Below are 72,089 nucleotides of genomic sequence, written 5' to 3'. Positions count from 1 at the left end.
TCTGAATTTTTAGGAGCTCTTCTTCATCCTCCGAATCGACCTTCGAACTTTTTAATTTGACCTCTTCCTCCGAAATCGTAGTTAGCTGGACTACTTCTTCGTCGGAAAATTCTTATTCCTCCGAAGGTACAATTAGCTTTGACTTAGCTGAGTTGCGTAACTCGAAGCGTAATAGTAGTCGAACTCGTTCAGGTAGAATTCAGAACCCTTCCGTCACCGTCACTAGTACTGCTCCGGCAATAGATTTTAGGCGATTTTCTGGGATGGAAGCCTCTTCTTCTGCCCCGTCTAGGAAAAAGGCGCCTCGTGCGGAGTCTACTCCATCTCGCATGAGCGCCGCGGATCTAGCGGATCTGGCGAATCGCTTTCCGTGGATAAATAACTATGAGACCCAGTTGTCGGCTGCCCATCAACGACCCGTTTGTCCGCCAAGCGGATATCTGTCCGTATATAGTAGTCATGTAGAAAGAGGGTTCCGGCTTCCTCTTTTGAAGATGATGGCGGACATCCTTGCTTACTTTGACATCACTGCCAGCAAGTTACATCCAAATGGCTAGTTAGATCTGGCTTTACTTAGCTTCAAACTTAGGGGTAGTGTGTACCCCTCGTGTCTTTCGATCTCTTCACAAACCGTCAAAGCGAAAGTCTGAGTCTTTCCTCACTTTTGCTAAGTTCAAAGATTATTCGCCCTTCTTCGGTAAAATGTCCAATGTCCATCTTTGGGATGAAAAATTCTTCTATGTAAAGATAAAAGAGGGCGAGTCTTTAGGCTTTCCGTCGTTCTGGAATTCCAAACCTCTGCATATGGCGGGAGACATGCACATATTGACAGATAATGATGAGGTAGTGGCGGACCTCATGAAGAATGTCAAGGCGGAGGCTTGGACATACGCTGACGCCTTGGACTTCATGATGAATGACATTCCTTTGATCCGCCGAGAAGGGGACAAGTTCATTTACTCAAAGTTTGCACAACTTGATCAAGGTAACTTTGTTTTTTCTTTGAACCTTGATTACTTTATTGTTCTCTTTGTCAGGGGTTTATCTAAGGCTAGTCACGCTCTTGTAGAGATACGCAAGAAGCTGAAGGAGGATGAGGCTCGAAAGAAGGGACAGGCAGCGGATCCCTAGAAGGGTGCTGGGAAACGTCCCGCTGATACAGTGGCTGATCTTCCTTTACAGAAGAGGAAGAAGCCTACGTCTTCCGGCAGACGAAAGTTTATGGCGGATGCCATGAAAGCCGTGATGCCCGTCGTGGAGAAGGAACATGTAATCTATTGTTCATGTTTCCCCTTTCCATATTGTGAACCTAAATTTTAACCTTCCATACTTTGTGCAGATGGTGAAGCCCGATCTTGGCGGTTACTGGTCCGCCAAGTATGGTGATAAGGGATCTCTGAAGAATGAATCTGTCATCAATGACCTGGATGAAGCTCTTGGTCAGTTAGGCGAGGTGTAAAACAGCCAGAACCAGATCTCAGGATCAGCCCATGTCCAAATGGGAAAAATGGAGCTTCTAACGGTAAGTTCCTTCTATCCTTTTGCATTTTTGTGGATGAAAGAGTGATCCCTTTTAGAGAGAGTTTTGTTATTGTTCTTTTGTTTGAATGGACTGTTTGCATTGATAGGTATATACCTGTTTGCGTGCCATGGAAGCTGAGCTCCTTCAAGGTGTGGCGGATAAGGCCACTATAGAAAGGTTGGAGAAAGAAGTCACTGATGCTAACGCGAATGCCGCGTCCGCCATTGCCCTCAAGGATGTCGAGATCCAGAAGCTGAAGGCAAAGATCGAAGCAGATGCCAATGAACATGAGGATGCCTTAGTAGACACAGAGTTCATGGCAGGGGAGCGAGCTTTCTTTTACAGCGAATGGATCATGGCGTATGTCCAACTAGCACATCCCGAGATTGATTTTACCGATCCGGAGTTCATCGTTCCCGACGTGGATGTTGTGCTCAAATATCGCAAAATCCAAGATGTCAAGGATTATATCTGCGATCACGTTCTCAAATGGATGAAGGGATCCGCCGAAGAAAGCAAACCTCTTGCCAACCTCAAACCCGTGGACCTCGATGAAGTGCCCTCGAAGACAGGTGACCAGAGTGAGGAGCTAATAACCGATGGCACTATTCCTCTAGGAGGAATTATTTCTGTAGAGCAGGAAGCCCTACTGGAGGGCGTATCTGGTGTTGTAGAGAAGGAAGCCCCTTTGGAGGGCGCATCGGGGAAAACAGATGCTAAGGAGGATGCTCGTATTAATGTGTAGCTTTGTTTGTAAAACTTAAGTACAGTTGTTAATCCTTGCTATTATTTATTTTACTTTTATGTTTGCGCAAGTAAATTTATAGGCTTTCAGGATTTGTTTTGAAGTAGGTGGCCAGCCGTACCTCATGGCATGAACCTTTGTGAAGGATTGAAGCTTTTATTCCTTTAGAGGAAGTTAAGCTGCCTTAGGCGATCGATTTGCTTCCTATCTTTGAGGTGAATCGATCCGCCCTTAGGACTTTGAACCCTTTTTGGAAAGGGCGTAAGAGAGTGTAAAGACCTCGCATCCGAGGAATGTTTTAACTCTATCTCGAATGGCGATCATTTAAAGATTGATCCGCCCATGAGATTAGTCTCCTATCTTTGAGGAGAAAAAGTAACCATGTCGTGATAGCATTACATTTTGGCGTGTGGGAAGCGTTGGGTGCCCCCCTTCTTTTTTTAGGCTGGAATATTTATATTGCTACAAGAAAAATACTTAAAAAAGAATGTTGACAAGATAACAATTGCTTTTTATTGAATGGTGATACACCTTATTACAGCAAGCGGGTCTTATATGTGAGCCTCATTAAAACCTTTAATAAGAAAAAGCTCATGGGAAAAAAACTTACTAAAGGAAAAAGAGTACTCAAGACCTTGATTACATTCTATTTTCTGGCGAAGTATTTGTGGAGATTTTGGAGATTCCATGTACGCGGCAGCGTATTTCCTTCCACGTCTTGAATTTTAAATGTGGCGAATCCAATCTTGTCGATTATTTTGTACGGACCCATCCAGGTGAGTCCCATCTTTCCTTTCCCTTCCTTAGATTGGATTTTGTCTGCTTTGTGAAGCACGAGGTCCCCCACATTCAAGTTGACGGGCTTGGCATTTTATCATGGTAAGCTGCGATCCGCTGCTTGTAGGCGGCCATGCGTACATATGCCTTTTCTCGCTTTTCCTCCACTTGATCAAGACTTTCTTTCAATCTTTGGCTATTTTCGTCCTCACAATAGAATGCAACTCGGTCACTGGGGACCTGTATTTCGACTGGGATTACAGCTTCCATGCCATGAGAGAGGGCGAATGGTGTCTCGCCTGTGGCCGTTCTGGGAGTAGTGCGATACGCCCATAGGACACTCATTAATTGATCCGCCCATTTCTTGTCATGCTCCCCCAATCTTTTCTTTATTCCTTTTACGATCGTCCGATTTGTGACTTCGGTCATACCGTTGGATTGAGGATAGTAAACTGAGGCGAATCTGTTCTGAATGCCCAATTGTTCACAGAAAGTTTTGAACTCTCCACAGTTGAATTGCGTTCCATTGTCAGTGATAATCGTGTGGGGAACTCCATACCTTCCTACGATTTTATCTTTGACGAACTCCACCATTCGTTCAGCATTGATGGAGGAGACATCCTCAGCCTCTACCCATTTGGTGAAATGATCTACTGCCACTACCACGTACTTCCTTTGTCTTCGGGTAGGAGGAAATGGTCCAACAATGTCAATTCCCCAAATAGCAAAGGGCCGACCTTCGATGATGGGTCTCTGTAGGTGTTTAGCGGTGTGTGATTCATTTGCATGAATCTGACAATTATGGCAAGATTCCACCAACTTTTGAGCATCAAGTTCCGCTGTGGGCCAATAAAATCCTGCTAACCTGGATTTCTTCAAAATGGAGGCAGATGCCTCATGGGCTCCACATATTCCTTCGTGCAACACCTTGAGGATCTTTTGTCCCTCTTCTGGCACGATGCATTTTAACCAGGGGTGGCTAAAAGACTTTCTGTAGAGGCAACCATTTATCATGGAGAAATAGGCCGCCTTCCTTACTATCCGTCGAGCTTCTTCCTTGTCCAAAGGCAGAGTTCCATCTATCAGATACTGGCGGATTAATGATCTCCAATCACTTTCCACTGTTGTGAGTAAGGATACCTCCTCCAAAGCGAATGCCGGTGCTGCTTTGACTTCGAATGGGCACTGTAGATCCACCCAGTTCTCCTTGCTGGAAGCCATTTTAGCTAGGTGATCCGCCTCTGTGTTTGATCCTCGAGGTACATGGATCAGTTCCCACTTAGTTTCTTTGGCTTCAAGGTGATTCAGCAATTTCTTAACCTCATCAACGTATTTGGCTAGAACATCATCTTTTAGCTCGAAATTTTTGATCACCTGGTTAACCATTAATTTAGAATCACTGTAGATTACGATCCGCTCGGGAGTGATTTCCTTTAGCAGGCGTAGCCCCAATATTAAGGCCTCATACTCCGCCGCATTGTTGGTTGCGAGGAAATCCAATTTTGCCGCGTACCGTAGCTTTATATACTGGGGACCTTTGATCACGATGCATATACCTGCACCTTCTGCTGAGGAAGCTCCATCTGTATACATCATCCATTCCTCGACTTTAGATTTGGGGAGATTCATTCCCTCTTCAGTGAATTCATTCACAAAGTCTGCCAAGACTTGACTTTTCAGGGCTGATCGGCTTTCATAACGAACATCGAATTCTCCTAGGCGAATTGCCCATTCCATCAATCTTCCCGAAGTCTCGGGCTTTTGTAACACTTTCCTCATCGGTATGTTTGTGCGAACTATGACAGCATGAGCCTGAAAGTAGGGCCTAAGGCGAATCGTTGTGGTGACAACGACCAACGCCATTTTATCGAGCTTGGAGTATCCGGTTTCAGCATCTTTTAATACTTTGCTCACGTAATAAATGGGATATTGCTGACCATCTTCTTCCCTTATCATGACCATGCAAACGGCTTTATCTGTTACTGAAACATACATATAGAGATTCTCGCCTTTCTGAGGTCGACTCATCAGGGGCAGTTCCGTGAGAAACCGTTTGATCCCTTCGAAGGGCTTCTTACAATCCTCGTTCCATTCAAATGCCTTTTGCTTCTTGATCACTTCGTAAAAAGGTTGGCATCTACGAGCAAAACATGAGATAAACCTGCCCAAGGCCACGATACGCCCGTTAAGACGTTGCACCTCTCTAATATTCTGTGGCGTTTTCATTTCCAGGACAGCTTTGATCTTGTCGGGATTTGGGCTTACTCCCTTCTGGCTAATCATGAATCGCAAGAATTTTCCATACGTTGCTCCAAAGGTAAATTTTTTTGGATTCAGCTTGATGTAATGTCGAAGTACGCCCAGTACCTCCTTTATATCATCCGCATGTTTTTCCACAGTGGTACTCTTGATGATCATATCATCTACATAGACAGAAAAGTTATCACCTTTGCTTTCTCCGAATATTTTGTTCATCATCCGTTGATAAGTTGCCCCTGCATTTTTAAGCCCAAAGGGCATGACTTTAAAGCAATAGGTGGCCTGGTGAGTCACGAACGAAGTTTTGATTCTATCCGATGGCTCCATTGGAATCTGGTGATAACTCGACTTCACGTCAGTGAAGGAGTACATCGCGTGTCCCGCGGTTCCATCCACTAGGATATCAATACATGGCAGGGGGTAGTTGTCTTTAGGACAAGCTTTGTTGAGATCTGTGAAGTCAATACACATGCGGTATGATCCGCCGGCTTTTTTAACGAGAACCACATTCGCTAGCCACTGTGTATAAAGCACCTCCTCGATGGCGTCTGCCCATTTAAGCTTGGTGATCTCTTCTTCTATCACCTTCTGCCTTTCAGGGCCATGGTTTTGTCGTTTTTGTGCCACCGGAACCGCGTCCTTGCCAATGTTGAGGTTGTGGGTGATCACGTCTGGACTAATTCCGGGGAGAATCTCATCTTTCCACGCAAAGACATCCTCCGACTCATGGAGAACTTTGGTAATTGCTTCTTTAATCTCTCCCTTCAGCCCCTTCGCCATCCGTACCTGCTTTTCATCCGCCATAAGGTACATCTCCATTTCACCCAAGGCCATTGTGACAAGTTCTTCCTCGTCTTCCTCTCCAGACTGCGGGCGAATCATTAAAGATGCTGAATACGTCTCTTGAGCCACTTTTTGATTCCCTCGGACCATTACACCTCCCTTGGCCGTGGGGATGTAAATGGTTAAATGGCGTATGGAGATAAGAGCTGCGGCTTTGGAGATAAAGGGTCACCCAAGGATAATATTGTAAGCTAACTGGCCATCCAGGATGGAGAATTCCAGATCTCCTTTCCAGACTTGATCTTCATCTGCTAAGTCACAATCTAATGTTACCTGGCCCTTTGTTTGGATGGTGTGCCCTGTTACTCCCAGAATGTCTACTATGGTGGTTTCCACTTGGATGGGGTCGACCATAAGTTTGGCGAATGCTCCTCTCGTGATAACATTGCATGAACTTCCAGTGTCAATCATCACTCTTTTCATCTCCCAACCTTCCACCATCATAGTAATGACCAGGGCATCCGCATGAGGAGAGATCTCTGAGCCGGCATCTGCAAAAGGGCGATTGAGTGATGCCCTATCCAGAGCAGTGGTTTTTGCCTTTTTCAACACAGTTTGGTATCCAGGTCCGCCTGCTATGACATTGATGGTCCCTTTGGCCTTTTTCTTCTGATCATCTCTTGATCTGTCTCCATCACCCTTCTTACTATCATTTTGGACGAACCTGTCCAACTTTCCTCTTTCGATAAGCCTTTCTATCTCCCTGGCCAACTCCCAACATGCGTCTGTGTCATGGCCATTCTTCCTATGGTATTTGCAATAATTTTTGGGATTTTTCCCGGTGTTGGTGTACTCCCCCCTTTTGGTTCGGGGTATGAAATGCTCCGCTTGTGCTGGCTGTTCTCAATCCACATTAGCACTTCGCTTTTAGAGGCATTGAGCGGCGTAAATGATGACACATATGCCGATTTTTTCTTGGAGCCCCTCCGCCAACCTCTAGATGACGAATCATGATTCTTATCTTTCTCCTTATCCCGACGGCGAGATTCACCTTTATCCTTCTTTGGTAGAGACAAGGACTCCCTGCGGATATCATCGACCTCCATGAAGCCTTTGCATCTTTCAATTAGTTCTGCCATATCTCTGGGCTTCTTCCTAATTAGATCCTCCTGCAAGCTTTTACACGTGGTATTCTTCACTAAAGCTTCCACTGCCATGGAGACATCCACATCGACAATTCGTATGCACAATTTGTTGAAATTGTCTACATATTCTCGAAGGGGTTCATTTGTCTTCTGTTTTAATTCAAAAAGCTTCCGCGATTTGACCACTGGAGGGATACATCCGGAAAATTTAGCACAAAACTCCCTACTCAACTGATCCCAACTGTCTATTGATCCGGGAGGTAAAGATTGGAACCAATCATAGGTGGGGCCTCCTAGTGTGGTGATAAACATTCGGTATAATACCGCCTCACTCGCTCGATTGAGACTAAGCAACATTCGGTACTTTCTGGCGTGGGCCTCGGGGTTATCTGCACCCATGTAAACCGAGATATTAGGAATTTTGAAATGCCTATCTGTTTCCTCAGCTTCGACCCATGCCGTAAAGGGCGAATCGCGATTGGCGAATGGATTATGTCTGGCATTTTCTTCATTTATGCGGAGCACCGTAGCTCTAACGAGATCCTCAAAATTGTCTGGATCCGCCCTAGGGCGCCTCCTATTTAGAGATCGACTTGGAGAAGACGAGGAGCTTGAGTCAGACGACGGTTCTGATGGCGAACGTCTGCCTCCACCCGCATGTCCTCCAGGAGGAGCTTGTCTATTGTCACCTCCATGTCTCTCAGGAGGGGCCTGCCTATCTTCTCCCTGGATCGGCGGGGGTGGTGGCCTATCCGAACGAGGTGCCTCTACGGGCCTCTTACTTTGTCTCCAACCGGAGGGTGGTGGTGATCTACCCCGGCGGGAGGATCTCTGTCTAGGAGAAGGTGACCTTGATCGCCTGCTTTTCCCCTTTCTCTGCTTTTTGTGCCTTCGGCCCGTCGATCCGTCGTCCAGGAGATTCGGTCGTGTGTGACCAGGTGCATCGGATCCACCGAGAGTAATTCTAGGGTTCGTCGATCCTCCAGGAAAAGTCGGATTATTTCTTTGGCTCCCCTCTGCTCCCTCAGGAAATAACTGTCGATTCATTGGCCGCTCACCGGGCGCTAGTGACGTAATCACCATGGAGTCCGTAGGTTGAATTTGGAAAAATGAAGAGTTTTGGGCATTTGATCCTATAGCCGCAGTTGGCCATTGAGATACCGTAGAAGTGGGCGCCATGCTCCAAAGTGGGGGAATGATTCTGAATGACCGTAGGCGATTCCCCATCTCTGGTCCAAACTCTCTTCCTATTGCTTCTGCACACAGGTCGATGAATGCGTCCAGCGCCATACTCCCCTCAGCTTGCGTCGTGGGAGCATTTGTATCAACGCGACCAGCAATGGTTACAGGTTGGCTTGATGGTGTTACCAATGAGGTGTCAATCCCCGAGGAGGGGTCCTGACCTCCACTCGTCATGTCTTTTAATGTGAACGAAAACCCTTTATTGGATTAAGGATTCCACCTTCACCGCACCAATTGATGACTCGTGGAGAATTTCCGATTAACTTCCGTCCCTATGGGGGCATCGTTGGGTTCGACGGGGGGAAGCTCCGATGCCAAAGTCAGTATAGAGGAACAAGAGAGCAAACTGAATTGACAAAGGGTAAGTGAAAGTGTACCTTGATAGCTCGAGATACAAGCTATATATAGTCATGAAGTTTTAACCTTTAGTAACTAGAAAGTCTCCATTAATTCCCCATTAATGGCGGTTACTGGTTTCCTTTAAGCATGTCCGTTAGCTCATTAATAGTTCGTTAATGGCTTTTATGAAGGAATCAGCTCAGCTGTTTCAACTGGCAGATCGAGGGATTATGGCGGATCTCTACATAGGTTTGCCTACGGATCTCAGATGGCGTAGTCTCGTTGATCCGCCCATCGGATCTCTTCGTTTGATTCGCCTTAGCGTTCCGACATCAGGTGATCAATACACGACCGTTTTGGGGTAAATATCTATTTTGATCCTTTGGATAATATCCCAATGTTATCAGAAGTGAATGAGCATTACTATCCAAAAGAAAAAGAAAAGAAAGAAAAAAAAACAGAAAAGGAAAAGAAAAGAGACGAACGAAAAAAAAGGAGAACTCTATCTCCCAGTTCTTAAAATTAGAACGTCTCAGAAAAAAAATATATATATGTGAATAAAAAGCTAAATCACTTCACAATTTGCTAAAGCCATTTTAAACTTTGTGTTTCTAGCGCTAGAACTCCTAACCCTTGTTGTACCTTTAACCCTCTAACCACATTACAACCCCAATTCGAGGCTGTTTTTGATATCTTTGGAGTCATATAGCATAGTAGAGGAACTTGGATGAACGTGCAAAATCAACGTAATCCTAAGCAAGAACATAAGCCGAGAGTAAACACTTTAGCCACCAAAATTGTGTGAATTGAGTGAACTACCTATGGTGAGGTGTTTTATTTAGCTATCCCCTTAAGCTCGTTTAATTGAACATGTGTCCTTTTTCTTAAACATATGACCAGTGATAATTGAAATGCGGCTTTTGGATATCGTGTCTCTACTTTGTATTTCCGAATGCATGCAATTACAGATGCTCGAAATTGTGTCAAACACCCAGTCAAACCAGGAGGTTTTCTAGCTTGCTTGTGATTGCGGGTTTAGTTTTTTAGTTTACTTGGGGACAAGTAAAGTTTTAAGTACGAGGAGGTTTGATAGGGGTCAAAACCCCTATCTTTGGGTACGGTTTTAGGACGGTTTTTAGCGTTATTTCGTGAATAAGCGAGCAATTCTCGCATTTATATGCTTTTGTGTGAGTTAGTTAGAAATTGGAAATGTTTTGTTAACTTTTCGTTGTTTAGGCTCGTTTTCTGGTAATCTTATGCAAATATGGCCAAAATAACATGTACGTCAGATTTCCATTATCTTTTATAGCTAATTGATCTGCCAAAAGTCGCACCAAACGGAGTTTTCACTTAAAATGAGCGATTGGCGGGTCAATTTAGCCTTTGGACTAATGTTGTTTGGAGTTTCGTGCATGTGCAGGAACGAATTCGGGTGAAAAACACATTTTGAGACATCCAGCAGACACGCATGGGCGTTCTGGGCATTGCCGCACGACGAACTGGCCTTCGTAGGCCAGCTCGCCGAGCTGGCTATGCCAGCTCACCGAGCAGGCCTTTAGGGGCGAGCTGGCTATGCCAGGTCGCGATGAGCTAGCCTTCATAGGCCAGCTCGCCGAGCAGGCCAGGCCAGCTCGCCGAGCGGGCCTCCAGGGGCCTGCTCGGGCGAGCTGGCTCGCCCAGCTCGGCGATCTGACCTGCGGGAATCAGTCAAAAGACTGATTCCCAACCCCACGAAGACACGTTTGACCCCACGTCTGCCCACCTAAAAAGGATACGAGTTAGGTTAGAAAGAGGGCCCGAACCGCATCTATAAATAAGAATTTCCAATTGTAAATTAATCATCTTTTCATTATTGTAATTTACTTTAGCCTTCACCCTTGAAGATTCCTCTCCACCTCCTCCATCTCCTTCAACCTCCATTGAAGCACCTTCGAAGCTCCGCTCACCGAGGAATATTCAAGGTCCATCCTTAAGACCTAGGAAGCCGGCTGCAGAGTAGACAGGTTCCTTGAAAGGGATTTTTGTATCTCCTTTCATCTAATTTTGTTTGTACTCTTTGATACAGTCTATGAATCCTAGGCTAATTGTATCATGTGACATTGTTCTTCGCCTTTAATAATATTTTAGCTCTTATTTTGTTCTATGATTATTTGTTTAATCTTTGTCTTATGCTTTATTCAATTGGTTTAACTCATTCAAAAGCCCCAAAATCTAGTAGGCACATATTGCGAGCTGAATCTGACCTAGTCAGAGCCTAGGAGATTGACGACCTCTTAGTTGATTAAGCCCAAATTGTTGAGCCTTAGACCTAGTTTCGGCCTTACAAGGGAATCACGCACTAGGAACTTCAGGAGGGTAAGTAGGGTTAATCGCCTTGAATACAAGTGACTTAGATTAGGTTTTTAATCTGTTGACCTAATAATCTATCTTCATTATTATCGTTCATACCATGTTCCTTCGGGTAATTGCATTAGTGAAAGATCACCTAGGAGTAGTTTAACTTAATTAGGAGTAGAATAACTTAATTAGGAGTAGAATAACTTAGTTCGAATTAGTATAACTTAGCTAGGAATTGCATAAATCAACTAGGAGTAGATTAACTTAATCAAACCAACTCAAAACCCACACAGCCTTGATAACACCTGAGACCAAGTAGCTCGATACTTGTAGTAAATAAATCATATGGATTCGATACCTGGACTTGTCCAGATTTTATTATTTGATAACGACGGGGTACACTTATCCCTTAGTCAGCCTTGCGGTACCGAACGCCACTGAGGCGCGTCATTAACAACCTCTATAGTGGTTGGTAACATCCAATCCATCCAAAGCAACAACTAAATTAGCTCCATTAGAGCTGTTATAATACTAAAAGAAATGGACCTTAGAGAACTATTTACAAATTGTTTAAGTCACTCTATGGCTTAAAACAAACAGGGGCAATGGAATAAAGCATTTCACTAAAGTTGATTAACATTAATTTTAATAAAAAAACATGTAGATTATGTGACTATTACTAGAACATCTAATGTTTATTGAATGACTAAGTACTCTCTTTTGGTGGACTTAGCAAGGTCAGAATCAATGCATAGATGTTTAATAGTTTTTTCGAACATGCTCTTACTTATCGTTATTGGTCTATTGCATGTGGGTAGGATAACATGCCAAACAATACATAGATGTTCAATAGTTGTATTGGAATTGCGATTGTCGTTGGTCTATTTCCTGTGGGTAGCATAACATGTCAAACGATGCATAGCTGTTCAATAGTTGTATTGGAATTGCTGTTGTTGTTGGTCTAAAACATGTGGGTAGCATAACATGTCAAACAATGCATAGGCATTCAATGGTTGTATAGTTATTCCTTAGTGGTAAATCACCAAGGTTATAATTGTTAACAACCTCCATAGTGGTTAACAACTAAATTTGCTCCATTAGAGCTGCTCTAATACTAAAGGAAATGGAACCTAGGAAACTATTTACAAGCTATTTAAGTCACTCTATGGCTTAAAACTAATAGGGGCAATGGAATAAAGCCTTTACACTAAAGTTGATTAGCATTAGTTTTAATAAAAACATGTAGATTATGTGACTATTACTGGAACATCTAATGTTTATTGAATGACTAAGTACTTTCTTTGGGTGGACTTAGTAAGGTCAGAATCAATGCATAGATGTTCAATAGTTATTTCGAACATGCTCTTACTTATTATTATTGGTCTATTTCCTGTGGGTAGCATAACATGTCAAACATTGCATAAATGTTCAATAGTTGTATTAGAATTGTTGTTGTTGTTAGTCTATTACTTGTGGGTAGCATAACATGCCAAACAATGCATATATGTTCAATAGTTGTATTGGAATTGCTATTGTTATTGGCCTAAAACCTGTGGGTAGCATAACATGCCAAACAATGCATGAATGTTCAATAGTTGTTTCGAACATGCTCGTACTTATTTACAAGTTGTTTAAATCATTCTATGGCTTTGAATTATAGACCATAACATGCCAAATTAAGTGTTTCTATTTGTGGTCATTCAAGACAATGTTAATGGCCTTAATTGTATGCATGTTACCCTGTTTATATTGTGTTGTGCATTTAAGCAGAATACATAATAAACATACATAAACATATATAAACATATTAAAGATACATAAATATCTATAAACATAGTTAAGACCATGCTAATGGCCTTACAATCTCTAAACACATATAAACACACATAAACATCTGTTTGTGTTCATTCAAGTCCAATGTTAATCGCCTTATATATAAACATACATAAACATTTGTTTATGGTCATTCAAGACAATGCTAATAGCCTTACAATCTCATGCTTTGACTCAGAATGCTCATGTGGTCATTCATGACTGCTATGGCCATAGACTTAATTGTATGTATGTTACCATGTTTGTGATGTGTTGTGATGTGCATTTAAGCAGAATGCATATATAAACATACATAAATATATCTAAAAATATTTAAATATATTAAAAATAATAAATATAAATTGTTCAAAATTTAATATAAAACAAAAATAAAAGAAAACAGAGATCATTGTCCCCATTGTATGCTCCTCCCTCCATCTCCTGAAAGTGGTATCATATTGTACCATAATGATGTATAGCTCATCCACTTGTTCTTGCCCTTGATATAGCTTCTTAATATGGGGCTTTATCAACAGGGCAGATATATGCCACAACATCTAACAGATGCATAGATAAATTAGAATTAAATATGTATAATTTTCTAGCAAAGATATAGATAAAAATTAGTGGAAAATCTAACCGTGAATGTGGGATATGTAGGGCGAGAGATGAGCTTGCCAAGAGATCAACCCCGTAGGACTAACATTTGGGTGATAAACCATAGTCCTGAACCAAAATTGAGAATAAGAATAAATTGTTAAGTGTATGCAACTACTTTATGCATGGTAATACTAATACTGTTAAAGTCTTAATAAGTTTAATCTAATTCATTTTTTGTTCTTACCCTTGGAGGTGTGAAGGGGTAATCAAGAGGGAAGCAGAAAATGATCTCAAATACACCTCATTCGTAGGGGGTGCATTGGGGACCTTTCATCTTCACTGCCCAACGGAATTGGTCTCCATTAACAAGACCTACATGCGTCAAAGGTAAAGAAGAAGAAAAAGAGGAAGAAGAAGAATATAGAAAAAGACTATAGAAATAGAGATACCTTGAATTCTCAATAGCCACTTGGATGAATCTTGTATGAGCTTAGCCAAGTCCAAATTCATTCGGTTTAAAGCAAGTTCCATTAGGTAAATTATTTTCTCAAGCAACTTTTGTAAGATTACAGAAAGGTAAAACATACTCTAAATTTATAGTTGGTTTGATGTGGGAAGTGAAAGGGCGCAGGTTGGAGGGGGGACAATTGAGTCAATCGATAGTGTAGTTAATGTTTGAATTAGTGTGCCTTGGAATTTTAACCATTCACTCTAATATCATGATTACGTTTTTTACAAACCTATATTTCAACCATTTGCCTTTCTATTTGTTGGGAATGAAGATGAATTCAAATCACAAGAATGAAGATGTTATTTATATTTTTATTTTATACAAGTATGTTTAATTGAATTCAAATCTTGATTGAATACAAATTATGATTGAATACAACTTACATATTGATATCAGAATATCCAATACGTCTTGCTTGCTAACTCCTGGTGACCTAAGAACACATAATATGGTCAAACAGGGGCCGAAATCCGGCAAACCCTCTCTGATGCTTAAGTAAGTGAAGAGAATACTAACTTGAAACCAATATAGTAAGAATACATTATATGAAAATTGCCATGCTATTTATAAATAACTTTTTACCTTTTAGTTTGTGCCCTGTACACGTGTCAACATATTATAGGTTTCAGACCTTATAATTCCACAATGAGCAGAGTTGAGCGTGCTTTTGACATCCGAAGCTTTCTTTCCATTTTTGTCTTCCAGAAAGAACCTTTTTAACAGGCTGGCCTGATGTCTTGGTAATTAATGGGTCTGAGCTTTAGTTCGTTAAGCCCATAAATCATTAATTACCATGTCACATATTATGTGTACATCACAATTGTGATTGAATATAAATTACAAATTTTTGGTATATAAAATTTTATGTGCACATTTATTTCATGCATGATTGAGGTAAGAACAAGAAATTGGCTTATAAATCACATTGAATTAAAAAAATATCATATATACATCAATACAAAGACAAATAATGAATAAAATCTATCATTTGAATAAATATACATTGACATAATTGATTAAAACTTATGTCATCAGAAACACGCTATATTGACATAATTGATTAAAACGTATGTCATCTGAAACATGCTACAACGACAGATATAAATATGCAAATTGTCATCATGATAAACAATAAGCCAATTTCCAGTAAACTTTTTGATATATACCGTTAGGGTTAGGGTTGGGCACAGTTCGGTCCAAGTCGGGGATTCATGAATCTCCATCATTGGATTGAAATTCGGAGATTAATAAAATGAAATCTCCAGGATTGGATTGAAAGAATAAATCTCCAGAATTGAATTGCCCCAAAATTTCAGTCCAGTCCAGTTCGAGGATTCAAATTCGGTTCCGGTCCAATCCAATATAATTTTTCGATGATTCGGATAAATATCTAATAGTTTAAGTCCTAAAAAATAAATTAAAAATTTAATTTACAAAATGTTATTATCTTACATAACTTGAAATAAATGATATTTTTTTAGGAAGTAAACAACATTCATTAAAAGTTACAGTAGACAACAAGGCTAAAAAAAAACCCACAAAATCAAAGTATTAAAAGTTACGGTAGATAATAAGGCTAAAAAACCCACAAAATCAAAGTTACAAAATAACAAATCCATAAAAACAAACAACCTTTAATTAAAAAAAGACAATACTTCATTAGCAAAATCTCTCTAACATCATCCCAATTTGTAATTGAATCTTCTTAACACAACAAATTCCTTGTTTTCCAAAGCAAAGGCAGTAAAAGCCAAACATCAACCTAAACATATAAAATTTACCATATTAGTGAATCAACAAATGTTAAATTAATTAGCTTTCACTTCAATAAAATTAATCAACACACTAACAAAAAGTAAAAGGAAAAAAATATGCTTACCAAAGTGCATTTGATTCGGTTAAAAAAACCTTAGATATCCAATTGAAATATGGATAAAAGAGATGATGCAATTTCAGGATCAGAACTAATTTCTACAAATTAAATAACATTTATATAGTTAGTATTCATAAACATTTAATTAAAATAAAACTATGAAATATAATTGGTAAGTAAATATTATCTTCTTCAATAGCTTCAAGATCTTCAACTTCTTCTTCATGCTTGAAAGCTTGAGTTGAAGTTTTCAACCAATCTTGACAACAAATCAAAACCGCAGTTGTAGCAGGAGTTAAAGAACTCCTAAATTGATCCAAAGTTCTACCACTTGTGCTAAACGTAGATTCAGAAGCCACAGTTGAGCATTGAATTGTAAAAACATCTTTTACAACTTTGGATAAAAGAATGGGTAAAAGAAGCACGAGATTCTATTTTATAAAATGTTTAAAATTTTTAATATTTAAAACTTCTAATATTTGTTACTTAATTAAATGGTTAACAAAAAGTAGAATTGGTTCAGATGGTTAATGCGATTAACAATGTTCCATTTGGTTAGGTGTTCGATTCTCCATGTCTACATTTTAAGTAAATATTTTTTATTTCATTTTATAAACGGGAATTAATCGGGATAATTTTTATTTATTTTTTTTGGTAGGAAAGGAAAATAAAAAAACAAACAAAACAAAAAACCGCTCAACCCGGGATCAGTCTAGGAAAACTGACCCCCACCACATCCTCCAAGATCAAAGAAGAGATGAAGACCGGCGGGGAAGAAAATGTAGAAAGACCCAACACACTAGAGTGCCCTTCCATCGCAAGATGGTCCGTAACACGGTTCTGCTCCCTATAAATATGAGCAAACCTAATAGACTCAAAGGAGGAGCCAATCCTTTTAATGCCTTTAATAATGTTCAGGTTATTCCGGCAAACAGCGTTGCCCTCAGAAATCATTTTAACCGCTTCTTGGTTATCTGATTCCACAAGAAGCTTCTTCACCCCAAGATCCTTAGCAAGTTTCAAGCCAGAGAAAATCCCCCAAAGCTCTGCAGAAAAGGAAGAACCAATACCCAAATTCTGAGAGAAGCTAGAAACCCACCTGCCACCATCGTCTCTAAGGACCCCTCCTGCGGCAATTCTCCCGTCTCTTAGACAAGAACCATCAGTGTTGAGTTTAACCACCCCTTCACTCGGCCTACACCAGCCTAAAAGATTGACCTCCTTTCTCTGAACATCTCTAGGTAAGGGATCTTCAACAAAACTCTCAACGAAGGTACTAATCTTCTTAGAAAAGAACTCAAGGACATTAGGCTGAGAAACCACTCCTCCTCCAAAGATCTCCTCGTTCCGCCATTTCCAAATCTGATGGCAAACCACCACAAAAAGAAGAACACCTTGATTCTCAGGCAGAAGAATCCCTTATGACTATATAATAATGTTATACCTTATTAATAAATTATAAATTTATATTATTGTAATTAGTTTACCAAACCTTACAAAATATATAACTATATATTATATAATATTTCTCTTTATATAAAGTTAATGTATGAAATATAAATTTATTATTGCTAAACTTTCGGTTATTTCAGTTCGGTCCAATCCAATCCAATCCAATCCGGTTATCGGTCCGGTCCTGGATAAATTTCGGTCCAGTTCGGTCCAGTTCTTTGACGAAAAGTCAACGGTCCAATCCAATTCGGTTCTCCAAAAAAAGTCAACGGTCCGGTCCAATTCCGGAGTTTTTTCCTCGGATATTCGGTCCGATCCAGTATCTCCAGGATCCACGCCCAGCCCTAGTTAGGGTCATCGAGTTGACGGGAGGTAATAAATATACTATCATCGTACTATGTGTAAGATGGATAAAAGCAAATAGGCTGATGTCATATGACATTATTTCAAATGAAAATAAGACAACCGTTATCTAAAGCATCATTAGACAGTAGCGAGCCCCGTGACAGTTTCATTTTCTTCGGGATGACGGTTTTTAACCATCGTCTGAAGGGATTATCGGCGTAGGGCAGCCTGTCTCATCTAGGCCCCATTGTGAACTTGGTCTAAGGCTTCCAATATGAATGTTGCTGAGTCACACCTATGGCATATGAGACCATGTGATTCTCTCATAAGCGGATCGATCAAGTGCTTACTATTTCATAAGCCCATGTACACCAAGTCTGACATCAAATGACTATGACCGGTGAAACACCGTCACAACTAAGATGCACAATAGTTTTTAGTTCATCATCGTTACCACGATAAGGACGGACTGATGATGCTTTAGTATAATATCTTGTTGTCTCATGGCTTCACTTGTCCAAGCCCTCAAGCCCGATAAACATGAGCAGATCACTATATGTGGGTACTCTATTTAAAGTTTTTACTTGCATAAGATAAATAAACTGAAATAGATTAATGCATTTTCTTTATTAATTGAATCATCAAAGTTATAATGCATTGTGACTATGGCATACACTAACAACATGGGTCTATATACCTTTTCAGAACTTTGGACAACCACCAATTTGTGCATCAACGATTCTAAATGCTTCAAATGCGAGCAGTTAGATCTTGTGGTTATCGGAAAGATAGAGTAATTAATAATTTTCGCATCAATGCTCAATGTACAAAAGAGAGGGTGCCTATTTCAGATCGATTCCATTAAATAGGCCCATAGCATTTTGAAAGTTAATTTCAATAAAGAGGCCCATAAGCAAAACCGCCTCACCATCTTATCAAGGGCAAAATAGTCTTTCTGCACAACCAATACCTATAAAGTGGTAAATTACTCTCTCTCTCTCTCTCCATTATGATATAATGTATTCGCTCTCTTTATTTATTATTGACTTTGGCATAAGAGTATACTCAAGGGGTCCACCCTAACGCATGTCAACAAGGATCAAGTTAAGTCAAACATCTCATAATTATACACGGCTAAACATATATGTCACGCCCCAACCCAGCCATGACCGGCGCATAAATTAAATTAACTTTAACCTATGCTAGCCTTAATTTTGAACTAATGGAAATTCCAAAATTTACTAACAGAATATCAAATTCGCTGAAATTACATCATAAACCTTAAAGGAACCTAACTATTCAAGTCAAATCTTAATAATCAAAAGTCTCCAAAAAAAATATAAAGCTAAATCATTAAGCAGTCTCCTTCAACATCAATCCAAGGGTTACCTCACGAACATAGACCTTAATCTGAAAAAAGAAATATTCAACGTGGTATGAGATTTTCGTCTATACGAGCGAAAACCTCAGTTAGCAGTAGCTATAGCACACAACAGAAAAAGAACAGGCAGACAGGCTGATACTGTTAAATTATGACAATTATAGCTCAAAATATAGTATTTCAAAATCAGTTAATCAAAAGGGGTCAATATAAGATAATCAAATCAAAATACTGGTATTCAATTGTCAACCATAATACTGAAGCCTTTCAAAATATAAAAAATTAGAATAATCAGAGAATAAGATAAAAGTTTTAAAACACATGGTACAGTGTAATAGAGTGGTGATAATGCACACCACCAGGGCCAGATAAATGGTAAGCGCGCTACCAATAACAGATACAGATAACAGATAATTACCTTCACCAATCTTATGCATGATTCTAATGTTGACAAACTGACAACTGACAACCTGACTCAAAGACAGATGCAAAGACCTAATGTTATGAAGATCGGTGAGAGGCTAGATAACAGATACAGATATACTGAGCAATTGTACCAGTTTGAAAAACATATAGGATATATATATATATATATATATATATATATATATATATATATATATATATATATATATATATAAATCAGAAAATCATAACTGATTGAACGAATTATCAGATTTCTAAAATAAAAATAATAACTGCGATAAATTGCATATCAGGAAGTACAAATCATATCAAATCAGAATCTTAACAATTTCATTGTATTTGATAGTAAAACAAATCAAATATAAAGGCATGTTCTCAGAATATACGCTCTAATACTAAGGATATTTAGTAAACAGAAGGTTTAAGCTATACGCTTTTTAAAAGATAATATAAAATCAAATGTCAATTTTTGATAAACAGTTTTTAATCTGATATTTCAATCAAATAGCGACATGTACTATAATTATCACTCACCTGATATTCCAAATAATAGCTAGATCTGAACCTTAATCTTCTAAATCAATCTCATACATCAACTCTTTGTGAAGAGCTAGTGAATTCAACATGGGAATTCCTCAATCCCAAGCAGAACAGCGTTGTGAAGTTTTAAAGAGATAAAAATAGGTTATTAGATTTTATAATGAAGATGGCTTAATCGGAATATTTTAGATATCTATGTAGGTTTTGGATAAATGTTTTGATTTTTATAAAATAATTAAATAAAAATAAAAAGCCGCAACATTAAAATAAATTCAATTTGAATTTACTTTGTTTATACCAGATATATATAAGATATATATGAAACTAATATTTTACTATAAAATAATACTAATAGTTATCATATATTTAATAGTAATTATGTAAACAAACCAATTATATACATTTAAAAAGTCTAGTCAAATTTTCGAAAACTAGAAATTGAATTTATTTAGGGTAAATTACGAAAAAAATGTTCGTGGTTTGACTTATTTGCAAATAGAGGTCCGTAGTTTAAAAGTTTGCAAATAGAGGTATGTGATATGTTTTTTTTACAGAATAAAGTATTTAAAATTGAACTTTTAAGTAATGGATGATAATAGGAGCATTTTTTTAAATTTTTTTCAATTACATTTATTTATTGATAAAACACAGACCCCAAAATCAAATTGCAACTGTGTAAAATGAATTTAAATATCAATCTAGTTCATAAACTGTCAGACTAGTTAAAAATGTAAAATTCCACCATATTATTTATTGTTTTGATTTAGAAAGTTGTTTTTTTTCGGGGGTTATATTTTGCTAATATGTAAGAATAATTTTTCTTAAGATAAAAATGTCTTTGGTTGTAATCGGAACTTAATTGTGTAATTGTAATACTTTGTTTTGTAAATAAAACATACCACATACATTTTTTTTTGTAAACTTTTAAACCACATACCTCTATTTGTAAATTGAGCAAACCACAAACATTTTTTTCGTACTTTTTCCATTTATTTATGTCTTTTTTTTAACAAAAATCTTTAATAATTTTTTTTTTCCAAAATTCGGGATATTACAATATAATATATCAAAAAAATTTATCAAGGATTTATACAAGGACGGGGATCCATAGGGTATGAATGGTACACCTCATGTCAGTCCCATTTTCAGCACCAGGAATAAAATGTCATTCATCTCTACCTCATGATAACTGCGAGTGAACATAAATAGAGCCATGTGGATATAGGCTGGATTCATCAAACACATAAGTGTCATTTGGTAAGATGTAATGACCTTCGTAATGGAATGATCATTACATTGAATGCTCATTACCATGGTTGGTTGCATGTTACAATTTCATTGTAATGGAATGAGAAAATCTTGAGTTAAATTTTATTGAAGAAATCTTGTAATTCCCATTACATAGAAAAATGACTTGAATTCTCATTATATTGTCATCTAACCTCTCATTCTCAAATCTCACCTCTCAATCCTACCTCTCATTTTTGTCAAATACGCAAAAAGTAGAAAAACATGAAAATTGAAAACGAGAAAAATGAAAAAAAATACGAAAAACCGAAAAAATATGAAAAATGAGAAAATAGAAAAACGGTGAAAAATGTTGAAAATGGAAATTAAAAGAAACGAGAAAAATGTAAAAAAATATGATAAAGCGAAAAACTATGTACTAATTTATTGATTTCGGTTAATCTAATTTTGTATTTGATTTCGATTCGATTTTTCACATTTTTCATGTTTTTCGTTGATTTTAATTATGTAAATAAAATTTTATGATCGCATTTAATTAGGAACATATAAGTATTGTAATGGTTATTACATTACATCATAATTGTCAACCAAACATGGTAATAGAATGATTATTCCATTCCATTACATTACAACTTTGATTACATTACGACCTTGATTACATTACATTGCATTACGCCATACCAAACAGACTCATAGTGAATATGATGTATTATTTCGGGAGTATAATATAATTTTTTCCCTAGTGAGCCCAATCAAACGTAAAAAGTATGGATAACAACGGGTACAGTATCCGCAGGTATTATCATACACGTACTATTACCCTTTTATATTTTTTAACTGCTCGTCCCGTCTAATTACCATAACAGATAGATAATAATAACCTCATTCATGTCCCAAATAATTGATGGGTACCCACAAATACCCTTATCCGTTAAATATATAAATTAAATAATAATAAATTTTGAAGAATCACACATTAATTATAAAGTTAATATTCTACCAATTTAATAAAATCATTCATAAATTTGAAAAAAATCAAATACTTAAAATTCTAAATAACATAGGCTCCGTTTGGTATGATGTAATGTACGTCGTAGTGGAATGACCATTACAATGGAGACTCATTATCATGTTTGGTTAGTTATATCATTTTTGTCGTAATGGAATCACCATTAAATCATTCAATTTTTCTTCACTAATTTATGTAATGGGCATTAAAACAAAATAAACATGAATCCCCATTACGATTAGCCCTTGTATTTTTATTACTAATTGCAAAATGCAGAAAAAAAACATAAAAACCGAAAAAATGCGAAAACGAGAAAAAAAAATGCAAAAAACTAGAAAAAGCAAAAACATAAAAATGAAAAAAATGAAAAACATGAAAACGGTAAAACTTGAAAACGAGAAAAACACGAGAAAATGTAAAAATGCAAAAAACGGAAAAAACGGAAAAAAACAAAAATGAGAAAAACAACGAAAAATGGAAAAAGAAATTGAAAAAAAACATAAAAATGTAAAAAAAAACATGAAAATTGTATTTAACTAATATAGACATACGTATTGTAATGGCAATTGCATTTCATCAATTTTATTAAAATATATCAACCTAACATGTTAATGTCATCATGATTCCATTCCATTACAACTTTGATTACATTACATTGCATTACAACGTACCAAACAGATACATAATATATAATCCCTCAACAAATTCAAAACATCAAATATTTTAATATTGAAATTTTTCATTTTATTCGTTATTTTTTTAGTATAACATTCATTTATTTTCAAAATAGAAAATACTACAAATTAACAAATAAATGATAACAAATACTATATTCTTTTAGATTTGAATAGTATGGGCTAATGTTAGATATCTACCAAACTCTGTAAATCTTGTCATGCCTAGCGAGAAGAGTTGTAATTTATAATTAAAGAAAAATGTGGGTCCTCTCCCTCCTACCAAATCCAAATCCAAATCCTGATCTCCAATATCCTTACGCTTACATGTCAACATTTTACTGGTTACTAAACCATCCAACTACATGCATGTAGGCTGTAGCTCAGTTTACCGTCGGTAACTGGGGAACTTTTATTCTGCTCCGGTCCCGACCAATGCAAGCTTTTCAGGCAAACTTGCCCGTGATGCATAATTCATAATAAAACAGTTAATAATGGAAGCTACTATCTTATCTTGTACTATTTTCCACCACAAACAAACACGAAATCACCCATTTTAGCCCTTCGAGGTATGAATCTTTGTTCTCTAGATTTGGAATTGATGATTTAGGATTAAATATGGATTTCCCCTCTTCTTTTTTGCAGATAATGCTGTAAATATGGCTGTAGCAATTAACTCTTTCAATCTGGGTTATGGTTTGAATAAGCTTCATCACTCTTTCGCCAAGCACAGTTATTTAATAAGGCAAGTCACGCCCTTTATCATGATGTTTGCTGCTTATGCTTTTATGCTATAGTGATATTAGAGATATGAAAACCCATTTTTGGTAAAATTGGTTTGATGAACATAGATGATGGTTTGAAATTGAATGTATTTTCTGCCATTGTTTATTTTCTCAGATGTTATGGTGGAGATTTTAATCTAGATTCTTCCAGAAAATCATGGCAATTCTGTAGTAGCACACAGAAATTCCTTTCTACAGTTCAAAAAAGACATTTACAGCTCAAGGAAAAAACCCAATTTGGGCAGGTTCTATCTGCTTTATGCAATCATGATGGTGATAAGTATGAAGAAGAGCAAAAGGAGGAAGATATTTCAAAAGTGACCTTGATATGGAGGGCAATTAAATTGCCAATTTACTCAGTTGCATTGATTCCTCTCACTGTAACTATTTTTCTATCTTTTGCTGAATTTCATTTACAGTCTTGAGTTCTAAGATTAAATTCCAGATTTGATCGTGTCGATATTGTCGGCTTTAGTCCAAATTCAACCTATAGGGTCTCACGGCTTTAATACGCATCTACATGTATTGAAAACACCTTACTAATACACTCCCTCTCCGTTTCCGAGGTGGGATTCAGTTCATCCCTATACTCGTTGCCATTTCTAAGTAGCTCAATGCTCACATCTTCCACCCGGGTACCACTTCTCAGAACCGTGTTGTTTCAGGCCCACCAAATTCCATTTAGTTCATCCCAAACCAACACATTGTAGGTGGATAGTCGGCTCTGATACCAATTATAACAATCTTGCCCGCGTTTTAAAATCGTGAGACTCTGCGAGATCCAAGGAATGAGACTTGGCCAAATCGGACAATATCGATATGGTATTGGACCGGTTGTTATAAGAGTATGTTTAGCTAGAACTCTGCCTTGTGCTGAATCATTTGTTTTTTTGGGGGGAGCAGGTGGGATGTGCAGCTGCTTATTTGCAGACAGGCATATTTTCAGCTAGGCGCTATTTTGTGCTCTTGGCTTCTTCAGTCCTTATCATAACTTGGCTCAATTTGAGGTGAGTTCTATAATTATTTAAGGAATAAAAAAAGTATTACTTCTGCAATAGATTGAAAATTTTGTAGGTTCATCTTAATAATGTTTCACCATTAACATTTTAAATGTGTTCCAACTAAAATCTCATTGAAATTTACTTGCTACATGTATCTATCTACTAAATGTAAGCAATGCATCATAAACAGACTATATATCCTCATCTGAGTGAACTATTTTAGTTAAAATGTTTCCTTATAGTTGTTAAAATTCTTATACATGGTCTTTCGACAGCAACGATGTTTATGATTTCGATACAGGAGCAGATAAAAACAAGAAGGAATCAGTTGTAAACTTGGTTGGCAGGTAACTAGTTTAACCTTCTATTCATTCAAATTATGTTTTTCTTTCATTTGTTTTGGCTAATTATGTTCTGCACTGCTCGTGCTATGATAAGCCGTTCAGGAACCCTTGTTGCTGCATACTCATTACTTGCTCTTGGCTTCACTGGGCTGGCATGGGCCTCTCTAGCAGCTAGCAGCGTGCAAGCATTATTATTACTGGCTTGTGCAATCTTTTGTGGTTATATCTACCAGGTACATGCAAAATCTTTGAAGAATGAGTCTCATCTGTTTTAGATGGTTGTAATCTAATAATGTTTGAGTTTTATCTGAGCAGTGTCCGCCTTTTCGATTAAGTTATCAAGGATTGGGTGAACCACTGTGCTTTTCTGCATTTGGTCCATTTGCAACTACTGCCTTTTACTTACTGTTGGGAAGAACAAGGTTTATAATCTTTTTGAGTTACAAAATTCCAACCTTAAATCAGTCTGAAATAGTTAAAAAAAGGCTCATGATTTGCTTATCGGTGTGTTTACCTTTACAGCGAGGTAATGGATCTTCCATTAACCGGCACAATTCTTTCTGCATCAGTCCTTGTTGGCTTCACAACCTCTTTAATCCTCTTTTGTAGTCACTTTCATCAAGTAAGTCTTACCTTTTTTCTTCTCCTTCATCTTTTTTTCCTTGAGTTACTTTAACCATAAGGTTCATCAATCAGATTGAAGAAGATAAAGCTGTTGGAAAACTATCCCCTTTGGTAAGAATCCCTTGATTCCCACTCCCTCTATTAGTTCATTTATTCAGTTAAACTCTACATCTATATATCTCTACGCAGGTTAGACTTGGCACTGAAGGAGGTTCTCGTGTAGTGAAGGCGGCAATTACGACACTTTACTCTATTGTGCTTCTTTTCGGTCTCAGCCAGACGCTTCCTCTACCTTGCATAGTAAGTAGACATGTACCAAATCATTGTAGTGTTGACTAGTTTTTTCCTCTGAATTAGACAAGAGCATATCCATTGATGAAATCATTGTTTATTGCAGCTTCTATGTGCCCTGACAGTACCTATGGGGAAACTAGTAGTGAACTATGTCGACGAAAACCACAAGGTGAGCTTCGATTATGCTGTTCCCGCAATTTGTTCATAGCAATGCTTATAAGAACATACTTTTACAGAATAAAGGAAAGATTTTCATGGCAAAGTACTATTGTGTGAGATTGCATGCTCTATTCGGGACAGCATTGGCAGGCGGACTAGTAGCAGCTAGAATGCTTACTACTGGCAGCTAGAAGAAATTGTACAACCATGATGTTTTCTTGATTAGTATAGTATCCTGTGGAGTGCTCTTGATGTTTTGCGTAATTGCAATCAGCTTTATCGATAAGGGAAGGGGTGCGTATGATGGAATTGCAGTTCCCAGAATATGCAATCAAGTGAACAATTTGATGCAGAAACTGTAATTTTTACAAGAAAACTGCCTGTTCTGTATCTAGTAGTCCCTTTACATTGTAGAACAGTTTTGTATATTAGGAACATTTAAGAGTCCAAACATTTAAGAATGGAATGAAAAGCAGTTTCAATCAACCAACAGCAGCAAACAGAGTTCTTGAATATTGATGTGTTCAGCGGGAATCGAATCTGAGATAATAGTTTTGTAATATCATAAGTTCATACCATTTTTTATATATATATGTCATATGACGGAAGACATTTATGCCTAATCAATGTTTTTTGTCATGTAAAAAATGGCCCATGAGAAGATAAACCCGTTTTCTAGATGAACACATTGTCTGCTCTAATCGGCAAAAGTTTCGACTAAAAATAGTGATTTGAAGTTATTTGGTATATCCGTAAAAATAGCAAAATGAAATACCTAGACAGAAAAATATGATGGGCAATTTTTTTTTATTCGAGTTTAACTGTAGCTCAAATCCAACATCTCGAGTCTCACGGCTTTAAAACGCGTCTGCATGTATTACATTCACACCTTACTAATAAGCTTCAATCACTCCCTCTCCATTTCCGATATGGAATTCAGTTCATTCCTGCCCCATCGCCATCCTTTAAGGCCGCTCCCCCGACGCCACCCATTCCGGACGGGATCGTTACTGGTAAAATCTTTCTTTTGTATTACAAAATTTTACAAATAAACAGATGCACCATTTAGTTTTGGAGAAATTATATTATACGCCGGGTATACCACGTCAAAATCTGATGTGGTATACCAACACCAATAAAATTCAGACACGTGTTAACTTTATTTAAATAAATTAAAATAATAATAATTTACTCCTCTTGAAGAATTGATATCCCTGTCCTCGTCCTTCTCAAGAACTGCCGGTGAAATTTTATAAGGCCGCCATCTATCTGTTGCCATCTATTGGCACCTTCCACTTTCCATTCTCAAAATAAATCAACATTTTCCATCATTATTTTAATTGGACTATTTGTGATGTAAGATCTAATTGCACTATTTCTTTTTCCAATTTCTTTTGCTTCCTCACAATTTCCGATCAAGCCAACCGTTGATTGCATTGAAATTACAACTTTTTCTTTTAAATTTAGAATTTCTCAACTAGATTTGGAAGCCTAAACAACATAAACCACATTTTAAAATACTTCACAATCTATGTTTGATTCTGAGAAAAAGAGGAGAAAATCGAATGGAGGATTAACCTAAAAAAAAAGAATTGAAACACTCAATAGAAATCCAGAAATTTGGGGTTAAAGCAATAAATAGGAAAAGGTAACCCAGGGACCAGAAGTGAAAATCGGAGAAGCAAACAATTTGAAGACTCAGACACCACAAGACATGAGAGAAACAAACAAGAAGTTCATCCGATTGAGTCCTTCAGATCTTCAATTTTATAAAGCCCAGGCTGAAATCGAAGGTTAAGAAGTGAATTCATAGAGAAAATTGTTTTCCTATTCAAACCCGTTATCTCTTCTGCAATGGAGCAACGGCGGTAGTCAGTAGAGTAGAGTAAAACAATGGATCAGTGATGGTGGATGGTAGGGGAGAACAGTAAGATTGCAAGCGGTGGATCTGGAAAGAAACGTGAATTCTGATTTCGAGGAAAGAGAATTTATTACTTTTTTAATATTAGATAAAGTTAATAACATGTGTCTTAATTTTATTGGTGTTGGCATAACACATCAGATTGTGACGTGGTATTGTATAATTTCTCTTAGTTTTGTTTGTTTTTGGTTTTATCAAAAGAAAATGATAATCCAATCCAGCAGTAAAAGTGGAGGAGGACTTCAAGGGGCTGCTAGAACTATAATACCGCAGGTTTGAGAGCCCATCGTTTTTATGTTCCTCCCCTTGTTTTGAATCCCCTTATCCACTTCTCTTATACAATTATATCAATTTTCATTTTTGATTTCCAAATTATTCTTACAACAATAAATAATCCAACAAAAATGGATATATCTTAGTTAATATTAATACAAAAATTTGACAAAAAAAAAAAATTAATACAACAATTTCAACAAATGGCTAATCAATTAAATTATACACAGAAATTTCAACTGAAGTCAATTATAATTTTGTATACACATCATCATTAATGAAGTTTATTCTCTAATTAATTTGTGAAGTCCATGAAAAAGAACCAGTCATGTGAGATATTAGTTATTTATTAAATAATACAGATATAGGTAAAATATATGAAAAATTGGAAGCTAAAACTTAAAAAAAACCTGGACGTTAAAGTAATTTGGACTCTCCAAAATTGAAATAGGATGCTTTCAAATAAACTGTAGTCAAGTAGTTACAGTAATTCAAAAAATATACAGAGAATAAATGAATGCTATCCTAACATTGACTTGGTCTAACCTTATCACCCCTCAAATTAATGGTGATAAACCATTTATTTGACTATTGGATGAATAATAAATTGATCCTTGAAAATGGGGTTTGTTAGGATTTCTAACGTCTCATTAAGGGTTGGGGTAGAGATCCTCAGTTTGTTTTATCTGCTGTTTGCTGTTTCCTGTTACAGTTTGTTATTTGCTGTTTGAAAAGGTTGCTGTTCCAAAAAGCAGAGATTCCCTACTTTTATAAAAAACTACTTTTTGGCTACAAAAGGCAAACAAGAGGTGTCTAACCAAACACCTTAAATTCTCCTTTTCAAAGTGAAAAGGCAAACAGGAGGTCGAAAAGCAGCTACCAAACACCCCATAAGTCTCCTAGAGTTGGTGGAGTTATATGCATCTCAACCATTAATTACAAAATGAATGGATAGCTTTGCGTGCCACTTTATCACAGATAAAATAAAAATAAATTTGTAGGTGCTTAGATTGGTCCTGAAAAATCAATGCTATCAAAACCGGATCGAACATCAAACTGGATCACGAGTTATTTGATCGGACCAGATAACTCGGATTAGTCGAACCGAATGATGTAATAAATAAATAAATAAATAATATTTATATATATTAAATATATATAATTATTTTTATAAATAATATATATCCAAAACAAATTATAAACAACTTTTGGTTTGTTTTTTTTTTTTGTCAACTTCAGGCTTAAATATATAAAGGATAAATGGAGTTTAGAATAACTTGAAATATGTCAACGTATTCTATGCCGTGAGATATTTTTAATGGTATATTATAAACTCAAAACGGACAAGTGGTTAATAAGAAATTGATGCTCAATGTGAACCACTTGAAATGGTTTGAAAGAAGATAAAAGTAAATTAAGCATTCTCATCCCACATAGAAAAGAAATGAAAATCTTAAAATGGCCTTTATAAGACTTTAACAAATTACTAGGGAAAAGACTCTCTCATACGCAGGGGGTGCACTCGAATCATCATCGGGTTAGGGGTACACCCGCATGACGTGGGCGACACGAATCCCGCTTCAAAATGGGATCCCTTAGGCCGACCCCTTTTGCTAAAATATGAGAAGACAACGCACGATACTTGGCTTCGATGGAAGATATCAACACTATATGTTGCTTTCTAGACCACCAAAGGACCAAGTTTGGTCCGATAAAAACCGCAGAAGTGGACTTATGATCATCAAAATCATAGCCCCAATCAGCATCCGCAAACCCATTAATGTCGAGAGGCCGCCCACATTGAATGTAAAGATTGTTGGTCCCTTGTAGGGTTGCAAGTATAGTTCCAAGGGGGGGGTTAGGAACTATTTAAACTTTTTCGCAATTAGGGCAGACTTCTTTTTCTAAGGAAAAAGGTTTTAACAGCGGCGCTGAGTAAACAGCAAGATACTGGCTTAGTCAACTGGTGACTAGGTCAGTTTCTTAGCTTGAGTCAGGAGATAGCACTTAGAGTCTATTCCTGAGCTCAGATGTTCAACACGCACAACTTAACTTGACCTCTTTACTTGGTCAGTTTTTGGTTATTTTAAGCAAGCAATATATATAAGGAGTTAAAGGTAAGAAATACTTTACTCAGCAGATTTATCCAGGTTCGGCTTCTTCTAAGCCTACGTCTTGTCCCCGGAACACGTTCTGAGATTTCGAATCCTCTACTGAGCTCTTTAAAGGTAGAGCCTCAAACCTTTTACAATTTTAGCAACTGAGTATAACAAGAGTATCTTCCTCTATACCTCTACTCAATCCTAATCTCTCGCTGAGTACTATAACCGAGTACTCAGCCTCTCCTTTCTATCTCTAGAAATGATAAGAGTGTGTCCTATACAATGATTTGCTAAGACACCTTAGATGATTAAATAATCACTCTAGACTTTTACACAAAAGATGTTGAATGTAGTGTAAGATTACTTTGCTTTTTGCTTGCAGAACTTTGCGTAGAGATTTGGTCAGCGTAATGGCTTGATCAAGTTCTGTAAGTTGAAAGCTTCTGATGGCACTCTATTTATAGAGACGTCTGGGCATCGGTCATTTCGAATTTCGAAATAACCGTTGGAGGGAAACGGCTTCCTGTCGTTGTCATCCTGACTTGCTCAGAGCTCTCGGCCAATCAGATTTGTGTATCTTCTGTTTTTGGTCAGCTCAGCAGACTGTCTCTCCTTTTATGGTAAAGTCAACTGGACAGCATACTGTGTCGTCTGATCTTTACCCAAAGAGGAAATACTTTGTCTGGAAGTTTTCCTTAGCCAGCTGCTGTTTTGTACGTTTGTCGAGTCTACTCAACAGCTTCATCTTGAAGTTGTTCCCGAAGGTCTTCTAGATCCTTCTTCCGCTGAGTTGCGTTTTGTCCAAAACGATAACGTTTTGACAAACGCGGGCCGACTTGTACTGAGTTGTTTGACTTGGGCTTTGACACTTGTATTGGGCTTGGGCCTTTTAATTCTTGTGTCTTATAAACAATTTAACTCAACATTGAACAAACACATTAGTAGAATAAATCAAAGCATTTAAACTTAGTGTGTTTAGAATATGTATTTCAATTTTACTTAAACAATTTTGTCAAATCGAAATTATGTGGAAAGGTGTTTCAACAAACTCCCTCATTTTGATGTTGGCAAAACTATTCAGTATTGAACTCCCCCATGATAGTTGACCTATTATACCTAGCAAACTCCCCCGTAAGGGTTGAGCTACTGACTTAGTTTTACTCTAAACATCTACAGGTTTAATCGAGTAAGTCTAAGGTCAGTTTTCAAATATAGGTCAGCTTATATAGCATATTCTATTTACTCAGTATAAAGCGAAAGGTTTAAACATTTAGAGTGCGCTGAGTAATTTGTTGTTCAATGAGTTCTTAAAAGACAATGTTTTATAAACACATAGGTCAATGTCAAACATGTTATCAGCATTTGATTCAATCAATAAGTTTTATAAGTGTTAAACATAGCTGATTTAATTGAAGATACATAATGACTCAGTACACAGCAATATATATCATAACTCAGGAATAAAATGAAAGATGCAAATATGATATATTGATATCGGTAGTCAGTGTTTACAACAAAAACGTAAAGACAAGGCATATAGATTACATCGTACTTAGTCTATACTGAGCTAGCCTATTTCTATTTCCTTTTCTTTTGTTGGGACTGACTAGACCCATGTTGTGTTCTTGCTGGTGTTCTCGCTTGTTCTTTCTCCCTCGTTTTGTCAGCATCGGGAGGAGGAATCCTAAAGCTGTCGGTTAAGACAGCCCTGGTCAGTTCGTTGGATAGCGCTTTAAGGCGGTCAGCGCTTTCATTTACACCATCAAAAATGGCAACTCCCTGTCCGGAGACTTCAGCGGGTATATTGAGCTCGGCAGCGCTGATCATACTTACTATGAAGGCTTCAGACTTACCAATCCATATAAGCGCATCAGTCAGTCCAGCAATGACTTGATGGAAGGTTTTCAGTAAATAGGTGTCATAGTACTGACGCTGAACGTTGCTGTGACGGATGTGATTGAAGGTTTGCCTTGTGATGGACAGCATCTCATTTTGTTTCATTTGGTCAGTGTCCATCTCCTGCTTGTTCAGATTTAGCAATCGAACAGCTTCACCAATTTTCTCCACTGAGCACTGAGAGTAAGAGACCATTTGCTCATTGGTCTTGAGTTGCTCGGTATGAAGCTGAGCAAAGAGCATCTTGACCTCAGCAGAGGTGGCATAGTCGGGGTTCACAGCTGACAAGTTCTGAACTTGTTATTGTAAAGAGTTCAAGTGTTGCACAGTTGTCAGCTGGATCTCAGCCAGCTTGGCAATTGAATCCTGCTTAGCTTGCTGTGCTTGAAAAGAAATGATGACGTTCAGCAGGTTCTTGAGTCCCTTAACTTCGTTGAGAAGCTGAGTGGCCTGGGAGAGCTGAGTAGTCTCAATAGATGAAGACCCAGCAGCAGGAGGAGTGGATTGTTGAAGGTCTCTAATCAACGCTTGCACTGAGTAATTATCCTTTTGCCGGACTCAGTGGCATTCATATAGCTTTGAGAGCCTGCAAGGACATCAGTATGACCGGAAGGAAGAGGAGTGAAAGGAGTGACATGGTTAGTGACTGGAATGGTGTTTTCAATCTGCACTTGGTTCATATGAGTACGAGTGTGATCGGCAGATAGATGAGTTGGAGAAGTAGCAACGCGAATACTGTCAGTGCTGACGGGGGCGGATATGTTTGGAGTCAGCACCATGCTTGGAATAATAGCATTTACAGTAATCGGCTCAACTTGACTGGTTGAGTTTGCGGCAGCACTTAAGTCGGCATGTTCCTGTTGAGAAGAAACAGAGGCTTGCTTTTCTATAGATGCCGCAGGTTTTCTACCAACAAATTTGAGTTTTAGGGCAGAAGGGTCTTTCGTTGGTTGTTGAACGGCAAAGGTAGGAAAAGTTGATAGTTCAACGGGATTCTCACTGACTTCTTTCTGACTTGCCTTGATGAGTTTTCTTCTTCGAGGAGGAGTAGGAGGATTGTTAGCTTGAATAGACTCTCCTGAGTGAGAAGGAGAGGTTTCTTCCTGATCATGATGAGGGAGATCAGTTTGCTCTTGGACTTGATCAACGTTGTGTTGGTCAAGTTCTTGCTCTTCTCCATCAGCCAACCCAGTATCGGCGTGCTCAGCTGCAACCTCACTGGTTGTCTCCTTATTGTCCTCAGCGTCATCCTGACCGCTGGTCTCGTCTTCTTCGTCTTCTTCTGAACTATCACCATCTAGTTCTTCCTCTACTTGGGAGATGAACTGATCATCCAGTTGTACCTCTTCTCCCTATTCTTCAGACACAGTTCCTAAACACTATGTATAGTGAGAGTCACCAGGCACAACAATGTTAGTAGGGATAGCATCGAGGGGAATCAGTGTGGAGGACTTGTGCTTCTTCTGAGATTGCTCATTAGTGTCCTCAGTTTCAGGCTCATCTTGCCTGCTCCTTTTCTCAGCTAACTTAGCAGCTGACTTCTGCCTCTTAGCTGGAGACTCAGCATCTTTTGAAGGAGTCCCAACAGCTTTTCTTTTCCGGGAAGCTGGGGCCTTAGTCCTTCTTCCTTTCTGTGGGACAGCAGTTCCCTCAGCAGCAGCTTTTCCTTTCTTCAAAGGCTGACCGAACTTCAACGCTCTCAGCGAAGCCGCTGTGATCTCAGATCCTCTAGCTGTTTCTTCATCGATCAGGTCTACCTGATGATCAATGAGGATCCTGGTGATGAGCGATCCTAGCCTCAGCGTGCTAGTACTGCGTTGGAAGCCAGCGATAAGGAATACTGGCATGTTGATCGGTTTGTACATCAGCATATGCCAGATAAAGCATTGTTCGAAGTTCGTTGCTGAGGTAGTGCAGTTGATCTTCGGATAGATAAAGTAACTCAGTAGATAATAAGCCATCTTCTGGTGCTGACCCATAGATGAAGCTGAGACTTCTCCTGAGTGGCCCTCAGGTTTGCAGAAGTTGACCTCGTACCCAGTACCATCCTGATCTCCAGATCTCCTTAGCCTTGCTCCCTCAGTTTTTAACTTGAGCAAATTCCCTAGGTAGAGAGGGTTGATGAAGATGGTTTTCTTTTTCACCACGGTTACCAGGTAGTCCTAGTTATCATTGGCAACGTGAAGGTTGTGGTAAAACTCCTTTACCAGGTCAGGATAAGTATGATCCCTAATGGAAAATAGCCCAGTCCATCCATTCTGTGAAATCCACTCGCAGAAGGGTTGTTCGTTTTGTACGAAGGCTTCAGATACCCATCTTGAGGGCTCAACTTTCCATTCTCGGACGTTTTCAAAAACCTTTGTGTAGGTCCTGACTTTTTCAGGCTTTCCCTTACCGGAGGATTGGACACCCTAAGCCCAGCTCCGATGACACTTCCAGACACCGGAGATGTTGTAGGAAACCTTAGTCATTGTTGAGGATGGGAAAGCTTAGACGGGTTTTAGAGAGAAAGAATTTCTTTGCCAGAGAGTTTGATAAGCGTAAAGAATAAAAATGGGGAATGACCCATTATTTATAGAGGTGAGGAATGGATCTTATCGAATCCATGTGTCAGTTTTGCCTCGGGATTGTGAACCGACAATAATCCTGGCATTTATGACACATTCGGCGCGTACGTCATCTCAGGTGGCTATACGCGTGCTTTTGCAATTATTCTAATGGATATAACACTCAGCGTTTAGAATGTTAAGCGTTTGATATTCTGAGTGGTCAGTATTGCATAAGGGATGATTTCTAAGTTTAAAGCTAGCTTACTCAGTGTGCAAGTTTACTCAGTATTTGCTGTTTAATTAATTTCAATGAGTACACAGCAAAAACAATCATTCAACATAGTAATTCACTCAGCATGCATATTCATTTAGTTCAGGAATTTACTGAAGAGGATTAAACATACCAATAGCTTCTCTCAGTATGCTGAACTGCTCACGGGCCAGTGGCTTCGTGAAGATATCCGCAAGCTGTTCGTCCGTTGGGACAAAGGTAAGCTTGATCTCACCTTTGAGTACATGGTCTCTAATGAAGTGATGTCTGATGCTGACATGCTTCATTCTGCTGTGTTGAATTGGGTTCTTTGAAAGATCAATTGCACTTTTGTTGTCACATTTGACTTCAATTGTCTTCGTTTGAACACCATAGTCTTCAAGCTGTTGCTTAATCCATAGGACTTGAGCAACACAATGACCAGCAGCAATGTACTTAGCTTCAGTGGTAGACAAGGCTACTGACGCCTGCTTTTTGCTGGACCAGGATACAAGATAGCTTCCTAAGAAGTGACATCCTCCAGAGGTGCTTTTACGTTCCAGCTTATCCCGTCCATAGTCAGCGTCAGTGTATCCGATGAGTGTGAAATCATGAGTATTGGGATACCATAAACCTGCGTTCACTGAGCTTTGCAAATATCTAAGGATTCTTTTTACAGCAATGTAATGAGATTCCTTAGGGTTAGATTGATATCTAGCACAGTAGCATACTGAAAACTGAATGTCCGGTCTACTGACTGTTAAGTAAAGTAGAGAGCCTATCATACCTCGATATAATTTGCTGTCTACTGACTTACCATTCTCGTCAGCGCAGAGGACAGTGTCAGTGCCCATATGAGTGGATATTGGCTTGCAATTTTCCAAGTCATATTTCTTTAATATCTCCTTGGCATATTTGGCTTGACTGATGAAGATGCCATTCTTTCCTTGTTTAATTTGAAGACCGAGGAAGAAGTTGAGTTCTCCCATCATGGACATTTCAAACTCAGTCTGCATTTGTTTGCTAAACTCCTTGCACATTGATTCGTTAGTTGCACCAAATATTATATCATCAACATAAATTTGGGCCAGCAGGGTATCTTTACCCTTTCTCTTAATGAATAAGGTTGTATCAGCTTTGCCCCTGACGTAATTTCTAGTCAGCAGGAAACTGGTCAGCCTCTCATACCAAGCACGTGGTGCTTGCTTGAGGCCGTACAGAGCCTTTTTGAGTTTATAAACGTGGTTAGGGAATTTATGGTCCTCAAAACCTGGAGGTTGGTTAACATAAACCTCCTCATTTATAACTCCATTAAGAAATGCACTTTTGACATCCATTTGGAATAATTTAAAGTTCATGTAAGATGCATATGCACATAGAATTCTAATTGCCTCTAGCCTTGCCACTGGGGCAAAGGTCTCACCGTAGTCAATACCTTCTTGCTGACTGTAGCCCTGAGCTATAAGCCTTGCTTTGTTCCTGACTACATTCCCTTGTTCATCCATCTTATTCCTGAAGACCCATCTTGTTCCAATGGTCTTTTGACTCTTTGGATGAGGCACTAGCTCCCATACATCGTTTCTTCTGAATTGATCGAGCTCCTCTTGCATTGCGTTCATCCAGAATTCCTCGTACTCAGCTTCAGCGAAATTCTTCGGTTCTTGAACTGAGACGAAAGCAACATTGTTGAGGTACTTCCTGAGTTGATTCCTCGTCATCAGGGTATTCCCAGCAGAATCAAGGATTGCACTTTCTGAGTGCCCTCTTGGGATCCTTATCTCTTTAGGTAGATTCATGTCTTGTGCTGTCTGTGTTTCAACAATCTCTGCAGAAGTAGATGGGTCAGTAAAAGTAATCTTAGGTTCACTCTTACTCTTGGTCAGCCTTTTCGTGAATGACTCAGTAGCTGGATCTTGGTCAGCGGTTACTGAGTGTGGATCATCTTCGGTCAGGGGCTGGTATCTACCTGCAGGGTTAGTTTCATCGAACTCCACATGTACTGACTCTTCTAGAACTTGAGTTCGCTTATTAAAAACTCTGTATGCTTTGCTGTTTGTTGAGTAGCCCAAAAAGATAGCCTCATCAGCTTTTGAGTCAAACTTTGCTAAGCTATCTTTGGTATTTAAAATAAAACATTTATAGCCAAAGGCACGAAAGTATCCAATGTTGGGCTTTCTTCCTTTCCAAAGTTCATATGGGGGTTTTCTTTAATATAGGTCTAACTAGAGCTCTATTAAGAATATAGCACGCTGTGTTAACAGCCTCTCCCCAAAAATACTTTGGAAGCCTATGCTCATCCAGCATTGTCCTGGCTATTTCAACCAGAGCTCTGTTCTTCCTTTCTACAACCCCATTTTGTTGAGGTGTTCTAGGAGCAGAGAAATTATGGTCAATGCCGCTGGCTTCACAGAATTCAACAAACTTTTGGTTTTTGAATTTTCCACCATTATCGCTACGGATGTGAGCTAATTTTAGGTCTTTATCATTTTCAATTTTTCTAACCAAATTTGAAAATGTCTCAAAGGTTTCATCCTTGCTGGTCAGCAAGATGACCCACGTATACCGAGAGAAGTCATCTACAATGACCAAGGAAAATCTTCTTCCACCCAGACTCAGCGGCTGGACTGGACCGAAGAGATCCAAGTGTAGTAACTCTAACGGACGCTTAGTTGAGACAATATTTTTGCTGTGAAAAGATTGTTTGGTTTGTTTTCCAGCTTGGCAAGCGTGGCATAATTGATCTTTTTCAAATTTAAGTTCAGGCAGTCCCTCAACCAATTTCTTTCTTGCTAGTTTGGCCAGGAGGTCCATGCTTATATGACCAAGTCTCCTGTGCCATAGCCAGGAATTCTCTTCCTTTGATACTAAGCACACAGTTTTTGAAAACTTTTTCTCTAAGTCTAGCATAAAGACATTATCTATGCGAGGGGCAGTTAAGATTAACTCATTTGTTTTACCCTCGTATATTTTACATCCAGTAGCATCAAATATAACTTTTCTCCCATTGTCACATAGCTGAGCTACGCTGAGTAAGTTATATTTCAGTCCGCTGACTAGGGAGACAGATTCAATAGTAGGATTACCTCCGATGGTTCCTGACCCTACTATCTTACCCTTCTTGTTGTCTCCAAAACTTACACTTCCTCCTCGTTTACGCTCAAACGTGATGAACTGAGTTTCATCACCTGTCATATGCCTTGAGCATGCGCTGTCAATATACCACATCTTTGACTTCTCAGCACATCTCAGGCTTACCTGCATTGTAACTAGTTACTTTTAGGTACCCAATTCTTTTTGGGTCCTTGCTTGTTAGGTGCAACAGGTAAAGCATCATATTTTATTTTATGGCGACATACTTGGACAGTATGGCCATTCTTTCCATAGAAGTCACAGCTGACCTTCTGTTTAGGATGCTTCACTGACTTGTCAGCACCCCAGTGCTGAGCGTGCCAGCACACCTTAGTGGTGTGTCCTATCTTCCCACAAAAGTCACACTGGACTTTTCGCTGGGGATTCCATCTCTGCTGAGTACCTTGGTACTGAGTTCTCAGAGGACTGTTTCTTTTATTTGGAACCTTTAGTTGGTTCTGGATAGTTGTGACGTCCTTTCTCAGTTTCTTTGAAACTGATTGGACTTCAGAGACAGACTCATGTATGATCTTCATGTTATCATGCAGAGTTGAATTGTCCTGAAGAAGGAATCTGAGGTCACTCAGTTTGACCTCTTCCACTTCGTCACAGCGCCTGCTGAGAGCTCTAACTTTCTTATTACACTTCTTGACAAGTGTGTAGAGATCACTCAGGGCATTAACCATATCGTTTCTGAGCTGGGGAAGAGTAATTACCTCATTTGATTGCTCTTCGTCATCTGATGCGACGGATAGGTCAGCATGCTCAGAGACGCACGGCTCAGCAAGTTCGTCAGCTATGAAGCATATCTTCGCTGACTCGGTGGCCTCAGTTTCTGTAGATGAAGACTCATCACTGTCGCTCCATGTAGCCACCATTGCCTTTTTTCCGTTCTTCTTGTCTTTCCTCAGTGTGGGGCAGCTTGACTTAATATGGCCGGTTTGATGGCACTCAAAGCATGTAATGGGCTTTGAGTTGTCCTTTTTTTATTTGTTGTCGCTTGAGTCAGCTTTATACTTATCAAACTTTCTGTAAGGCTTCTTAGAGTATTTGTCATTCTTCCTGAATAGCCTTTTCATCTTCCTTGTGAACATGGCCATTTCCTCATCATCAGTTGAGCTCCCGTCAGTGGAGTCAGCTTTCATGACAAGGGATTTCTGCTTCTTGTCTTCAGATTTTTCCTTCACCTCGAAGTTTTTCATAGATATCTCATGGGTCAGCAACGAGCCGATGAGTTCGTCATATTTGTAGGTGGTTAAATCCTAAGCTTCCTCAACAGCTGTCTTCTTTGCTTGCCAGTCTTTAGGAAGACTCTTGAGTATCTTTTTGACTTGTTCTTCCTCAGTGAAGATTTTCCCAAGTCTCTTGAGCTCATTAATGATGTTGGTGAACCTTGCATTCATGTCTGAAATGCCCTCATCATTGTTCATCTCGAACAGCTCGTACAGTCTCATCTGCTGATTCACCTTGGACTCCTTTACTTTATTGGTTCCCTCGTAGGTGACTTCCAGCTTTTTCCAGATCTCTTGTGCCGACTCACAACCTGAGATTTTATTATATTCTGCAGCATCGAGCGCACAGTGAAGCATATTGATAGCCGAAGCGTGATTTTGAAGCTTCTTAAGATCATCCTCTGTCCATTTGGCCTCAGCCTTTACAACTGTTTGGCCAGCCACAACTTCGACAGGTACAAATGGGCCTTGGACTATAGATAGCCAGGCACTCATGTTTGTAGCCTGAATGAAATTTTTCATCCTATTCTTCCAGAAGGTATAGTTTGACCCGAAGAATAGGGGAGGCCTAGTAATGGACAGCCCCTCAGGCAGTATCTGAGTTGTTTGGTTTCCAGGGAGAAACCGAGTGCTGTTTTCGCCCATGGTAGGGATCAGCTCAAGGTTGTTAGACCTTTTACAGTGAGCTTTTAAGCTCTGATACCACTTGTTGGTCCCTTATAGGGTTGTAAGTATAGTTCCAAAGGGGGGTTAGGAACTATTTAAACTTTTTCGCAATTAGGGCAGACTTCTTTTTCTAAGGAAAAAGGTTTTAACAGCGGCGCTGAGTAAACAGCAAGATACTAGCTTAGTCAACTGGTGACTAGGTCAGTTTCTTAGCTTGAGTCAGGAGATAGCACTTAGAGTCTATTCCTGAGCTCAGATGTTCAACACGCACAACTTAACTTGACCTCTTTACTTGGTCAGTTTTTGGTTATTTTAAGCAAGCAATATATATAAGGAGTTAAAGGTAAGAAATACTTTACTCAGCAGATTTATCCAGGTTTGGCTTCTTCTAAGCCTACGTCCTGTCCCCGGAACACGTTCCGAGATTTCGAATCCTCTACTGAGCTCTTTAAAGGTAGAGCCTCAAACCTTTTACAATCTTAGCAACTGAGTATAAGAAGAGTACCTTCCTCTATACCTCTACTCAATCCTAATCTCTCGCTGAGTACTATAACCGAGTACTCAGCCTCTCCTTTCTATCTCTAGAAATGATAAGTGTTTGTCCTATACAATGATTTGCTAAGACACCTTAGATGATTAAATAATCACTCTAGACTTTTACACAAAAGATGTTGAATGTAGTGTAAGATTGCTTTGCTTTTTGCTTGCAGAACTTTGCGTAGAGATTTGGTCAGCGTAATGGCTTGATCAAGTTCTGTAAGTTGAAAGCTTCTGATGGAACTCTATTTATAGAGACGTCTGGGCATCGGTCATTTCGAATTTCGAAATAACCGTTGGAGGGAAACGGCTTCCTGTCGTTGTCATCCTGACTTGCTCAGAGCTCTTGGCCAATCAGATTTGTGTATCTTCTGTTTTCGGTCAGCTCAGCAGACTGTCTCTCCTTTTATGGTAAAGTCAACTGGACAGCATACTGTGTCGTCTGATCTTTACCCAAAGAGGAAATACTTTTTCTGGAAGTTTTCCTTAGCCAGCTGCTGTTTTGTACGTTTGTCGAGTCTACTCAGCAGCTTCATCTTGAAGTTGTTCCCGAAGGTCTTCTAGATCCTTCTTCCGCTGAGTTGCGTTTTGTCCAAAACGACAACGTTTTGACAAACGCGGGCCGACTTGTACTGAGTTGTTTGACTTGGGCTTTGACACTTGTATTGGGCTTGGGCCTTTTAATTCTTGTGTCTTATTAACAATTTAACTCAACATTGAACAAACACATTAGTAGAATAAATCAAAGCATTTAAACTTAGTGTGTTTAGAATATGTATTTAAATTTTACTTAAACAATTTTGTCAAATCAAAATTATGTGGAAAGGTGTTTCAACAAAGACCATAAAATGGTCGTGGAGAGAAGATATCGAAGTATTCATTTGACGGCCTTCCAATGTTCAAGTGTGGATTCATGCATGAACTGACTGGCCTTGTTAACCGGATGACTGATGTCAAGTCTTATGATATTAGCATATTGTAATCCTCGAATGATGCTGTGATAAAAAAAACTGAATCATCAAAGGGTGTGCCATTGGTCATGCGAAGTTTGGGAGAAGTGCATGAAGGCGTTGGTAAGTATGCCCTTTCTGCCATTTTTTTTATTTTTGTAATAAGCCAATGATGTGTCAGAGCATCATTCAAGCATCAGTTCCACATTTTGGTGCTAGTTTAAGATCATATAAGATTTTCTTTACCTTACAGACATGTGTAGGGTGATGAGGGTGAACAAACATGAGCGGCTATTGAATGTATAACGTTTCATCCAATGTCCTGTATAAAAATGCATTGGAAATGTCCAACTGCTTTATAGACCAATAATGAGACACTTCAATAGACAATAATAATCAAATTATTGTTGGTTTGATAACTCAGCTGTGTTGTTCAAAATGAAGGCCGACCTTTGATGAAAACCTTTGGCGACTAACTCACCATATGTCTGTCAATGGAACCATCTAGGTTCAACTTTGTATGAAAAACCCATCTACATCCAATGATATTGGAAGCAACATGAAAGGGAGCTATTCCCAAGTGCCATTGTCGATAAGAGCATTATATTCAGAACATATTGTCTCTTACCATTCTAGTTTATTTAATGCATTTGTGTAGAAGATGGGGGTCGTGGATTCGAGAACAGCTTGCATTACTTTAGGTTTTAAGCTGCCAGTTTACCATGGGATGTGTTTTGGTAATGGATTGAGTAGGGGATGTTATGGTTATTTTTGTTGGTCATTGATTATGGGGTTGGGTTGATAATTCTCGATTTTTGGACTATTGTGAATTGGTGGGTTATAAGCAGCGAGGTCGATAGTAAGAGCAACACAAGGTGGAGGCGTGATGTTTTAGGTAGGAACTAGAACTTGTGGAACAGCAGGCGTAGTAAGCGTTGTAGATGAAGTTGCGATCCAAAAATTAGGCAATGCCCTACATGGTATTAATACTATTGACGAGGATGGTATAAGGGGTGTTTGGGTGCTCCTTTTCATGCTCATGTTTGCCTTTTCAGTTTGAAATGGAGAGTTTTAGGTGTTTGGTTAGTGACATTCATGTTTGCCTTTTACACTTGAAAAACAGCATTAGGTGTTTGGTTAGTGACCTCCTATTTGCTTTTTACACCTGAAAAGCAGCCTTTTACAAAAGCAGAGAATATCTGCTTTTTGGAAAAGTAACCCTTTCCAATAGCAAATAGCAAACTGTAACAGCAAGCAGCAACAACAAACAGCAAACCGTAACAGCAAACAGTAGGTAAAACAAATGGGCCCTAAGATTTGGAGAAGATTCAAAATGGAAACAGTTTGTGGTGCAGGGGAAGTTTCTATTATGGTGGTATGTTTGTAAATGTTGTTTCTATTGTGGTGGTATGGTTGTAAATGCTTCCCAGATATATGCAAATGTAACTGTAATTGGGTTGTTAGTTTGAGAGGTTGTTGAAAAACGTCGAGACTCACGCTCTAACTCTAGATAGAGAAACTCCTGTTCATTAAGGACAACATGGCGTGAGATGAAGAGATTATTAGTAAGCAAATTAAAATATTTATGACTTTTATTCGAGTTGTGAGTACAAAGCTAAGGACAACATAAACAATCAAAGGGACGAAGCATGTTATAATCAGGAATATTTATCTTCAAATCCTTCAAAACAAAATTATCATAAAAAAATTCTATAGAGATATGATTTGATCAAATAAAAGAAGAAAAGAACACAAATTATTGATAGTTCTAGGAACATGTAGAACTAAATCGTAGAAAACAGTTAGATACTTACCTTCTTTCCGATTTTTGCCATTGAAATCGCCAAAGAAACATGTCAAGTCGCACAGTCTATCCAACGAGTTCGCATAAAGAAAGAAATAAGGAAGAGGAAGACAAAATGACTAAGTGTTATATACATATGTGAAGGGTATTTTAGCAAAGTTCATATTGAAATAGTATAAATTTATAATGGTCTAAATATATAAATAAACCTCCGAATTAGGTCAGTTTTATAATTTAGCACCATAAACGCCAGATAGTACTACCCCTAGCTTTTGCCTTAATAAGTACTCCATTCGTTCCATAATATTTGTTTTTCTAGAGATTTTTTTTGTTCCATAATATATGACGTTTTGATTCAATCAATACACATTAATTGATGTTTTACCAAATATATCCCTATTTAAATTGCTTTTTTATTTTGGAAATGGATAAAAATTAATTAATGTGTATAATTAATACAATTGTGACAAAGTCTTTTAGTTAAAATTAATTATATTTCTTAATTCGTGTGCTTTAATCTTAAAGACAAATATTATGGAACAGAGGAAGTAGATGCGAATTTTATAATTTATTTATGTGAACCAATTATGTTAGGGAAAATGTGAACCAATTAATATATGTGAACAATGAGTTCTTATATTAAGTACCGGGTCTTCCATGTCACTCGAAGGACCCCCAATTCACATTTGGATACGTGTATTGTGACCCTACTTAATAATTAAAATAGTGGGATCTCTTATAATATGTGTGGGTCCATGTTACATGTATCAAAATATATATGGAATGTCCTCCATTTGATATGGCTTCTAATAATTTGATTTGAACAATATATAAATTATTTGGCCTAATTTTAAGAACAAATTAAATTGTCAAATTTATTTCTAACTTTACTTAATCATGTTCAGTAATTTTATAGATTATATTTTATCCCATAATATTTAAGGGATAAAATATTTGGTAGAATTGCAATAGCAATTGTGATTTCGGAGAAATTTCCCAATAGCAGTCAAATATTTGGGGTGCTGACTTGGTCAAAAAAGACAAAGGCAACTTGGCTATAATATTAGTCTCAACTCAACTATCAATGTTGGATTGGAACTAGGAAGGACACAGTAACATAAGCATACAATTATGAATAAACAATTGGTTCGGTACACGACTTGTAAATGTAATTAATCAACTATAAATAGAAGCAGATAGCAGTACAAGTTCAGCATCTCTTCATTTTCCACTTTCTTAAACTCAAACCCTTTCTTTTTCTTTCTTCAAACACAAATTTTCACTTCAAATATTCATAGTTGCAGTAATGGCTCCAGCAATGGCAGTAGTTGATAACACCTCCTTTGATCTCAACAATTTCGTTATTAGCAAAGGAAATGGTGTAAAGGGTCTTTCTGATATGAACCTCAAAAGCCTTCCCAAACAATATCTCCAGCCTAAAGAATCACTTATTAACGTTATCCCACAACAATCCATACCTGTTATTGACATGTCTAATTGGGAATATGACCCCAAAATTGCTCATTCCGTGTGTGAAGCTGCTGAGAAATTCGGATTCTTTCAGCTTGTTAACCATGGAATTCCCCTTGATGTTCTTGATGGTGTTCAGAATGCTACTCATCGTTTCTTTGGTTTACCTGCAGCTGAGAAGAACAAATTCTCAAAGGACTTTTCATCTACTAACAGTGTCAGGTATGGAACCAGCTTCAGTCCTGATTCTGAGAAAGCTCTTGAATGGAAGGACTATCTGAGTCTCTTCTATGTCTCTGAAGATGAAGCTTCTTCTATTTGGCCTGCTGCCTGCAGAGATGAGTGCCTTGAATACATGAAGAAGTCTGAACTTCTCTGCACTAAGCTAATGACTGCTTTGATGGAGAATTTGAATGTTAAGGTAATTGATCAAACTAAAGAATCACAACTTATGGGATCCAAAAGGATTAATCTTAATTACTATCCTAAATGCCCCAATCCTAACCTCACTATTGGGGTTGGCCGGCACTCCGATGTCTCATCTCTTACTTTCCTCCTCCAAGACCAAATCGGAGGGCTTTATGTTCGGGTAAACGAAGGGAAAAGTGAAAAAGATGAATGGGTTCATGTTAATCCCATTGAAGGATCACTTGTTATTAATGTTGGAGATGCACTTCAGATTTTGAGCGATGGAAGGTACAGGAGTGTTGAACATTGCGTGATTGCTAGTGGAAGTAAGAACAGAATATCTATTCCGATTTTCATTAACCCGAAGCCGACTGATGTGATCGGACCTTTGCCAGAAATTCTTGCCACCGGAGAGAAACCTAAGTATAAGAACTTTCTGTATTCTGATTATGTGAAGCATTTCTTCAGAAAGGCTCATGATGGGAAGAAGACTGTTGCGTTTGCTGAGATATAATATATATGATACAAATTTGTTATTATTTGATTAAATAAGTGCATAACCAATCTTTTTATTTACACTTCTTTTGTAAACGATAACCGTTGATGCAAATATAATTCAAATTGTTGTTTATTTCTTTGTTTCTCTCTGTCATCCTTTTCTTTCTCTCTATTTTCACTTCTATACTGTATGGACTTGGTTTAGTTAGGTAGATATATATTGATCCCTTTGGTTGGAGTCTCATACTTTACACTTTACAGTTTTAGAAGGCATCTAAATGTATTCGTCAAGACATGACAATTTAAGGGCTCTAGAGGGGTGTTTGTTTGCCTCTTAAATCTGAAAAACAGGATTATCTGTTTGATTAGTAACCTCCTGTTTGCTTAAATCTGCTTTTTGGAAAAGCAGCTTTTTACAACAGGAAACAGCAAACAGTAACAGCAAACAGCAAAAGTAAACGGCAGCAGCAAACAGAAAACCGTAACATCAAACAGCCACAGCAAACAGTAGGTAAAACAAACGGACCCTTTAATATAAATTTTACTAATTAAAGTGTAAACGTTCCACATGCCTTTTAAATTTTCTTTTATCAATTAACTTTCAGAAAGAATTAGATCATCTGTATGATTTTATCATTATCTATATTTACAAAAAAAAAAAAAAAAACTTTCATATATACATATAACACTAAATGTTTTTTAGACCCCCTCCAGTCCTGGATCTTAGGCCGGCGCACCCCGGGCCGACTCTGTTTACTAATATAACTCAGTTATTCGTTGGAGAAAATCTGCCATAGTCTAGAACCAGTTTGGTTATTAGAGTATATAATGCTTATAAGGGTAATCTTGTAAATATATTAGATAGTATATGAGGTATATTATAATCTTTATTTTCCCCTTACATATTAGTATAAATAGATCTTCATATTATCCCTCAAATATGTACAACACATGTCCATCTTATCATGTCTTAAAATTTAATCAAGAAATGAGGTTTCCAAGATTCGAACCTCGACCGCTTATCTAAAAGGCTTTGATACCATGTTATGAAATCAATTAAACTAAAAAATTAAACAGATAATTAAGGCCCAATAATAGTTTGTATATTATCTTTGACAAAAACTGATGCAAATGCCTCTTCCAGATCGCTCTCATCCGAAGGTAAAACAGACACATGCATGTTATCAGAAACATTTCTCAGGTATCAGATTTGCATTTCTCTTCCCGTTTTTCTTCAATGCAACATTTCGAACAGACTTCTAACGTGAGAAATACCTTTAATCATGAATCGATCAAACATCGAATTCATTCTTCATCTGTACAAGATGATTATTTCTTATTTCTTCAACTTGCTACAACTGATAATCCTGAAATTTGCCTTGTTATGACTCCATTAACCGGAAATAACTATGTTACTTGGAGCATACCAATGTTATTAGCTCTCTCCACTATGGAGAAGCTTAACTCTTTGAATGTTAATAACAATATATATATAAAGCTTTTTTGCCACTTATAATATGTGAATTCGCCCATGGTAATCGGTATACTGGGCCAATAATTTGATATTATATAACATGTCAATCAATAAATGTTCAAAATGAAATGTTGTCCATTGTTCACACAACAATTAATTTTTCAGCAAAATTATTGTAATACCTCCAACAATAAATAATTAACAATATTACTTACATATTTTCTGATTAATTATTTATATAAAATTTTAGATCCAGTAAACTTTACATCTTAAAAAAACAAATCATAAACTCTAAATTATAAATCCTACATCAAATCAAATTATGACAAAATGCACGGATAACATAGTGTGAGGCGTATAATATAATTTTCCTAAGTATAAAACAGTAACAAAATTTTCATATATATCAACTGAACAATTGAAATTTTTTTATGCTAAGCAAATTACTAGAAATCTTGCACTATGTTATCTGTGCTTCAAAAAGTAGTTTGATTCCACTTGATAATAATTAATTACCTAATATAATGTTTTATTGATTAAAGTGTAACTGAACATTAAGTGTCTATTTCGTTTCATTTTTCGGAATTACTTTTTGGCTTTTAATTCTAAACGGCAGATAAAATGTATTTGGTAAAATTTTGAAACAATTATTTTTAGCAGAAAAGTCAACTACTGTGCATCTACTACGTATAGGAAACAACAACAAACAAACAGTTAACATGAATAAGTGAATTAAACAGGTTATAAATTATTAGTGCGGTTTATATAATAAAGAATTCTTGCCCTATTAGACAAAATTAAACCTCAAAACTTAAAATATTGGTTGACAATAATGGCAATTTGAATAAAAAATTCTCCTAGCTAGAGTGATAACATTTGACGTATGATTACATATGGTGATCAAGGCATGAAGCAGTACTGATCCATGTACGGTTGGTCCATAAGATGGTTGGTGATCTTTTTTCTTGTATGAGTTGGTGACAAATCAACAATTCTACTTACCTATAAATACCTTCACTCTCTTCAACAACCCTACACACCAATTTCTCTTAATTATTTCACTTCCAAGAATCAAGAAGATGGCTCCAACTGTTGCAGAATCAAACATTGAGTCTCTTGATCTTAATGATTTTGTGATCAACCAAGGACATGGTGTGAAGGGTGTATCTGAATTGAACTTGAAAACCCTGCCCACCCAATATATCCAACCCAAAGAAAGACTCATCAACATTATCTCACAAGAATCCATACCTGTAATTGACATGTCCAACTGGGAAAATGACCCTAAAATTGCTCAATCCGTCTGTCAAGCTGCTGAGAAATTTGGATTCTTTCAGCTTGTTAACCATGGTGTTCCTCTTGAGGTTCTTGATGGTGTTCAGAAAGCAACTCATCGTTTCTATGGATTACCTGCTGAGGTAAAGAGGAAATACTCAAAGGAGTTTTGTCCTAGTAATAATATAAGATATGGTACAAGCTTTAGCCCTAATTCTGAAAAATCCCTTGAATGGAAGGATTACCTTAGCATGTTTTATGTCTCTGAACAAGAGGCTTCTGCATTTTGGCCTCCTGAGTGCAGGTAAGAAAAACCTCTACTTTGTTTTTTTTTTTTTTTTTTTCTAATTTAAGTTTTTTTGTTTGGGTAAATAGTTTCAAATTTGTCATTGTGTATATTAAGAGGGACATTTAGTATTATATAAAAACTATGATTAAGTCATAATAATTTGTCATAATGTATAATTTTTCTTTATAAATCTTATTATATGGTCTAATTGCATTAATTCTTTTTTGTTTGTAGGGATGAATGTTTGGAATATATGAAGAAATCTGAAGTTCTTTGCAAAAAGCTTCTAACTGCATTAATGGAGAATTTGAACGTAAAAGAAATAGATGAAACTAAACAATCACAACTTATGGGATCCAGAAGGATTAATCTTAATTATTATCCTAAATGCCCTAATCCTAACCTCACAGTTGGGGTTGGCCGTCACTCAGATGTTTCATGTCTTACTTTTCTCCTCCAAGATCAAATCGGAGGGCTTTATGTTCGAGTAAACGAAGGGAAAAGTGAAGAAGATGAATGGGTTCATGTTCCTCCAATTGAAGGATCACTTGTGATCAATGTTGGAGATGCACTTCAGATTTTGAGCAATGGTAGATACAAAAGTGTTGAGCATTGTGTAATTGCTAGTGGAAGTAAGAACAGAATATCTATTCCTATTTTTGTTAATCCGACGCCGACTGATATCATCGGACCTTTTCCAGAAATTCTAGCCACCGGTGAGAAACCGAAGTATAAGAACATTCTCTATACTGATTATGTGAAACATTTCTTCAAGAAAGCTCATGATGGAAAGAAGACCGTTGAGTTTGCGCAGATCTAACAAGTTTTCTGGAATCATAAATATGTTTCTTAAGCCTTCTTTTTGTAAAAAAAAAAAGAAAAGAAAAGGCTTCTATATTTTCTTCCTTGAAGTGTAGTCTTCGTACTATGTAATAAATAAGGATCTATGTCGCAGATTTGAAGTAGGACTTTATCTAATATTATGTTAGTGAACGATAAAAAATGATATAATAAAACAAATTTGTCATTGTATCTTAAGGTCTGCTTGGATGGAGTTAGAGGAGGTTCATTAAAGGGAGGTTATTTTCCTAACCTTGATTGGGAAGGAGTTTAAATGGAGATTATTTTTCTAACCTTGTCTAACCTTGCTTGGCTAGGAGTTTAAGTTTAAATGAAGGTTAAATGAGGGTTAAATGGAGGTTCAAAAACTTTGAAATAACCTCAATTTCAGTCCCACCAAATTGGTGGGATCTGGATGTTCTATAAATAATAGAACCTCCCCTCCCTTCCCTTCCATCCCCTTCCCTCCTCTCCCTTTAATGAAACTTGTGAAACCTTCATCCAAGCATTACCTTAAGATATTCAATAGTTCTTTAGTATGCTAAATAGTTCAACAATTCGTTAGTATGTTAAGGAGCTACATGGCTCTTTTTAAATCATCCCTATTTGAAGTATATTTTAGGATTCGTTTACATAGTATTCGAATTTTATATTCAATGTTAGGTTAACGGTTGATACTACTTCATCCTGCTTTATGCTTTAGGTGAGGAAGGAGTGTTAAATATTACGAACAGGGCCAGCCCGGGGCCCAAATATTTTTTATTAGTTATGTATATATTTATGCTGTAAAAAGTTAATACTAAAACTAATGAATATACTAGTGGTTAAGACACATTCTCTATTCAAATGGGCTTAGTTTTGACCCCCCCTTCATGCAAATATTTTCCTGCTGTTTTTTTTCTTTTATTGTTCTTTTGTTAGTTTTGCTGTTGTTTTTTTGGTGTCGGCTGTTGATTTAGTTTCCATTGTACAAAAAGATTTGGCTTTCTCAAAATATATATTTTAATATTAAGAAATCTATATAGAAATTCACTTTTTAAAACTTATTTACAATTATGTCAAATAATACTTTTAAATTAGATCAAACTAATAAAATCATTATTTTTAATATATTTTACAGATTAGGACTTATAAATTAAGAGTCTAAAATATATTTATTAAAGTTTAGAATTTATGAATTGAAATCTAAATTTTTTTACTCAAGGTAAAAAATCATACTCTATTTCTTATATACGAAAACTAATGACATATTGAAAAGTAATTTTGATGATATGATTTAATTGTAATTTTATAACCAATTGCGATATTTATGTAAAAAGCTCTAAAATTATTTAGGTTTTAAATGGTCTAAATAATTAATATTAAGTCTATATAGAAAAATGCAATAACAAAAATTATTGGCAAAAAATTTAACAAATATGTTAGTTTTTTTTTTATCCAAAAAGAGTTTAATGTCCCTTATGAAAATACTCCAAGGGGCAAATGTTATCAAATAATACTTTATTAGCCAAACGATAAAATTTTAAATATACACGGGTCAAATAGGAGTTTAATCCATAATTTAAATAAATTGTGAAACATTTTTTTTATTTTGGATAAACAATTGTATTTAGTGAGCGTAATAAAACATATCGTATAATTACTAATAAAATACTTTTCTTTTTATCATGTATTGAAAGTGAACTCGTAAAAGGTGATTTTCAGAAGATATTTTTATTGATGACGATAGCAATAGTAGAATAGTAATACGAATGGAAAAAAAATTGTTATTTAAACAACGACTTTTGAAAAATTTTGTTATGCACAATTTTTTTTATAAGGTAGGGCCTTTATTCCTTAATTTGCCTAGGGCCCATGAATTATCAGGACCGGCCCTGATTACGAATTGCTTAATTAGTGAGCTATTTATATTTTTATGTATGTGAAAAATTCTCCTCCTTTAAAGTACTTTTTTAAAGTGAGTTAAACTTTTGGTTAAAGTTATTCGTGGTTTAATGAATGAATTTTTTTGCTCTTTAAGTGTGACAAGGAAATAATATCCTAGACAAGATTTGGGAATTTTCAATTCTTTTAAATTTAACTTAAGAATAATTTAGACAATTGTTCCGTGATATAAATATTTCTAAATGAATTGTTTCCTTTAATCATTTCTAGATTGAGAGAATACTAGTTGCTAACTTTGAGGTTAGGCAAAGGTTGTTCCGGATCTTAAAGACCTAATTAGTTTAATTTGAAGAAGATGTATTTTCATTTCTTGACCGACTTTTCCCTCTTAAGTCAAATGTGAAAATATAGATTTAGATTGCCCCGATCTGGGGAAAAAGAATAAGCTATCTTTGAATGGACCAAATTATGAGGTTGAAGTGAATTTAGACTTTAATTAGGAACCAAAAGAGAAACCAAATAGACTTTAATGGAGAGCATGTATGTTTGAGTCCTATAGTTGGAGGAGTTTTGTTGTAGGCCTAGGAAAGTGTTTCATTCCTTGGCCTATCTTTTACACTCCTTGATTTTGGGAATAGGAAAATGTGATCCCTTAACCTTAGTGAAGTCCTTTACTTAAGTCCAAGATTGACAATTATGTCAAAATAAAAAAAAAAAACTTATCCTTCCTTGAAATAATTGTGCTTTTAGAAATATCAAAACAAATTATCATTGATATATATGGAGATTAATTTCTTTTGCATAAATAAACTTCTTGGATGAAATTGAAGTGATGAATTTTTTCAAATAAAATGGAATTCGTTCTACTAATTATCATAAGTGAAATGCAAGTTATGAATTCTAGCAAAAAAAAATGAGTTTTTGCAAATAAATTATTTTACTAGTAAAAATTGAATTTTTATAACTAAAAATTGCAATAAGTGATTTTTTTTTGGAAAAATTACAAAACTGGGTCAAATGGGAGGTCCATTTACATATTTAACCCATTTACTCAACCTACTACATATCTAGACTGATTTTGTGTGACTTTCCCTAATCCCCTCAATATTTACGCGCGTCTGTCTCCATCCCGTCTGACTTCGCATATTCGACCATATGTGAAGCCTGCGAAGCTAATGTTTGGATTTACTTAATGAATTTAGTTCGCATATACGAAGCCTGCGAAGCTGAAATTTGTTTTGCTTGATGAATTTAGTTCGCATATGCGAATACTGGATATGTTTTGAAGCTAATTCACGAAGTGGTATATAACAAAAAATGGCAAACAACAACGGATTCTAACATTAAAATCATAACATTATCAAAATTTACAACAAGATTGACACAATAACAACATTCAAATCATAACATTATCAAAATTTACAACAAGATTTCCACAATGAACTCTACTAACTAATCATTTCAAAGTGAACCTAACTAATCTGGTACCAATTTTGAAGCGGATGAGTAATCTTGGTGTGCACCATGAGACACATCCATCCCAAAAGGTCTGGACTTCCATTTCTCATCCCAGAAGGTCTGGACTTCCAGACCTTTTGGGATGGACGTGTCCCACGGTGCACACCAAGATTACTCATCCGATTTAAAATTGGTACCGGATTAGTTAGGTTCACTTTGAAGATTGGCACCATGGGATGGACGTGTCCCATGGTGCACCCCAAGATTGACACAACCTCTCCTAACCAACCATTTTAGGAGTGAATGTGTCAATCTTGAGGGAAGTTAATCCCTATACAGGAAGGAAAACATCTCCCCTGCAGCCCAGTACGTCGCCTTCCAGAAAGGGATGTTACGTATTCAACGACCTTCAGAAAAAATTAATCGTGTTAGGCAGGGAAAAAGACGATTTTGGCTTCGCGAAATGAAGATTAGTGAAGCATGTGAATGTAAATGTGTAGGGAAAGAGGTGATTTTACTTCGCTAATCGATTTTTTCGCGAAGTCTGCGAGGTCTGAAATGTGACTATCTACGTCGCATATCGATGCTTTCGCGAAGTCTGCGAGGTCAGAAACGTGAGGATCTATTCACAGACTTCGCGAACTAATCGATTCACGAGGTAGATCCATACGTTTCAGACTCTTTCTCTTCGCAGATCTTCGCGAAATCATCGATTCATGAAGTAGATCGTCACTTTCCAGGCTCGTTCTCTTCGCAAAGCTTCGCGAAACCATCGATTCACGAAGTGTATTCATGAAAAAACGCAGAAAAAAACAGATACTTATATTTTTCGCCCCTTTCACCCCCAAAAGCGACAATAACAATATGATAACATGGGAAGAAAGAAGGAAATAACGTAGAAAAACCATTTCTTTGATGGTAACAAGAAGAAAGAAACCAAGCAAAAAACAGGAAGATGAAAAACCATGACTTCGTTTTCTAGGGTTGAAAAGTTGCAGAATCAAGAGATGAAGAGAGGAAAAAGAGAAATTCATTGTGATTTTGACTAAATGGTGCAGATTTCGTGCAATTTAAAGGAAGAAAGGAAGATCAAAAGTCTTAAAATCATTAATGCAGGAGCAACTTTTCGCATAACCAAGAAGATAGGGGGAGCGGCCGTTCGCGAGTGGTGGGAAGTGGGAAGGTTAGGGGTATTATGGGAAAGTCACACAAAATCAGTCTAGATATGTAGTAGGATGAGTAAATGGGTTAAATATGTAAATGGGCCTCCCATTTGACCCAGTTTTGTAATTTTCCCTTTTTTTCAAGTTAATCTACTAGAAAAATGAATTTTTATAAATAAAATGCAATAATTGATTTTTTTTTCAAGCTCACTAGTAACGGATATGTGCCTCCATAAATTTGATCGGCTCGAGCCGACCCATGAGAGAGTGTAAAAGGATCCTCACTATAGTTTGAAGCTCTGGAACGAGTTCCTCCCTTTGATTTCATCTTGATTCACATGTCATTTTCTAAACTTATAAGTGTATATTTTTTGTTTTAAATGCTTTTAAAGTTGATGGGATGCATGAATAGCCTCTCCTGTAGTCGTTCTAATAATGTGAAAGATAACTTGTCTGCCCGATCACGGTAAGTATCTATCATTTTCCGCAAAATATTCTTAACTGATTTGTTCATAGATTCTACTGCACCATTAGCTTGTAGTTTGTATGGTGATGACTTGTGATGCTGAATCTTATGTCATGCCAATAATGTTGGGGTTTAGTGTCCTATAGACAATTGTTCTAGGATACAAACTTAATGTAAATGAATTGTTCTTTATATCATTTGTTTTAATGAGATATATGTTTTATAACTATATAAAGGCAATCCCTTTTAAGCACTAAATAAAGTCTAATAAAAGGAAATCCGTAAGTTTGTTTTAAAGTGATTATAAAGTGTTCATACAAGCATGAAGTGAGACAAAACTTTATAATAAACTAATAAACTTAAAACCACCCCAAGTCAAGTGATATGTTTAGGATTGATATATCACTGTTGAGACTTGCATGTAACAATGTCTTCTGTCCGACAGAAAGCTGATCTCACAAGCTTCATATATACAGATATCTGGACAGTTACATGGATCCGATGAAAAGTAGTTCATTAGGATTGGGGACCCGACTTGAGATAACAGGATGGGTAGATTCATCCTTGTCACATGTGTTGAAACACCTTTCCACAAGATTTTGATTTGACAAAATCATCCATGATTAAGAGGCAATTAAATTTAAATGCTTTGATTTAATTGTACTAATGTGTTTGTTCAATATTGAGTGCAAAAATATATATATATAAAGTAAGACAGGACAAAAGTCAGCATAAGCCAAGCTGAGTGGAACGGAACTCAGCATGAAAGAATAGAAGCTGAGTGGAGTAGAACTCAATATCAGAAGTCTCTTTCAAAGTTGCCAGAACGAAGCTGACTAAAATAGAAGACTCTTCTAGAATTGTATAAACAGAATGGAGCTGACTAAGAAGGAACTCTGCATGGAAGTTGAACATTCGAAGATAACGAATGAAGCTGAGTGACAGTCAGGACAGCATGAAGGATTCGTTCACTAAAGGACAAAGTCTGCCAATCTTCTGGACCAATAATTGAAGCCTAAAAAATACACAGAAGACTAATTCCAAGAAACATGGGTCAATGGATTATTGGTAAAAGACAACTGGCATAAAAAGACAAGTCTAATGCAAGAAGACAAAACCTGACGCCTGAAGAAAACAGAGGAAGGGAATGGCGGAACAGTCTGAAGCTGACCAGAAGCTGTCTGCTAAAAGAGCCGTTTTGGACTTAACGGCTAAATCATCTCAAATGATCCAATCTTCAGAAATTCATCTATAAAAGGACAATGATAGTTCTTGGATCATTTGCCGAAGTATCAAAAGAAAAATACAAGAGAGAAAATCTTCAAAGCACTCAAATACAAAAAGATCTTACACCAACATTTCTATTCTTTGTGTAAATGCTAGATTGATTGTTTTGTAATCATCTAAGGTGTTCTTTACTTGAAAAATAACAAGTGTGTAATCAATAGGAATATTGAGAGTGTTGAGCTGAGTACTTGGTTGTAAGTATTCAGTGGTAGAAAAATCTAAGTGTTGGGTTGTAGTACTTAGTAGGAGCTGAGTAGACGAATAGAGGACGTACTCTTGCATACTCACTGCCTTGTAAAGGGTTTGTGCTCTACCTTGAAAGAGCTCAGTATTGGATTGAAAATCCCAGGAGGAACTAGGGACTGGACGTAGGCAGAGAGGCCGAACCAGGATAAGTCGTGATGGGTAACTTCTAAACTCTTTCTCTCAATATATATATATATATATATATATATATATATATATATATGTGTGTGTGTGCATGTGTTGCTTGTGAAATTTACTCAGCTTATAAATTGTTAAAACTGAAACTGAGTAAATCTGAGTGCTGAGTTGGAAGCTGACCTTTCAAGTGTCAATTCCCAACTCTCAGGTCAAGCAGTCTTAGTCAACATAGAACTAAAACTGTCTGACAAATCAATTGGCCGTGCTGACCAACACGCTGAGTTATCAAACTCTTAAAATAACATTAAGTCAGCATAATTAAAAGCGAAAAAGTTACATTAATTCCTAACCCCCCCCCTTGGAACTAATTACTAGGGACCAACAAGTGGTATCAGAGCTAAAAGCTCACTACTCAAAGATCTAACAATCTTGAGCTGATCCCGATAAATGGCTGAAAACAGCACTCGTTTCCTTCCAGGGAACCAAACAACACAGATACTCCCTGAGGGATTATCAATTAGTCGGCCTCCCCTATTCTTTGGATCTAATTACACATTCTGGAAGAATAGGATGAAGAACTTTATTCAAGCCACAAACATGAGTTCATGGCTTGCAATAGTTCAAGGTCCACATATACCTTACAAAACTGTTGATAATGAGAAAGTTATCAAGAGTGAAACTGAGTGGACAGAGGATGACCTAAAAAAATTACAAAATAATGCTTCGGCTATCAATATGCTTCACTGTGCTCTAGATGCTGCAGAATACAATAAGATTTCAGGTTGTGAGTCAGCACAGGAGATTTGGAAAAAGCTAGAAGTGACTTATGAAGGCACCAGCAAGGTCAAGGAATCCAAAGTGAACCAGCACATGCGATTGTATGAGCTGTTCGAGATGGCTGACAATGAAGACATCTCAGCAATGAATGCCAGGTTCACCAACATAATAAATGAGCTTAAAAGACTCGGTAAGAATTTCACTGAAGAAGAACAAGTGAAGAAGATCTTACGAAGTCTTCCCAAAAGCTGGCAAGCTAAGAAGACAGCTGTAGAGGAAGCTCAGGACCTGACCACATACAAATATGATGAGCTGATCGGTTCCTTGCTGACCCATGAAATCTCCATGAAAAATTTTGAAGCTAAGGAGAAAACCGAAGATAAGAAGCAGAAATCATTAGTGATGAAAGCTGACTCCACTGAAGCTGAGTCAACTGATGATGAGGAAATGGCCATGTTTACTAGAAAAATGAAAAAGCTGTTCAGAAGAAATGAAAGAAATAGTAAGCGGCCATACAAGAGAGGAGACAGATATAAAGCTGAGTCCAGTGACACCAGATACAAAAAGGACAGCTCCAAGCCTGTCACATGTTATGAGTGCCATCAAACTGGGCATATTAAGTCAAGTTGTCCTAATCTGAAGAAAGATAAGAATGGAAGCAAAAAGGCAATAGTGGCCACGTAGAGTGACAGTGATGATTCGACATCATCTGAAGCTGAGCAAAATGAAACAGCCAACATATGTTTCATGGCAGATGATGGAGCTGACCAATCTCAATCTGAGCAAGCTGGCCTCTCTGGAGATTCTGAGCAGGAGGAAAACAACAATGAGGTAACATCCTTACTTTCGCTTAGAAACGAAATGGTGAATGCCCTGAGTGACTTATATGCACTAACTAGGAAGTGTAACAAAAAGATTAAATCACTCAGCAGGCGATGTGACGAGATTGAAGAGGTCAAGCTGAGTGACCTCCGATATCTCCTCCAGGACAACTCAGATTTACATACCAACATGCAAATCTTGCATAAGTTTGTCACGGAGGTTCAATCTGAGTCAAAGAAACTTAGAAAGGATGTCACAACCTTGCAGAGTCAAGTGAAAGGCTCAAGTAGAAATAAACCCCATGCTGAGTACGCAAGTACTAGTCAGCATAAGCAATTCACTCAATATGGGTGTTGTGGAAAAAGGGGGCACACAAAAGATGTGTGTTGTCATAACAAGCGGATTGTCCAATGTGACTTCTGCGGAAGAAAAGGGCATTCCACAAAAGTATGCTGGCACGCCCAACACACCAATGCTGACCATACTCAGTACAACCCTCAAAGGGTACCTTTTTGTGACTTCTGTGGTAAGCCTGGCCACACTATAAAAGTATGTCGTCACAAGTTAAAATATGACTCTACATCTATTTATACTAACAAGAAAGGACCCAAAAGGAATTGGGTACCTAAAGATGAATAGTTTAAAATGCAGGTCAGCTTGACATGCGTGGAGAAATCAAAACTTTGGTATATAGACAGCGCATGCTCAAGACACATGACAGGTGATGAAACTCAGTTCATCACACTAGAGCTTAAACGAGGAGGTAGTGTAAGCTTTGGAGACAACAAGAAGGGCAAGATAGTTGGCTAAGGAACTATCAGAGGTAACCCTAAAATTGAGTCAGTCTCCTTAGTTAAAGGTCTCAAATATAATCTTCTAAGCGTAGCTCAGCTTTGCAAAAGTGGAAGAAAGGTTATATTTGATGATACTAAGTGTCAAATACTCGAGGGAAAAACAAATGATTTGATTTTAACAGCCCCTCGTGTAGAAAATGTTTACATGTTGAGTTTGGAAAAACAATTTTCAAAAAGTATATGCTTGGTGTCTAAAGAGGACAACTCCTGGCTATGGCATAGGAGACTTGGGCATGTCAGCATGGACCTCCTTGCCAAACTAGCTAGAAAGCAATTAGTTGAGGGATTACCCAAATTAAAGTATGAAAAAGATCAACTATGTAATTCTTGTCAGCAAGGTAAACAAATCAAAAAGTCATTTCATAGCAAAAATGTTGTCTCAACCAAAAGACCATTGGAATTACTACATTTGGATCTTTTCGGACCTATCCAGCCACTCAGCATGGGAGGTAAGAAATTTTCCTTAGTTATTGTAGATGATTTCTCTAGGTATACTTGGATCATCTTGCTGTGTAGCAAGGATGAAACATTTGAGATGTTTACTACATTAATCAAAAAGCTTGAAAATGACAAAGACCTAAGAGTAGCTCACATTAGAAGTGATAATGGTGGAGAATTCAAAAACCAAATGTTTGATGAATTCTGTGAAACTAATGGTATTGACCACAATTTCTCTGCCCCTAGAACTCCTCAACAGAATGGAGTTGTTGAAAGGAAAAATAGGACAATAGTAGAAATTGCCAGGACAATGCTGAGTGAAAATAGGCTTCCAAAGTATTTTTGGGGAGAAGCTGTCAATACAGCATGTTACATATTGAATAGGGCCTTGGTAAGACCTATATTAAAGAAAACTCCTTATGAACTTTGGAAAGGACGAAAGCCCAATATTGGATACTTTCGTGCCTTTGGGTGTAAATGTTTTATACTCAACACTAAAGATAATTTGGCAAAGTTTGATGCCAAAGCTGACGAAGCAATCTTTTTAGGGTACTCAACAAACAGCAAAGCATATAGAATTTATAATAAAAGAACTCAAGTTGTAGAAGAGTCAGTCCATGTAGATTTCGATGAAACTGACCCTGCAGGTAAGACAACTCAACCCATGGAGGATGAGCCGAACTCAGCTCATACTGACCTAACTGGAGGTGCTGAGCCATCAGCACAAGAGCTGACCAAAGGTAAAATTGAAACTGAAATTACCTTTGCTGACCAATATGTCCCTGCAGAGATTGTAGAAACACCTGTTCCAAACAACTCAACATTACCCAAGGAGATAAAAATTCCAAGAGGACATTCAGAAGAGTCCATCTTTGATGATGCCAACAACAAAGTAATGACTAGAGACCAGCTTAGGAAATTCCTTTGCAACGTTGCTTTCGTATCAATTCATGAACCAAAGAACTTTGCTGATGCTGAGCATGATGAGTATTGGATCAATGCTATGCAAGAAGAGCTTGACCAATTCACAAGAAATGAGGTATGGGATTTAGTACCAAAACGTAGGAATCAAAAATCCATAGGAACTAAGTGGGTTTTTAGAAACAAACTAGATGAGCATGGAAATGTAATCAGGAACAAAGTTCGACTTGTAGCCCAAGGCTATAGTCAGCAGGAGGGCATTGATTATGGTGAAACTTTTGCACCAGTTGCTAGGTTAGAAGCTATACGTATATTGTGTGCATATGCTAGTTTCATGAACTTTAAATTGTATCAAATGGATGTTAAAAGTGCATTTCTTAATGGCTTTATAAACGAGGAGGTATATGTTAATCAACCTCCGGGTTTTGAAGATCCAAAATTTCCAAACCACGTTTATAAACTCAAGAAGGCCTTATATGGCCTGAAGCAAGCTCCAAGAGCTTGGTATGAAAGGTTGACCAACTTCCTGCTGACCAGGAATTATGTCAGAGGAAAAGCTGACACAACCTTGTTCATTAAGAAAAAGGGTAAACATACCCTACTTGCACAAATCTATGTAGATGACATAATATTTGGTGCTACTGACGAATCTTTGTGTCAAGAGTTTAGCAAACAGATGCAGACTCAGTTCGAAATGTCTATGATGGGAGAACTCAGCTTCTTCCTTGGACTTCAGATCAAGCAAGGTAAGAACGACATCTTCATTAGTCAGTCCAAATACACCAAGGAGATATTGAAGAAATTTGATATGGAAGATTGTAAGCCCATATCAACCTCTATGGGTACTGATACTGTCCTATGCAAAGATGAGAAAAGTAAGTCAATAGATAGTAAACTTTATCAAGGTATGATAGGCTCCTTTATCTCACTGCTAGTAGACCTGATATACAGTACTCAGTATGTTATTGTGCAAGATATCAAGCTGACCCAAGGGAATCTCACTTAATTGCTGTAAAAAGAATTTTTAGATATTTGTAGAGCTCAGTTGATGCAGGTTTGTGGTATCCAACTTCAAATGACTTCACACTCATAGGATACACTGATGCTGACTACGGATGGGATAAACTAGAACGTAAGAGTACTTCAGAAGGGTGTGATTTCCTTGGAAGCTGTCTAGTATCCTGGTTCAGCAAGAAGAAGTCATCAGTTGCTCTGTCTACAACTGAAGCTGAGTACGTTGCTGTTGGAAGGTGTGTAGCTCAAGTCCTATGGATAAAGCAACAGCTTGAGGATTATGGAGTAAGAACTGAGACAATAGAGATCAAATGTGACAACAAGAGTGCCATTGATCTATCCAAGAATCCTATCCAACACAGCAGGATGAAGCATGTCAGCATAAGGCATCACTTCATCAGAGATCACGTACTAAAGGGTGAGATCAAGCTGACCTATGTGCCAACAAATGAACATCTTGCAGATATCTTCACCAAGCCTTTGGCTCGTGAGCAATTTAACATACTAAGGGAAGCAATCGGTATGTCTAATCCTCTTCAATAATTCTAAATATTTGAATAAATATTGAGTGATTACCATGCTGACTGATATCAATCTAGTAACTACTGCACATTGAGCTTAATAGTCTATGCTGAGTAGATACAAATGTTGAGTAAAATATTCTGTGCTGAGTAGATAAACATATTGAGTAATCATCTTATGCTGAGTAGATGTACATGCTGTGTGATTAACGTATGTTGAGTTACTAAGAGATAGGAAATCCATCTACGTAGAATTAAATACTCAGTATCACAAACGACTCATATTCTGGCAAACTGAGTAAAAGCCCACTTGCACCGATAAACAATGACACGTGTAACAAATCATGCCTAGAAAAACGCAAGTAATAATGAATAACCATGCGCCGAACCTGTCATAAATGGCAGAATCTTTGTCGATTAAAGTCCCAAGATGAAAACGGCTAGTTCATTAATGACTCAAAACTTTATAAGTAGTGGAAGAATCCCCACTCATTACTCTTTACGCTTACAATCTTCTGTAATCGAACCCTTCTCTCTCCCTAAACCTCAAAACCTTCATCTGTAACAATGGCTTCCGGCAAAAATGAAATCCCTAACGTCACCACTCAGCTTGGCCAAACCTCTGGCAAACCCACTCAAGCTGACCTCGCTGGTTCTTTAAAGCAAATAGAAAGAAATATGATCAAGGTCCATAAAAAGGTCAACAACCTGGAGGTTCTGAAATGCAGATGGTTCTCTCCAGGATTCGTCACTTCTGAGAAACCGTTCTGTGACTGGATCGAGAAGAACAAATGGACCGGTCTCTTCTCACTCGCTGGAAAAACATACCCTAGACTGGTCAGAGAGTTCTATTCCAACATGTTTGTTGATGAAGAAGATGCTGACTACTTGGAGACCACGGTCAAAGGTCAGAAAATCACCATAACCCCTGCCTATTTAGCTACTTTGCTAGATTTACCAGACGAAGGAATAAAATTTAGGACAACAAAAGAGAAGGTACCAAAGGAAAAGCTTGACAAGATCAAGGGGTTCTGTAAACCCAAGAATCATAAAGGTGAAATACCCAGCACGTGTATGGGGCAAGACCAGAAGATGGCACACTACATACTGACCAACTTCATATTCCCCAAACTCAACTCAGCCTCATCCGCTTCCAACTTTGAGCAGTGCTTCATATGGCACATGCTGACCTACACTCCTCTCGACCTTCTAGTCTTTCTAGTTAGAGCTCTTCAACGAGGAGGTAAGAAACTTCGATTGGGCTCTCTAATTACAAAAATTCTAGAGGACAAGCAAATTGAGACCGTGAATGAAACAGACAGTTTGGGAAGCGAAATCACTGCAGCTCTGCTGGTTGGATTATTATACAATCAACCATTGAAAGGATATGAAGAAGTTGAATATGTTGAGGAAAATGATGAAGCTGAACAGGAAGAGGTGCCTGAAAATGAGCCTGAGAAAGAAGTGGAGGCTCCTGCTGAGTCCCCTAAGGACAAGAAGAAGAGAAAAGCGATGGCAACATGCGCAAAAGATATTGACTCAGTGCCCAGGAAGAAGCGGGCTATGAGCAGAGCTAAGAATGTTGATACTGGCCAAGCTAAGGAGAAAGCTGAGTTGGCCGAGAAAAGAAAGAGGCCAGAAGAGCCTGAGGATGAAGAAGAGGGAACTCTGGAATCCCCTTTGATGAAAAGGAAGAAGGTTAATACCTTAAAGACAGTTGAAGCTGATCCCCTAGATTGGGTTGTATCTTCCAAAGGTCATGGAACTGACCTAGAAAAGGAAACTGAGAAAGAAACTGAGCAAAAAGCTGAGAAAGCAAATGTTGAAAAAGAAAGGGAAGCTGAGAAAGAAACTCATGTTGAGGAAGACGTCCATACTGAGCAGGAAGAACCTGCTGATGTTGAGCAACCTCAGGGTGATGTTGAGCAAAGAGTTGAGGAAGAGGAAAATGTTGTTGTTGAGGATCATGTTGAGCAACATGAGCATCCAACTATGGTAGAAGAGACAGTTGATACTGATGAGGAGAACATTCATGCTGACCCATCTCCTGCTAAAGAAACAAAGTTCAAGCGGCTCAAGAAGAAAGCCCATAAAACTCAAGTTATTGATCTCCTTGCAGACTCTCCTCCTCAAGACATTGATGCTGAAATGTCCAAAATTCAGTTCAAATATTTCTCTCATGATGCTGAGCATGAGTCTCCTCCAACGGATCTTGTGCAAAACCAAGCCTCTGTTACTCATATTGAGGAACAAGCCAAGACTCCGGAGAATCCAAAAAATGCTCAAGATGGAACAAATCCTGCTTCAACTTCACCCACTCAGGATGAGCAGGCCAACATGATTAACCAAACTCCACCTCCAACTCAACATGTTGACAACTCAGCTCCTTAAGCTAATCTGCATCAAAGTCCAGTCACAACTCAAGGTGATCAATCTGGCAAACAGCCAACTCCTCCACCATCAAGCTCAATTCCAGCCTCTGAGACAAATGCTGCCAAATTCCAATACTTGAATGCTACTGAGTCAGGACGACAAATCATTGCCTCAGCTCAGTCCTTGCTTCAAGATTTGAACCCTTCTCAAGCTGATGCTACTAGATCGTCTCATGTTGAGTCCTCCCACCTATCTGGCATCACTCAGCTTCTCAATGAACTCCGAGGACTCAAGGATCTGGTAAGTATTATAACCACTGTTCAAACTCAGCAACCAAGCCAAGACCAAATAGCAAAGCTGACTGAATTGGTACTCATAATGGTGAACCATCTGAACTCGCTTGAAGGCAAAATCCCCCAGCCATCAGAAGTTAATCCAGGATATGCAACTTCCACTGAACTTCAAGGCTATTTTGCTAAGTTAACTACAGAACTGTCCAAATCAAGCGCAACTAGCAATCCTGAGTATGCTACCTCTGCTGAGTTACAAAACTGCTTTGCCAAGCTAACTGCCGAACTGACCAGTACACGTGAATTAGTCTCCTCCTCCTCCCAGTGCACAATTGACCAACTGAGTGAAGCAGTAAGTTTACTCAACATCAACAAAGCACAAATGGATGTTGATCCAGTCTCCAACAGTCAACTCTTGAGTTTTTCCCAAGCCATTATGAAGGCAATGCGCATCAACAATGCTCAGCGCATGTTTTATGACTCTGCCTTGCTAAAAATGTACCACCAATCTTTTGGTCAGCTCACCAGCGCGCTCACCTGGCTTAGCAAATCCCATGAATGCCTACTCAGCATGATTAGCAGCTCTCTTCGGGTTCCTCGCCATGTCTAAGATGACAGTGTTCCTATAATTGATGGCTTACGTGAAAGTACTAAGAGGCTCCAGCGTTACTCAAATCACCTCTCCACTCATGCTCGCAACGATACCTTCATTTATAAACCTGATGATGGTAAAACGGGGGAGACAAGCCAAGAAGGAACTCAGCTTGTAGGTAATGCCTCAGGAAGTCAAGATAAAGGCAAAGGAATAGCTCGAGATGACCCTCAAGCTCCGAAGAAGAAGAACTAGATACTACATAGTCAATGTTTAGAACTTAGCATAGAATCCTTCCTTCCTTATATGCTAATATGTTTTCTTTTTTCTTTTGCTCAATCTATGTCAAGTACTATTTCCTCAATCTGGTCAATAAAATTGAACAAACAAATTAAGAAGTAAAACATACTCAGTATACATTAACACTAAAACACTTAGGTAATAAACTGAGTAACAACACACTTCTAATATTTTTGAATGCTGACTTAAATCCAATTAGCTCAGATCTTGAAAAATCTAACATTAAATTAAGTCAGTATACACAAATGTCTTAAGGATAATTCAATTAAATCTTGGAAGGTTTAGAATTAAGTTAAGACAATATGTGCAACCCTTACGGGGGAGTTATTTCAAAAATATATCAATCATGGGGTAACTTATAACTGAGTTCCATAATTATGTATTTTGCCAACATCAAAATGGGGGAGTTTGTTGAAACACTTTTCCACAAGATTTTGATTTGACAAAATCATCCATGATTAAGAGGCAATTAAATTTAAATGCTTTGATTTAATTGTACTAATGTGTTTGTTCAATATTGAGTGCAAAAATATATATATAAAGTAAGACAGGACAAAAGTCAGCATAAGCCAAGCTGAGTGGAACGGAACTCAGCATGAAAGAATAGAAGCTGAGTGGAGTAGAACTCAATATCAGAAGTCTCTTTCAAAGTTGCCAGAACGAAGCTGACTAAAATAGAAGACTCTTCTAGAATTGTATAAACAGAACGGAGCTGACTAAGAAGGAACTCAGCATGGAAGTTGAACATTCGAAGATAACGAATGAAGCTGAGTGACAGTCAGGACAGCATGAAGGATCCGTTCACTAAAGGACAAAGTCTGCCAATCTTCTGCACCAATAATTGAATCCTCGAAAATACACAGAAGACTAATTCCAAGAAACATGGGTCAATGGATTATTGGTAAAAGACAACTGGCACAAAAAGACAAGTCTAATGCAAGAAGACAAAACCTGACGCCTGAAGAAAACAGAGGAAGGGAATGGCGGAACAGTCTGAAGCTGACCAGAAGCTGTCTGCTAAAAGAGTCGTTTTGGACTTAACGGCTAAATCATCTCAAATGATCCAATCTTCAGAAATTCATCTATAAAAGGACAATGATAGTTCTTGGATCATTTGCCGAAGTATCAAAAGAAAAATACAAGAGAGAAAATCTTCAAAGCACTCAAATACAAAAAGATCTTACACCAACATTTCTATTCTCTGTGTAAATGCTAGATTGATTGTTTTGTAATCATCTAAGGTGTTCTTTACTTAAAAAAGAACAAGTGTGTAATCAATAGGAATATTGAGAGTGTTGAGCTGAGTACTTGGTTGTAAGTATTCAGTGGTAGAAAAATCTAAGTGATGGGTTGTAGTACTTAGTAGGAGCTGAGTAGATGAATAGAGGACGTACTCTTGCATACTGACTGCCTTGTAAAGGGTTTGTGCTCTACCTTGAAAGATCTCAGTATTGGATTGAAAATCCCAGGAGGAACTAGGGACTAGACGTAGGCAGAGAGGCCGAACCAGGATAAGTCGTGCTGAGTAACTTCTAAACTCTTTCTCTATATATATATATATATATATATATATATATATATGCATGTGTTGCTTGTGAAATTTACTCAGCTTATAAATTGTTAAAACTGAAACTGAGTAAATTTGAGTGGTGAGTTGGAAGCTGACCTTTCAAGTGTCAATTCCCAACTCTCAGGTCAAGCAGTCTTTGTCAGCATAGAACTAAAACTGTCTGACAAATCAATCGGCCGTGCTGACCAACACGCTGAGTTATCAAACTCTTAAAATAACATTAAGTCAGCATAATTAAAAGCGAAAAAGTTACATTAGTTCCTAACCCCCCCCCCCCCTTGGAACTAATTAATAGGGACCAACAACATGTTCATCTCATTGGTATTAATAGGTGTAAATAATCCTCAGACTCAAAGGAATGTTAATTGGTATTCTGGATTACGGAATGTGACGCTTTGATTCTGGTGTAACACGATCCTTAACAGAGATGACTCTGGGGTGTGAACAGCAGACGTTGGGTATCACAGGAAGTGATTGCGGGATCGTTATATATTGGATTGAGCATTTATCACTCCCGATAAATGGGAGATATGTCCATGGATCGCTTGTGGAAGACTCGACTCTAAATCCTTGCAAGGTGATAGCTTAAGACTTGAAATACAGATTTCACTTAACCTATCTATTTTGAGTTGACTCGGCCTGTACAAGTAAAATGAACGTCTCGCTATATATGACTTGACATTACCCATAGTCATAAGATTCAGTTCAAGGACGTAGTTGATAAAGGATCGAATTATACCGTAACTAATACTGAAAGGTCAACGACAGAATCAACCTGTCTTCTTATAGCTCTAGGGGAATGATTACGGACTTGCTAATCACATACTCTGTACATCATTCCGTTATGCAAAGATTAAATATAATTATTTGAAAGTTAATTTTAATAGTTGCATACGGCTAGAAGCAATAAGAACCTAATGGGTCACACATAAGACTTGGAACCCAAAAGAGAGACAGATGTTAATTAATTGACGGAAGCCCAACTGAGCCCAGTAAGGCCCAGTAATAGAGGGGGTCGAAATTTATGTATGTAAATACATAAATAATTAATTTGATTTTATCTATTCTAATTAGATTAGGATTATGAATTAAATTAATTAAAGGATAAATGAGTTAGGAGTTTTAATTAGATTAAATTACTCCTATTATTATCCAATAAGGTTATTATTATTATCCTTTATATATTAGATATATTAATGGATAATGATTATGAATTCTAATCCGAATAGAATTCTTATTTCAATAACCTAATTCTATCTAACTAGGGATTAGATACAAGAAATTACTCCTATTCAACAGTTGATTCTAACTTGATCTTATATTTGTTTTGTTCTGTGCTCGGGAACTCGAAGTAAGAGTTGTGGGCACTTCACTTACAACGGCAGATAGAACTTCAGAAAGGTATTTCTTTTATCCCTCTTTATATGAAATAACGATTAACGGATCATGTGGTTTATGGAAATAGGTTAAAAATTTTATATTTCCGCTGCTATACGTTAGCCTATTTTCCAACATTGGTATAAGAGCCATCGTTAAATCCGTTATTTCATATATGAAAATTTAGAAGTTTTTCAATATGATTGAATAAATATTTATTATTAGGTTAATTAACAAATAGTTTTTGATTAATTAATCCTAAAGATAAATAAGTTTTAATTACTTGTTAATTAAAATTGATTATGCGTATTTTCCTAATTATTTTGGTTGATAATCATTATAACAAAATCTATTGGTTTTATAGTTAGATTGATAAAATCAGTTTTATTAATTCTAAAGATAAAACGGAAATCTATAGTAGGTTTTTCTATTTTCTGAAAACTGTTTTAGAACTGATATATATATATTTAAAATTATAAAAATAAATAAATGCGACAGCAGCTCGAGTCGCACCTCGCTGCGCGACCGGCCACTGTCGCGCGGCTGCTGCCTCGCGGCAGCAGCCGTGTGCGGCGCCTGGCCGCCGCTGCTGCAAGGCAACGGCGGTTCAAACGCCCTAGGGCTGCTGCCAATCGGCAACAGCCCACCCTCGGGCCCGGTCCGAGACCCACTTGAATTTTAAATTGTTTAAAATCAGTTTTTATATATATTTAAATATATATGTTTCAGAAATTGATAGTTTTCTATTTTGGTTATCGAATGAAAATTTATTTAAAAGTTTGTTTTACCTATTTGTAAATCAAAAGTATTAAATGAATTAAAATCAAAATAATTGGGACGTGCATAATTAAAGTTTTGTATAGTTGTATTAATCTAAAGATTAATATAGAAGATACGAAACTATTAGAAGTAAAATTGGATGAAAGTTAATTTGATAAGTTAATGTGATTAACATAAATATTATATAAAATAGTTATGTAATCAACCAATTAAATTTATTTAATTGAGTCTATGCATGTTTGGAGTTATGGACATATTTGGACCCTTGTAGACACCGAGTCGGAGGACCTGTGATGAAAACCCACGACAAACGGCTAAAGCAGTTGATTCCATTGGTTAGGAAATTTTAAAAAATAAAAAAAAGGAAAAGGGGGCGTGACGCGTCGAATGCCCGCCCGATGGGCTGGGTGTGAAACATCGCCCGTCGGACGATGGGCGTCGCTCGTCGAGCGTTGGACGCGGCCCAAGGGGTGTCGGCGTCGTTCGACGTTCGATGGGCGGACGCCCCACAACGTCGGATGAAAGCCCAACGCTCGTTGGGCGGACGCCCAATGACGTCGGGCAAACGCCCAACATTCGTGGGGCGAGCGCCCGACGAGGTTGGGCGCTCGCCCAATAAAAGTTGGGCGTGCGCCCAACCATTTTGGGCGTAGCCCGACGCCCGTCGGGCCACGCCCAAAATATTTTGGGATCCGTGCCTATAAAAGGCACGGATCCCCATGCATTTGGGGGGGGGATTTTTTGAGCTTCTCACTCTAGAAAATTATTTTTAGAGAGAGAAAGTGAATTTTTGGGAGAAAACATTTTTTTTCCTAAAAAATCCAAATTTCCTAAAAGTCTAATATTTTATCAAAACACCAAAAAACACCAAAAAAATCATAACTCGTGGAATCGACCGGCATCAAGCCGTCAATACCGATCTTGAGGTATTATCCGAGGACTAGACTCGTTTTATTTATTTCATCTATTTATTTATAGTTTTGTTTCCTTATTTATTTATTTAGTTATTTATTTATCACGTTTATTTCTTTCCCCGTATTTATTTAATTTCCGTCTTGTATTAAATAAACGTTTTGTTTTGTTTTGAAATAAAAACCTCGTTTTAAAGTCCCAACACGAACCGTGACCCGACTTAAGGGGAGTTCGGGATTAAAACGTTGTAAATATAGAATTTAGAAAAGCTTTTTAAATTAACGTTTTGGAAATAAAACATCGCTTTGGTATACTCCGTTATAGACTATGACCCGATTTGGGTAGTTCGGGGACCAAAATGATAGAATAGAGTAGATTTAAAGTGTTTGAATAAATCTGGAAAGTTTGGGACTGATTCTGTAACTTAGCTGTTTCTGTCACTAAAGGCAGTTTACCGACGGATTTTCCGTCGGTAAGGCTGCTGGAATTTTAAAAATCCATTTTTAAGCCTTTTTTTTAACTTTTTTGACATTTATTCCTATATATATGTATATATAACTATATAGTATATCTATTAAATTTATTGTATTTATCTAAGGATTATTTAGGTATTTACTTATTTTTGCACATTTGGGTATAATTTACATTAATTTGGTTTTGTAAAACTATATGTATATATATATGTGTTTTCTTTTTATTGTTTTGGGTGAGTTACTCTCTACATATTATTATGTACAACTATTTTGGCTTAGGTTTAATTTTCATATTTATGAATTTTATTCTCTATCATTACATTATTTCTTAAATCAAAATCAAAGTGTATTTTAATTAGCATTATCTTTATTTTCACTTATATATGTATTATTATTTTTCTTATCATATATTTAATCTATATATATTATTACTATTTTTGTCGTTCTTGTATATATGTATAAATATGTACATTTATTCTCCTTTTGGACTTTTATATGTATATATTCTTTAAATGTATTTGGGTTGGGTGGGTTTAGACTAAATTTGTTAATTATTGTAATTAGAGGTTAATTGAGTGAAAAAAAGGGAAAACAAACCACAAAAAGAGAGTTTAATTTGCTTATTTAAACTTAAGTTTTCTAGAAGTTCCTAATGTAAATAAAAGGCTTTTTTTATCACTTTAAACCATTTCCTAAAAACATCACGTTTTAAAATCTTAATTCGTTCCAACGGCGGATTGAGCGAACCTCGTAATTAAAACCGTCTTTTAATTGTAAATAATAGAGTTTTTGAATCGTTTTCCTATCTAAAATGATTTTGTACAAAAATAAATGGACTTGTATGCTTAATCACGTTTTTTTTTTGGGTTAAAACTTTTTGCTCAACGTTTTCAAACGCTCGAGTCGTTCCAACGGCGATTCGAGTCGATGTCATGTAAATTAACGGGGTTTTGAAATGTACCTAAATCATTCCAACGGCGATTAAGGTACGAACCATGTAAATGAACTCGTTTTTGGGGAATGAGATTAGCTTAGATTTAATGTATAACTTAAGACACAATTCATGTTGTAAATAAATCAATTCGTTCTTTTATCTCCCTCTTTCCTCCATCTACTCTAAATTCATGTAAATGGGTGATTCTTCACTAATATGGCTTTCAAGAATATATGCTCAAAACGGTTTTCAAAACGAGAAAGAAAAGGTTTCAAATGAATTTTAAACTTAAAGAAATATGCGATTAGTCCGTTATCGCCTAACACGCTAATGAGGAGGCCGGTGGTTCATAACCGGACGATGTCGGGGTGCCTAGTAGCCTTTCTCCGGAGAGGAGCTAGCCTTCTCGGCTCGTACCTAAGTTTCCCGAACCCTCACCGGTCTCCCGCAAGGGATCGGTGTTCATTTTCCCATTCGTGGGTGGCGACTCTTCCATACTCCAGGCTCCGGTCCTGCTGAGCAGCTTGATTCCGCGATTGGTTGCTTTCGGCGCCAATCACAGCATCTGTCATCAACGGTGTCCACCCCCCGATCCGCCCGGGCGAGGCCGCGACACCTACAAGTGGCGACTCTGCTGGGGAAGCGAGAAATTTGATTCCGGAAGGCGTGTATTAAGCCCTTAACGGGGACGGATCATATTATTTCTTTT

At 37.5% G+C, this 72,089-nt stretch overlaps 3 protein-coding genes across 3 annotated transcripts; all 3 read left to right on the top strand.

Moving 5' to 3' along the window:
* Window positions 1–23,342: 23,342 nt before the first annotated feature.
* On the top strand, window positions 23,343–26,713 carry LOC136225524 (2-carboxy-1,4-naphthoquinone phytyltransferase, chloroplastic). Its single transcript, XM_066013579.1, has 12 exons — window positions 23,343–23,589; window positions 23,666–23,765; window positions 23,921–24,185; window positions 24,709–24,812; window positions 25,082–25,153; window positions 25,245–25,383; window positions 25,466–25,572; window positions 25,673–25,772; window positions 25,847–25,885; window positions 25,964–26,074; window positions 26,172–26,237; window positions 26,305–26,713. The coding sequence occupies exons 2-12, from the start codon at window positions 23,680–23,682 to the stop codon at window positions 26,416–26,418; spliced, it is 1,203 nt and encodes a 400-aa protein (XP_065869651.1). The 5' UTR covers window positions 23,343–23,589; window positions 23,666–23,679; the 3' UTR covers window positions 26,419–26,713.
* Window positions 26,714–44,746: 18,033 nt separating this feature from the next.
* LOC136225494 (feruloyl CoA ortho-hydroxylase F6H1-3-like) lies at window positions 44,747–46,045 on the top strand. Its single transcript, XM_066013537.1, has one exon. The coding sequence runs from the start codon at window positions 44,843–44,845 to the stop codon at window positions 45,926–45,928; it is 1,086 nt and encodes a 361-aa protein (XP_065869609.1). The 5' UTR covers window positions 44,747–44,842; the 3' UTR covers window positions 45,929–46,045.
* Window positions 46,046–48,433: 2,388 nt separating this feature from the next.
* Window positions 48,434–49,988, top strand: LOC136226764 (feruloyl CoA ortho-hydroxylase F6H1-3-like). Its single transcript, XM_066015416.1, has 2 exons — window positions 48,434–48,965; window positions 49,185–49,988. Exons 1-2 carry the CDS (start codon window positions 48,466–48,468, stop codon window positions 49,768–49,770), a joined length of 1,086 nt encoding a protein of 361 aa, XP_065871488.1. The 5' UTR covers window positions 48,434–48,465; the 3' UTR covers window positions 49,771–49,988.
* Window positions 49,989–72,089: the final 22,101 nt, after the last annotated feature.

Source organism: Euphorbia lathyris, chromosome 4, assembly GCF_963576675.1.
Source record: "Euphorbia lathyris chromosome 4, ddEupLath1.1, whole genome shotgun sequence".
In the NCBI taxonomy this organism is placed as follows: Eukaryota; Viridiplantae; Streptophyta; class Magnoliopsida; order Malpighiales; family Euphorbiaceae; genus Euphorbia; species Euphorbia lathyris.
Note: the sequence above shows the minus strand (reverse complement) of the source record. Positions and strands in the feature narration are given on the sequence as shown.

Excerpts from the sequence above, each read along its gene's own strand:
- LOC136225524 (XM_066013579.1), top strand. The coding sequence starts at position 23,680 with ATGGCTGTAGCAATTAACTCTTTCAATCTGGGTTATGGTTTGAATAAG. Across the intron at positions 25,154-25,244 it reads GTTGTAAACTTGGTTGGCAG|CCGTTCAGGAACCCTTGTTG; the intron begins GTAACTAGTTTA and ends TGCTATGATAAG. Across the intron at positions 25,384-25,465 it reads TTTGTGGTTATATCTACCAG|TGTCCGCCTTTTCGATTAAG; the intron begins GTACATGCAAAA and ends TTATCTGAGCAG.
- LOC136225494 (XM_066013537.1), top strand. The coding sequence starts at position 44,843 with ATGGCTCCAGCAATGGCAGTAGTTGATAACACCTCCTTTGATCTCAAC.
- LOC136226764 (XM_066015416.1), top strand. The coding sequence starts at position 48,466 with ATGGCTCCAACTGTTGCAGAATCAAACATTGAGTCTCTTGATCTTAAT. Across the intron at positions 48,966-49,184 it reads TTTTGGCCTCCTGAGTGCAG|GGATGAATGTTTGGAATATA; the intron begins GTAAGAAAAACC and ends TTTTGTTTGTAG.